Source organism: Sander lucioperca, chromosome 10, assembly GCF_008315115.2.
Source record: "Sander lucioperca isolate FBNREF2018 chromosome 10, SLUC_FBN_1.2, whole genome shotgun sequence".
In the NCBI taxonomy this organism is placed as follows: Eukaryota; Metazoa; Chordata; class Actinopteri; order Perciformes; family Percidae; genus Sander; species Sander lucioperca.
In genome coordinates this window covers 30,261,061-30,320,098 of record NC_050182.1, presented here as the reverse complement: position 1 = coordinate 30,320,098, position 59,038 = coordinate 30,261,061, and the positions used below count along the sequence as shown (strand labels likewise).

Sequence of the window (59,038 nt, the reverse complement as noted above, 5' to 3'; positions counted from 1 at the left end):
GACAGCGTATTTCCCATGAAATGCAGTGGAATATAATGGAACCTGACAATCGGCAGTCCCTTTAGAAATGCAAATGCATTTTTGAGTGTGTGTGTGTGTGTATGTGTGTGTGCGCGCGCGCGCGCGCAGTGGATGGGTAAATATTAACACGAGCAATACATATTTTATGGTTATAGAACACACTGTAATATTCTTATCTGTCGGTCAAATAGACCAATTTGATTTCTAAGTTTTAAGAAGTATTTGGGTGTCTGAACAAATAATATAATACTATGTATAGTATAGATGATACTGCTATGTTTTTATTATTATGACAGAATACATTTCCAGAGCTTTCTGTTAAGTACAAATGGTTATTGTGCAACATGCTGGGTAAAATCCAATAAATCTATAGAAATCATGGGATACTTAGTAATAACACAACTGCATAATGTCCATGAAGCAATTTTTAACAACGATGAGGTGAATCAAAAACATCGCCAACACATCAGAAGTAGTCATGACTTTGACCAAAAGCGAGTCCTTGTATGTTAAGCCTTTTGTCCAGCAGATGGCACATGAGCTTGCAAATCCTCCTCCCAGATCCACAAAGGTCTGCTCCAACTTTTCCCCACAGCCAGAGCAGAAAAATTAAGTCAGGCGGGGAGAGGAAGCTACATTAAATCTGTTTCTGCACAACTGGCCCTGTGTCTGGTCTCTGGGATGGAAGACCCTCTGTCTTTCTAAAAGCAACTAAAACTCTCTTTTTAACTCGGAGGAGATTACTTTTCCCACCCTATTACTAGTACTATTTCATTACCGTAAAACCCAGTTTAAAACCCAACATCCGCATTACAAATGTATACATCCAACATTAAAACTTAAAGTCTAGACAGCCCTCATACACAGGCTTCGTGTGAGTGCATGTACTTCTCATGCATCGTTGTACTCAGTCTAAAATAAAATGTGATCCACTTTGCGAGCTCGCACTGATGTGAGAAATCACATTAACCCTATGTGGTATGATGTGGCTGTGGAATTATATGTGCCTGCAATGCTCTCTGCTCTCCGTGCATTAGGGGGGTGTGTCAGGCAGAATGTTAAATTGTGTTCCGATGTTTGTACATGTGATCAAGTATGCCTTTTCACTGGTACTTCCTGCCGCCCCCCCTCCCCATAAGTCCCCTAGAGGTAGATACGTGTGTGTGTGTGTGTGTGTACATGTGCATGCGTATGTGAGAGAGAGAGAGAGACAGTTTGTGTTTGTGTGTGTGTCGAGAGAAAAGAAACCGAAAGGCAACCTCGTCCTACACCCTATACACCCACAATTTGAATTTTAATCAATACCTATTAAACGCCTCGTAAACCTAAACATACATTTTCATTTAATTATTTTAAGTAAAAAAACTCCCTTATCCTAGCACATACACTTCTCATTACCACCTCTTCTCAATGCCGTGTGCACACACCCTGTGCGTTTTGTTTATGCCAAAAATGTCTGCTTCATTTGACCAAGGAGAGGAGGGGGACACATGCTCCATTTTTCTAATTGTTGGGAGACTTTGAAACTGTTCATGCATCCTCTGTCTGGTAGATAAGGTTTGGGTTTTTTTCTGTACGGCGAAGGGTGAGAGAGAGCTGGAGACTGTGTGTGTGTGTACCCATCCCCCCACACTCAGCAGAGGAGTGTTTCTGCTGGAGTGAGAGACAGACAGAGAGGAGAGGGGGTGGTAGAGGAGAGCAGAGCAGGCAGGCAGGCAGGGGAGGGAATAAGAGGGAATGTGCATTGGTAGTCTCGTTTGCTGCAAGGCTTCCTCCTTCTACTCTGGAAAAACCTGTGTGTTGCCTTTGCTTGCCTAAATGCCACTTAGAAACACTGGTGGGAATTAACTAAAAACAACTGTGTCCAAAGGCAGATTTCTGAGCTGAATATATAAATATGACTATTACTACTCCTTTTTTCCAAGTAAGTGTGAATGTGTGCAAGCTAGGCTAAATGTACTAGTTTCTGTATATCTTACAGTGTGTGCAGTACAGCTCTTTACACTTGCAGCTGTGACACTCACATATGTGCAAACACACATGTACTTGAAAAATTATATATTTCATGAATTAATTAGTTCCCCCCAGCACTGATCACTCATGAAATTCACCATATGTTTTGTAATACAAAACCTCATCGTCGGTTGTTTAAAAGTATATAGTTCTTATATGTTGGTAACACAATATTAGTGAGTTGTGTGGACATTAGACTCTCACCACTTTTCATGTGGAGAAAATATTCCATCTATGGGGGGGGAAAGACAATGTGACTGTAAGAAAAAGTCCAGTCCGCATTGGGGTCTCCAGTCCATGTTTTGCAGCCATCTGTGCGGCTCAGTAAAATGGCTGTATCTAGCGGAGCCTCGTGTTGGTTGGGTTTGCTCCCTGCCTCTACCCGGGCTCAGTAACACAACTCCCACAACAATTTCTGTCGCTTTTTAACGCATTGTATGGAGCTTCCATCATATTTCTAACCCATTTACGGAACCGGAACCGGGATGGCAGCCGGATTCGGTCCGGTATAAGGGGTGGGAATGAATCGGCACAAGGATAAATGGTTATAAACAATTATTTATATTCAATGCTAGCTTTTGATTGTGACTGACTCGCCGAGAGAGGGAGAGAGAGGTGGGGGGGTATATCATGGCCGCTCAGGTCGCCAGCGCCGCCACTCTTAACACTAGCCCGCCTTCCGAACTCAAAAAACCGGATCGAGACAACAAGGAGGAGTCGGTACCGGGGGAGAAGCAGTCAGACAAAAAGCAGCCGGGCTTGGACAGCGGATCGCCGGGCCGGGGAGATCTGCAGGACGGGGCCGACGGTGGAAATGCAGGGGGAGGAGGGGAACCTGAGATGAAGAACGGGAATGGGAACCCGCCCAGGGCTAACAATAATAACCAGAATGACTCTGTCGGACCGGAGGGAAATAACCATCCCGGGTTGGTGCATCACCACGGCACGGCGTTTCCGCCACCTTCGTACGGATATAGTCAGCACTACGGTCGGGCCCCTTTTCATCAACATGGCGGACAACAAAGCCCTGGCATGGCAGCTGCTGCGGGTCCGGTCGTGCAGTCGAGCAACATGATGGACCCATATCAACCTAATTCACACGAGCATGGCTTTTCAAACCACCAGTTTAACAATTACAACCCATTCCCGAACAGGACTCCATATCCCGGCCAAGCATACGCCATGAACTCTCCTCGCAGTACCCAGGCGCCGACAGCTGGGGGGCAGCCAGCTAACGTTAAGCAGCAGCCACCAGCAGGAGGACCCACGGCGATGGCTGGATCTTACAGTAACCAGAGATATAATATTGGAAACCCACAACCTACATCCACACCGACACTCAACAAGCTCCTAACCTCCCCCAGCGCAACGCGGGGTTATCCAAACTACCCGTCTAACGACTACAGTAGCCAAGAAGGAGCTAATAAGGGACCAGCAGACATGGGCAGTAGCGGTCTGTATGGAGGGAGCAATCCGGGTTGGCAACAAAGAAGCCATCACCCGTCGCCTATGAGCCCGGGAAGTGCCGGGCAGCCGCTAGTTAGAAACCAGGTAAAGTTACATTATTACAAGCACATGATGTGGGCTTTAGCACGTCTCCTTCCCTCCTCCTAGCTAGTTCACAACGTAGCAGGCCAGCCATTGTCTGCTACTAGTTCGCAAAGACTCTAAAATGGCTGCCTCTCATGTGTTTTTTCCTTTACACTAGGTCGTTAAGTAATTCTTGTTTTTAATATATCGATAAAGGTTTGTATCAATACAAGAGTGCCGGTTGAAGAAAATATAAGTTGTTGAAACGATGTAAGGACGTTGAGAGAGCCAAGAAGGCCCGACGTTAAAAAGGGGCGAAAATGCTCACCGAAGAGCAGCGGCTCGTTTTTTCTCTGATAGCTTCTCTACGCGTATTATACTTTGAATTTACTATGTATTATGTTATAAATGTGTCTAATTATGCAGGTTTGTATAGAGTAACTTGTTAACACACACACATTAGTTTGTGATAGTTGCTTATACAGTCACGTTTAATGTTTTTCTGCCCGATAAGCTGTAATTTTGTGGCTACGACGGAAGGAATGTGTTGCATGCCGAATCAGCCTTTCACGGTTAGTTAAATGGCTCGTGTAGGTTCAGTTTAAATCACTTACAATGTCATGTAAGATGTCAGGGTAGGATGTACATTATTACATTTTGATTAAATATTTATTACATGAATTTCCCTGTGCTGAAAAGCTACTGGGCTTCCCATGCATGTTGTCTGTAAACAGTCAGCTCAGCCATGAATGAGTGACTGCAGATTGCAGTTTGCACTGGGATTTGAATTGTGGAGGTAAAATCCTGCTGTCAAAGCCAGGAGATAGTTGGTCTTTGGTTGACATGCTAGCTGAAATCTGATTGGCTCCTCATCCGCTGCTCATGGCCATTTCTAATTACATGTGCTGCAAGGCAACAGTTGCTGATAAGAACACGCAGCATTTATTCATTACAGGATCACCAGAGGTATTGCTGTTTCACTCCTCTTCTCTGCTCCACTTTCAACAAAACGTGTAGTGTTGGAATAATTGGGACATGGATAATATATGGTTTTATATTTTTTATTTGATCTTTTGGCAAATATTTCCAAAAATGAGAAAAAAACCCTTATTAGCTGTTAGTTCTAACATGCATGCAGCATGGTTTATCATCAAAGAACCAGTCCTGTCCTATACTTTGTAGCTTGATTGCTAGTTTATGAACAGTTATGTTCAACTACACCCTGCGTGTGATAGGTAGTGTCTGTTTACCTTTTATCTATCATTACGGTTTTCTTGTTTTTTGATTTACATACCACCTTATTTGTAATCTTTGGTGTTACCTACATAAGCAAATTATTAACTGATAAACATCTCTGTATTATAACTCATTAGACAGTAGCAAAAGGCAAATTTGACCCCTGCTTATGAGGATATGTGTGTGTGTACTGTAAGTGTGTGTGTTGCTGCTGTATCTGGCATGCTACAGAAGTTTGACTGTGTGACTGCAAAGAATTCCCCCAATCCTCCCCCCAAGCCAATCAGAAGGCAGTCCACCATCTCTCACTGGCCAAGGGAGTTTCCTCTCTGTCTTATGCAGATTAGCCATGTGCTGCTCTTATTTATTTCACTTCATTATCTTGGATCTGCAAAATGTCACATAAGGCATTTTTCCTGCTATTTGTAAAGGGCCATTGTTAAGCTGAGGACACTCTTCTCAGCAAAGTTCACATGTGGGAATTCACTTCATGTAATGGAAGGTGATACTTTCAGTTTTCTAGTGGATAATAGTCATTGAAATTTTTTTTAAATTCCCAACCTTTTGAATGCTAAATATTTTTGGTGGAGGTGAGATATTAATTGGATCCTGTTGTGCATTTTTTTTCACTCTCTCCTGCTGTTGTGAAGGTAGTACTTCGTTCATTTCTGGTGTCATTCATCCAGAGCCAAACTGCCTTCTCTGGGGGGGGGAAAAAACTACTTGGACCAGGCTCAAAACAGGAGCACAGCTGGGATATGTTTAAGATTGGGCAGCCTGCCCTCCATTTGAAAGTAGATATATATAGCTCTGTTGACTTCCGAAACTATGGCAAACTAAGGTGAAAAAAAAATCAGGGTAATGACCGTGGGAAATAAGGTGAAAAAAGTACAATTTCTTCATTCATCAAAGTTTGTTTTTACACTTTTAGTTCTGCGAAAGTTACACATTGCAGAAAGGTATTTTATGGACACACTGTGATGGTCAATTAACTTGTATAACAGCATGTAAGTTGTAGCACTTGCTATTTAAATTTATCCTATGCAGTTTCGTTGTTTACTTAATGTATTTTCTTGTGTTCTTACCATGCCCAGCCACCTGGTCCTATTGACCCAATGGCAAAAATGAGAGGTCAACCATACGGAGCAGGCAGTCCATACAATCAGCAGGCGCCGCAGGGGCCTCCCACAGGTTCACAACAGGGGCCCGGTTACCCTGGCCAGGGTTATGGCCCTCCAGGTCCTCAGCGATTCCCAGTGGGAATGCAAGGACGTAACCCTGGAAGCATGGGTAGCATGTCGTATGGTCCACAGGTATTTCACATGATTTATCTTATTCAGAAATAAGTCCTCAGCGTCTTAATTCTCTCAGTATCATTGCTTTTTACCCAGTCGTTTTTCAAGTCTTATGTGTTTGTGTAATCTGTGTAGATGGGATCTTATGGCCAGCAGGGACCAGGAGGCTATGGCTCTCAGGGCCAGGCACCATATTACAGCCAGCCTGGCCAGGCTCCTCACCCAAGCCAGCAGCAAACCCCCTACTCCCAGCCCCCATCAGTGCAACCGGGTGGCCAGACACCTTACCCAGGGCAAACCCACCCTCCGCCGACGTCTGCGCCACACAACCAGGGAGCACAACCCTATCAGCAGCCCCACATGCCCCCACAGTCCCAGGGGCAACTGCCAGGCCCATCCCAAGGGCCTCCACAGTCTCAGCCCCCTTATTCCCAAACCTCAGCCCCACAATCTGGCCAGTCTCTCTACGCCCAGCAGCAGGGTCCTCCCAGTCAGGCCCCACAGCCGCCAAGTTCCCAGGAACCCGCTGGACCACAGGGCCAGTCCAACTACCCAGGATCCACACAGGGGCCTCAGCAGCCCCCCTCGCAGCAACAGCAGGCACAGTCTCAGCCTCCACAGCAGCCACCGGGACACAGCCAACACCCACAGGGCCAGCCTGCAGCATACCCGCAGAACCCCCAGCAGCCGCAACAGCAGCAAGCACAACAGTCACCTTATCAGCGCTTTCCTCCTCCACAACAGCAGGTACTACCCTCTGTCTAGGATCATAGTCTTCATACTTAATTATCTTACTGTGTTCACATGCATGCTTTCCTCTAACTCTTGTAGTATACATAAGCATGTGTTCTGATGTCTTTAAGGAGGTATCCCAGGACTCATTTCAATCCAGCGCCCCTCCATCCACCCAGCCTAAAACTGGCCCAGAGGACAGTCAAGGCCGCCCCTCCAGCCTTCCGGTCAGTTTTGCTTTTCATCCTCGTGTAAGCGGGCTAGTTTCTATTTGTGTCTTGTAGTTTTTATTACACAGGACATATTAATTTATATTAATTATACTTGTAACTATAAATATATGACAATATTTAAAATTCCTGCACGTTGTTGTCCTTTCCGTCCCTTGATGATTTTAGACTTTGTGTGCTTCTGCTGCGCGTTAGTGGTTGTTGAGTGTAAATGGGTGAATCTAAGATGAATACAAGTGAGCTTGTTTGTGTATTGAAATCACATGGCAAGACTGCTGCTACATGCTGACTCAGCTCGCATCCTACAAACCTTGGTAACCATGACAACCCCTGGCACTAATGCTTTTTTTTCCCTTTGAAAAAGATAAATAAGGACAAGGGCCTCTAGGTGTGTGTGTGTGAGATTTATTTGTATGTGTGCCAGGCGTAGCTAAACAGAAGGAATTGCAACATGCTAATACTACAGTCAGCGTATGAAATAAACATTACAGTACTAAAAAAATGCATGCTTCATCTGTAAAAAATAAATAAATAAAAAATACAGACTGTGTCAAAATGGACAAGAGCTGAATCTTCTGAAATTGTAAATTGTAATTTTCACTTTTTCTTTAATATACCATGTTTGTTGCTTTTCCTGTACGCGTTTTCAGGACCTGTCAGGGTCCATCGATGACCTGCCTACAGGTGCAGAGGGTGCTCTGAGTCCCGGTGTGAGCACGTCAGGTGTGTCGAGCAGCCAGGGGGAGCAGAGTAACCAGGCTCAGTCGCCCTTCTCTCCTCACACGTCTCCCCACCTGCCAGGCATCCGAGGGCCTTCACCTTCGCCAGCTGGCTCCCCTGCCAGCGCTAGCACACCCCGCACAGGACCGCTGTCGCCCGCCAACATGCCAGGTAGGCTGATCCCTCACACACTGAAATGAGACATATGATCTGTAGCATAATTTTGACAACCTTTTAAGTGTTGATTTTGCATTACAAGAGACAAATGCACCTCATAGCAACCTAAATTCTATCATTACATTCTCAAATTCTGTCTACATATTTGATGGAGAGCACTAACAAGAACAAAACTTTTAAATGTCTTTAAGTTAGAAGAACATAGTTCCACACACTGACGATAGCATGCACTCTTCTTTTTAAAACTTTTTTTTGAAGCTATAATGCAAATACCAATACCATATTTGTGTTGCTTGGTTTTCTTATCGGCGTAACTACATTTCTCAAATGGTATTTTGCAAAGGTTTGATATTGTGACATGCTTTCATGTTTCATGTCATGCGTTTTTGTCCACCCATAAAATTGATAGACACTTTTTTTAAAAACCTTTTTAGGCCAAATACATCTTTAGAACATAAATACTACTTAACTTTGTATTCAAAATGGTGCCTGGCAAGGAGCTAATGGGATACACATTCTTTAGCGAGAATTGGAAATCGGAATCGGAATAACCATGGTAGCTACATTATAACCCCAATGGCTTGAAACTTTTTTTTTTTTTTTTAAGCTCACACTAAGTTAACTTATACACTATTGTTTAGTGACCCAGATGCCTCCCAGGCCATCAAGTGTGCAGTCAGATGGGAGTCTACACCCTGCAATGAGCCAGTCTCCTATGGCCCAGGACAGAGGTATGCTGCAGTCTAAATGCAAAGTGGTCATGGATTAATATGTCAAGAGTTTTTGCCGTAGCATCGGTGTCTGAGCACTGTCTCCTTCCTCTGCCCTCTTTCAGGGTTTATGCAGAGAAACCCTCAGATGCCTTATGGCTCCCCCCAGTCAGCCTCTGCACTGTCGCCACGCCAGTCTTCAGGGGGACAGATGCATCCTGGGATGGGTCCATATCAGCAGAACAACTCCATGGGTGGCTATGGACAGCAGGGAGGACAATATGGCCCCCAAGGTGTGAACTTTCAAATTGTCTCTTGGTGGTTATACTTGAAGAAAGAGCTTTATTTAGTTTGGAAATTATGTCCTGATGTTGTAAAAAGATCAATTGTAAAATGGCCTTTAGAGGTGGAATTTGTAAGGCTTAAGTTGTCATTTCTACAGGTTTTCCACTTCATTTTCTATCTATTCATGAAGTTTTCTCATGTGCATTTCCCATTAGACAATCCTATGGAATATATCTCCCCTGCCTCATAGGAATACCATGCTATCGTTGGTCCCTCCCTCTGCTTCACAGCTATAAATAGCTGCAACAGAGTCAGAGAGTCAGCTGACGTAGCAGAGCCTCCTGTCAGTAGAGCTGAGACTGTGACGAAGGCTTGTTGCTCAGGGTGCATAGCTCTCTCTGCTAGCACACTGTAGGGAAAAAGTCTGCCTCACACAGCTCTTAAGGAAAATACTCTGTCATAGCTATAACAATTCAATTTTAATGTTGAACGCAAATAAACTTCTCAGCGATTTTTACAGACCAGTATACAAAAACGGCCAAGGGATTTCTTTACCTGATTATGTTTTGTTATAATGTCATCCTTAGGTTATCCCCGTCAACCGGGCTATGGCAACATGCCCAACGCAAACTACACTGGGCCAGGCATAGGTCCAATGAACTCCATGGCAGGACAGGGTGCGGGGCCGCCATATTCTGGCATGCCCCCAGGAAGGATGCCTCCAAATCAAATGGGGGCACGTCCCTACGGCCCCAATATGGGTCCAAATATGGGGCCCAACATGGGTCCAAACATCCCTCCTAACATGGGCAACATGCCACCCCAGGTAGGCTCAGGAATGTGTCCTCCTCCAGGCATGAACAGAAAGCCCCAGGACCCCGCAGCCATGCAGCACCCTGCCACCAACTCCATGCACAACAGGTTGGTTTATCATCGATCCTCAAGTGCCGACCTTTATTTCCCTCACACAAGGCTTCCGATTGTCTTCTCACTTATGCTTAAATATGAGGTACCATACTTTGTCATTTTTATGAATACGAGATGCTCATTTATTTTCCGTTCTGTCCAGGATGCCTGGTTACCCCAACATGTCTCCAGGCATGATAGGCTCCGGCCCACCCTATGGCCCTCCCATGAACAACATGCCTGGAATGATGAACACTCAAGGTGGATCACCTTTTCCTATGGGGCCAAACATGGCCAATAACTCAAGTGGTAAGTTGTATGGATGACTGCGCCTATTCTCTTTTTGGTGGCAATTTTAACAGCTAATTGCAATTCCCATCATTGTGTCTAGGTATGGCCCCCAGTCCAGAGGTGAACAATAAGATGAATAACAAAGTAGATGGGAGTGGAACGCCCAAGCCCGAGCCCAAATCTAAGGTAACCTGTCTAGTACATATTGTAACAACAGTACTTTTGAAATACTTTGAAAGTCAAAGGTCTTCTGTTCGTGCATCTGTAAAAGTTGCACTCTGTTTTTAAAAAATGTTTTTGTTTCTCTTGCACAATACAGAAGTCCAACTCTTCCACCACAACCAATGAAAAGATAACCCGTCTGTATGAGTTAGGACCAGAGCCGGACAGGAAGATGTGGGTGGACCGTTATTTGGCCTTCATTGAAGAGAAAGCCATGGGCATGACCAACCTGCCCGCTGTAGGACGCAAACCCCTCGACCTCTTCCGTCTGTATATGTCAGTCAAAGAGATCGGAAGCATGGCACAGGTTAATGTGGCATTTATATACAGTACAATAATAAAATGAGTTAATTTATTGCCTTCCCCCAATTGTAATCTCCATTCTAAATATTTCTTCTTTGTGCGTCTCCCAGGTGAGTAAGAATAAGAAATGGCGTGATCTGGCCACTTCCCTGAATGTGGGCACATCCAGCAGTGCTGCCAGTTCTTTGAAGAAACAGTACATCCAGTGTCTGTATGCCTTTGAGTGCAAAATTGAGCGTGGTGAGGACCCTCCTCCTGAGATTTTTACAGACAACAAAAAGAACCAAGCTGCTAAGGTCCAGCCACCCTCTCCAGGTTAGAGCCGTAGTCAAGCCATCTTTTCAATTGAACATGTGTTTCAGTGCAGTTCCAATTCAGTAACCCGCATTCATGCACTTTAAAACCAACCAACATACATAACTTGCAGTGTTTGAGTGTTATTAAAGTCATGTACCGTGTCTGTCTGCTCCTCTCTTATTTCGAACTGAAGCGTCCCTCTGCTCCACAGCTGGGTCAGGCTCTCTGCAGGGTCCTCAGACACCGCAGTCCACTAGCAGCTCCATGGCTGAAGGGGGGGACCTGAAACCTCCCACCCCAGCCTCCACTCCTCATACCCAGATGCCCCCCATGCCACCGGGGTCCAGGTGACTCTTGTTAAACACCTCTGACCTTTGGCCATTTGATTCTAGGCTGTAAAATACATTTTGATTAGAGAAACTAATTTATTTTTCTTTTCTTCTGTCCCTCCCACTTATCTCCTCATTTACCCTCCCCTTCACCCCTGCTTCTCTCTAGGAGCAGCGTTAACCTGCAGGACCCCTTCTCTGAAGGAAGTGACCCTGCTTTCCCCAGGAAGAACATGACGCCCAACTCTGCCTATCAGGCTGGCATGAACACACCAGACATGCAAGGGCGCATGGGCACCTACGAACCCAACAAGGACCCCTTTGGTAACATGCGGAAAGGTGGGCACACTGAATGGACAAGGGCTGAATGGATCATGTTATTCTAAAAACTAATGTACTTACGTAATTACCCGTTCAGTTAATCAGATTTTTAATGGGCTTTAATTCTGAATGCATTTCCAGTCGGGGAGCACTTTCTACCTGCTAACCAGGGCCCGAACAGCGGGGTGGGTGACCAACAGCAGCAGCAACCGCCACAGCAGCAGCAACCGCAGCAGCCTCCGTTTAACAGAGGACCACCTGGGGCCATGGGCACGATGCCAATGGGGCCCAGACAGCAGTTTCCCTATGGACCAGGCTACGACAGGAGGTAAGAATCATTGAATGGAAGATGGCATTTTTCAAGGTCATTGAACATTGCTAAAAAATAACCAGCAGCTATTTTTATGTTCAGTCACACCACATCAAAGTTCCTGTGCAGGTCAGGAAAAGTATCTCTAAGGCTCAATTTGTTTATTTTAATGTCAAGAAATGCATTCAGGCTCTTACACATTCAACTGTGCTTTGAGTGGATGATGTACTGTCAGGGATGGACAAGGTTTTTTAAATGGAAACCAGAACCAAATACTAACTTCAAATTCAGTCAAGCACATCTGAAAAATTTTGCGATTTTGTGAAGAAAAGATAAGGCTGGACTGTGCATCACGTTGCTTTCATGTCTCTGCCCATCCTGTGAGTCCACTTTACTCGACATTGTTTGTATTGTTCTATTATTTATTCATTTATTATTATTCATTTTACTTTGTAATGTTGCTCACTGACATGAGGGCACCTATGTCTTTCTGATAGAAGTGTCATGCGCTGAATTTGTGCTGCTCTGAATTATAAATCGCAACCAAAGTATTTAGATTGTTGTTGTGATCGTAACCTTGTTTGTTTTTTATTTTTTTTTGAGCTTCTAACATAATTTGTATTCTGTGTGTAGCAAAATATGCAGAGAAAAACACTTGTGTACACCACGTGTATTGTTCTGGTTTTCTCAGATCGGAGCAAGGAATGGGCCCAGAGGGCAACATGGGATCTGGTGCTCCTCAGCCAAACCCTATGATACCTGCCAATGCCGACACAGGGATGTATTCGCCAAATCGCTTCCCACCACAGCAGCCACGGTCAGTGCACTTATTTGCGAAGCTTCTTGGTTTTAAAGCTACTGTCAATGGAAACTACTAAATCTTCATATAAAAGAAACACGTTGCTTTCAGTTCAGTTCTTCAGTGCGTCAAAAGACAACCATTTCATCCTGTTGTTGTACAATGATGTTGGACACAATGTATTTTAACATTATTTTGATATTATTATCTTGACATTAGAATTTTGTCTCTTTGAATCTTCACAGCTCTTTGGTTTGGGCTTGTTGTATGTGATGTGAGCACAGTTTCGTTGATTTGAAATGTGTGAATCCCTTTTTTAATTTTCTGATGTTATTTACCAACTAGTAAGCAGTACAGGTATTTATATTGAGCATTTACATTTTGCCTTTATATTTAATAATGTTGTTATAGATTGAACAAAATAACTTGTGATGCCTTGATCACAAATTCAAAACTGAGCCAAAATGTTGACTGTGTCTAGGACAGTGGGCCATGACTTAATCCAGTGAGTTAAGACATGCATAATATTTTCATGATCAAACTGAGGATGCATAATGTTTGCAGGCATGATTCCTATGGTAATCAGTATCCTGGACAGGGAACGCCCCCTACAGGCTCCTACCCCAATCAGCAGCCTGGAATGTACCCACAACAACAACAACAGGTCATTGATCCATCTGCACTACACTAACTATTCTCAGTACACATTTTTTTTTTGATTTAGTGTATATTTTTGTCTTTGAGTGAGCTGCTATCACATATTAGATTTTGTTTTCAAGAGGCAACTGTTTTCAACCCATGTTTTGAACTGAAATGATGTGAAATAATTCTCTCTCTGAACTTTTTGATATGTAGAGTTACAAGCGTCCTGTGGAAGGGGGTTATCCTCCATCAAAACGCCATGAGACGGAGTACAGTGGGCCCTTCCATGGTGGACAGCAACCACCACCGCAGCAACAGCCAGGAGGTACCTCTGCACCCTCTTCAGGACAGCAGGAGTACAATCAGTACAGCGGCAGTGGACCCTACCCCGGCTCTGATCGCCGTCCACCTGGCCCAGGCAATCAGTTTCCCTTTCCCTTTGGTCGTGAACGTATGCCGGTAGCAACGGGGCCCAACGCTCAGCCCAACATGCCCCCTCAGATGATGCAGTCAGGCCCTGAGGGACCTCAGGGAGGTATGTGGCAGGGACCGCGAGACATGAACTATCAGAACTACCCCAGCCGGCAGGGTGGCCCTGGGGGCCCACCCCAGGGACCCGGCTACCCTGGCATGAACCGCTCGGAGGAGATGATGTCATCAGAACAGCGCATGAATCATGATGGACAGTGGGGGGGTCAGATGGGCCCGCGGCAGCCTCCTTATGGTCCAGCAGGGCCTGGCCAACCTATGCCTCGTTCAGTACAGCCCAACTACCAGCCCCTTCAGGGTGTGCAGAACCACATTCCACAGGTGTCCAGCCCGGCCTCCATGCCCCGCCCCATGGATAGCAGGACATCACCTAGTAAATCTCCCTATATGCACGGAGTAATGAAGATGCAGAAGGCTGGCCCTCCAGTGCCTGCGTCTCACATAGTGCCCCCTCCGGTGCAGTCGCCTCTAATAAGGCGAGACATGCCTTTTCCCCCGGGCTCTATAGAAGCTTCACATCCTGTCCTGAAACCACGTCGGAGACTCACAGTGAAAGATATCGGTATGACTAAAGATTATGAATATTGAACTTCTTTATTATTGACAGCACTGCCTAATGCTGCTTAGTCCAGCTATATTGTTCTCAATTGTTTTACAGTGTACCAATTGTGTTTTTCATCTTGGCTTTTTAGGAACCCCCGAGGCCTGGAGAGTTATGATGTCATTAAAGTCTGGTTTATTAGCTGAGAGTACGTGGGCCTTAGATACCATCAACATTCTCCTGTATGATGACAACAGTATTTCCACCTTTGATCTCAACACGGTGAGACTTAACACTGAGCCCTTAATGATGGTTTATAACTGCACTCTATGCGTAGTGATCATGTCTAATATGTTCTATATCTATGTTCTTTCTTCAGTTGCCTGGCCTACTAGAGTTGGTGGTTGAGTATTTCAGACGCTGCCTCATTGAAATCTTTGGTATTCTTCGGGAGTATGAGGTGGGAGACCCTGGCCAGAGGACACTACTTGATCCTGATGCCTTGAAACAAGACTGGGACAGCGCAGAAGAAGAGGAACAACGGGCTGAGGACATGGAAAAAGAGGAAGGAGATGATGAAGAAGAGGAGGAACGAGAAACGGAGGGGCCAGCTCGTGTGAAGGAGGAGGAGGAGCAGGAGCAGTGCTCGGAGTCTCGGGGTCGAGAGGAGAAAACCGAAGATGAGGAGAGGAAGAGCAAAGGTTCTTCATCTGAACAGATGGGCTCATCGCAATCCTTAGCTGCCAATGAGAGACCCAAACAGGCCAGCAAGTTTGACAAGTTTCCTCTAAAGGTGGTACGAAAGAGAGATCCATTTGCGACTGGCAAGTCAAATAATCACGGCAAACTGCAAGAGTTTGACAGTGGGTTACTTCATTGGAGCGCTGGAGGCGGAGACTCAACAGACCACATCCAGACTCACTTTGAACCACGCAAAGACTTCTTGGAACCACGAGAACGAGTATCTGTGCCCTCAAATTTGCTGAAGCGACGAGTCCTAGAAGAAGTGTCACTGGAAAATTGTTTGCCAGCTGAGGAAGAGAAAAGGAAGAATCAAGATGAAGAAGAAAGGCCAAAGGAGACATCTTCTTCAGAGAAGGCCAGCTCCTCACTCAGCAGTGAGGAGGAGAGGAAAACAGATTCTGAGACAAAGACAGTTGAGAAAGTTGCTAAAAGTCACCAGGAGAATAATAGACCTATTCCTTTCCCCGGCAGTGTTTTAACCCAACAGGCACAGCAGACTGGCACCATCCTGGAGGATGAGCCTCACAGTAAAGACGAGGGGCCGCTTGTTGCACTGGCTAACTGGCAGGATTCCTTAGCCCGCCGCTGCATTTGTGTCTCCAATATAATCCGCAGCCTCTCCTTTGTGCCAGGCAATGACCACGAGATGTCCAAACATCCAGGGCTACTGTTGCTACTGGGACGCCTGATCCTGCTCCACCACAGGCACCCTGAGCGCAAACAAGCTCCGCTCACCTACGAGAAAGATGAGGACTCGGACGAGGGAATGGGCCAAAGGGATGAATGGTGGTGGGATTGCTTGGAGCTCCTGAGGGAGAACACACTGGTCACTTTGGCGAACATCTCAGGCCAACTGGACCTCTCCGTTTACCCAGAGAGCATCTGCTTGCCTCTGTTGGATGGTCTTCTCCACTGGGCTGTCTGCCCATCAGCAGAGGCCCAGGACCCCTTTCCCACCCTCGGCCCCCACAGTGCTTTGTCACCTCAGAGACTGGTCCTGGAGACGCTAAGCAAGCTAAGCATTCAAGATAACAATGTGGACCTCATCTTGGCCACTCCGCCATTCAGTCGGTTGGAGAAGCTATATGGGAACCTTGTGCGGCTAATTGGAGACAGGAAGGTTGCTGTCTGCAGGGAGATGGCCGTGGTCCTACTGGCCAACCTGGCCCAGGGTGATACTGTGGCAGCCAGAGCAATCGCTGTTCAGAAAGGCAGTGTGGGCAACCTGCTGGGCTTCCTAGAGGATAGTCTGGCTGCCACACAGCTTCAGCAGAGCCAGAGCTCTCTACTACACTTACAGGGGATGCACTTCGAGCCCACAAGCCCGGACATGATGCGGCGAGCTGCCCGGGCTCTGCACGCCTTAGCCAAGGTGGAGGAGAACCACTCAGAGTTCACACTACAAGAGTCCCGACTCCTCGACCTTTCAGTGTCTCCCCTAATGAACTCGCTGGTTTCTCATGTTATCTGTGATGTACTCTTTTTGATTGGCCAGTCATGACAGCTGTAGGGAGCCGTGGCTCCACTTTATGGGGGTTTTATCCCTAATCCCCTCTTCCCTGGAAACCTGGCTTGTGTGTGTAACAGGGCAAGGAAAGTTCAAGTGACTGTCTTTAATTTATGAAAATCCTTCGGACTCCATTCTCTGAGCCCTCCCCAGGCCGTCCTTGCTCGAGGAGGGTCATCACTGAGCTGTGGTGGATTACAAACCAGAGAGGCCCACAAAGTGACACTACTTGCAACATGAATGGCAACTGGATGACACAGAGCAGAGCACCACGGTTGGGAGACTGTTCTGCACTTGGGGGGGGAAAAGTACTTTTTAATAAAGATAAATAAATGAATAAATAAATAAATAGCTGAAAAACAAAAACTGTAACCAAAGTTGCTGTCTCGTTTACAGTGAGTTTGGGAGACACAGTGTGCCCTAGCTCTCCCCTCGAGGACACAATGAGTCTGTAACTGGTTGACGTTCAGAGGTGAAGCAGACTGACAAGTGGCCTACTGGTTATAGTTGCTGTAGTTGGATTTTCACCAGTCAGCCCGACAGTAGACTAAGTGCTGTCAATAGACACCTTCACCGGGGAGGCCTGTGCAGTGTGCAGTAGATTGTAGGACATTTTCTGTACCGTACTGCTCTTGAGTGTAAGCATTCTGTAACACACGGTTCACACAGAAGCAGAAGATGCAGCTCTTTAGAGTTTTGAGGTCATTTTAGTTTGGTGTTAAACAAAATGGCTTTCTTCCCCAAAGTATCAAGAACCTACAACACCCTTACCTCCTCTTATCCCTTGATTGTATGAATACCCTTATGAAAAGAAATCGCCTCTTAGGACTGGTTTTCAACTTCAAATACAGCTTTGCTGTGGTGTATATATAATGTTGTACATTACACTTCCTTCTCTGTGTGTCTCTGTCTGTGTCACTATTCTCACACTTGTTCTTGGTGAGGGATTGAGGCTGACATATGAGTTTGGTCTGTGACCTCCAGTCCCCGCTGATTTAGACCCACGCCTCTGGTCTCTCCACAGCTCCGTAGTACAGCAGACACAACTCAAACCTGTTATATCCTGGTACAACAAAATAAACTAGATGAAGTACACATTTGACAATTTTTCTTCAGTCATGGATTCTGCATATTTGTATTTCAGACTATGTAGCTAAGACAACGTGTAAATTCCTCCCTTTCCCTTTTTTGGCTCAATGAATATCATTTATTCAGTATGAAATCTTTATACTATATGTTCCACGTGGTAAGAATAAATGTACATTAAATCTTCGTAAGCTGTTTGATGGTTTTGTTCTTTTGGATTAGTGACCTCTTCTGGACAAACAATTCAAACTAATGTGTGAATTCACACAAAATTGGGTTAAAAAAAAATTCTGAAATACACGCTTCTTCACCTCAGTGCCCAGGAAACTTGTAGGAAACATGGTCTTAATTGGTTGACTCAACTGTTGACATGGAAATGCATTAGCTATATTACTGTTAGTACTGAGTCATTAACACTACATGATATAAAGCCTGAAGGAGGTGACCGCACACAGGCTCTCCCTGAATGAACTTCATATTTATCCAAACGGCATTATGCTAGATTAAATCTCAACATTTTAGTTTATACCTTCATCAGGAGCCAAACAATGGGTACAAAACCAATATACATCAGATATCAGAGGAACAAGAAAATCACTATTATAAACCCATTTTATGTCCGTACTTAAAAGGCATGTGTAAAAAGATGTACCATACATTCAAGCCAATCAAACTTATTACACTAAAAAGACAGGAAACAATCATGTTTTGAATGAAGGATAACCTACTTGCACCACTTAAAAAACCAGTCCATTAGGCGGTTTCGTGCTCCGCCTGCTGGAGAGAATAAATATTTCACTCTTCACGTGACCAAAAGAAAGCAAGAGACACGACCATAGACTATAAAAGGACACGACCTTATTTTTTAAAGTCTATGGACACGACGTTACAGAAAAGCTGATTATAACTGGTTATAAAACGTAAGTCAATAAAGGCTAAACTATCATTTATATTATTTTGCTACTCTTATGCTATTAAAACAAATAATTGTGCATGTAGCAGAAACTATATGGGTTCTCCTCATCTGGGCTCATGAACCTTTATTTTGAAATGAGTTCGGTCACACCGGAAGTGAAAAGTTCCATTCGATTCGAAGCAGAGCTGCTGCAGTATTGAGGATGTGAGGACAAAGATTGCACCTGGAAAAAACCCGAAAACAAACGCTGATTGACGACGGGTATCGGTCTAATAAAATTAGTGTTTACCTTCACCTAAATTTATAAAACCAATGAAAACGCGAAACTTCCAGAATCTCATTCGCCGAGTAATTTGTCCTAGCTAGCTATGTTTTATAGACAATATGACGAATCCAGCAGTGACTGTCTCGTAGCAGCGACAATGCTCAGGCCTGTCATAACCGTCTTTTTCAGATTTTCTCCGTCACATCAGTGACTATGGATGTCAGAGCAGTTCTGGAGTTTGCCACAGTTACAAGGGGTCTGTCGTTGTTTTTGCAGGTACGTTTTAACAAAGTTGGATGTGAATGTGACAATATGCTAATCTCGTTTCCCCATTTTATAGCTATGCTGTTTATCAACAGTTAAAACCCTCATTTCCTCTGATGTTGAAGTCACCTTGCCAATTATGTTTCTGTGGGGTAAAGTTAGCTAATGAGTGGTGCTCAGGGAAGTACTGTACACCTGTGTCCTTTGTTTCTCTGTACAGCAAAACAGTTCATGATGGCATGATTTATTTTAATGTTATATATGTCTCCTCAGGCTGTTTTCAATGCTGTCATCCCAGACCATGATGCTGATGCGTTCAGACCCCCACGGACAGAGGAGCCTCTGTACATGGACTCCGCAGTGGAGTGGTTGCTGGGTGGCCTCTCTCACTGGGATGCCGAGCACTTCCTCTTCATTGCTGAGAGAGGATACCTTTATGAGCACAACTTTGCTTTCTTCCCCCTCTTTCCCGTCATCCTCCGAGGGCTGGCCGAGACGCTGCTGTGGCCCCTGAGCAGCTGGCTGAGTGTGCGGGGGCGTTTGCTGGTGGCTGTGGCTCTGGGGAACAGTGCCCTCTTCCTGCTGAGTGTGGTCGCCTTGTATGCGCTCAGTAGGATAGTTCTTCAGGACAGGCGTCTTGCTCTGCTCTCCAGCCTGCTGTACTGCATCACACCTGCCAATGTTTTCATGACTGCTGGATACTCCGAGAGCCTGTTTGCTGCGCTCACATTTGGTGGTCTGTTCCTCCTGGAAAAAGGATTCACCTTCCGAGCCTGCCTGGCTCTCAGTATAGCCACTGCAGCACGATCTAATGGACTTGTTAACATAGGATTTCTACTCTATCTTCCATCACTGCACGCTATTTCCCAAATTCGTGTTTATCGAACAACAACAAAAGGCCACAGTAAAGTCTTCCATTATATCTGGGCCATCATCCGTCTCCTGCTTACCTCCCTCTTGGGAACTGCAATTATTGCCCTTCCCTTCTTTGCTTTCCAGTACTATGGGTATAGGACGTTTTGCACACCATCTGTCTCCTTGGAACGGATCCCCCCTGCTCTTCTGTCGCTGTCTGAACTAAAGGGCTACCGGGTTCCAGATGAAAATGGTCCCCCGCCCCTCTGGTGCATGAGACCTCTCCCCCTGCTTTATTCTCATATCCAGGATGTTTATTGGGATGTGGGCTTCCTCCGCTACTTTGAGCTAAAGCAGATACCAAACTTTATTCTGGCTCTACCTATGGCTACCCTCGGCATAATGGCAGCTTATGCATATTTTCAAGCCAATCCAGAACTGTGTCTGAGACTCGGACTTTGGGAGACAGATGCAAGTAAACGACTTGACAAACCTACACCAGGATTGTTCAATCCCAGAGTGTTCGTGTATGTTGTACATTCAACAGTACTTCTGGTGTTTGGAACATTGTGCATGCATGTGCAGGTAAGTCAGTGATATAATCACCTTCTTGTGGAATGTTTTAATATGTCTGGGTGTGAGGACCAACTGTTGATTTCCACTCATTCCTATTTTTAATCTGCATTTCAAGGTTCTAACCAGATTCATGGCGTCCTCGTCTCCCGTGCCCTTCTGGATAAGTGCACACCTGCTTCTCCTCAATGAACCACTTCTTCATCGAAGAAAGACATCAAATCCCAATGTACAGCTACAGACACATTCCAGAAATGGATGCAAGCACACACCTCAAAACCCCATCATTGCACTTCTGCCACACTTTAAAACCTGTTCCCCTACCACACAGAGCATCCTGGGATACTTCCTCTCTTACTGGGTGCTGGGCCTGGCACTGCATTGTAACTTCTTGCCATGGACATGACTTCAGACATTACTCTGAGCTTTAAATGCAATATCTCTATTTAGGACTGGGCTATACATCATGTTTAAATCATATGAACACACACACACACACACACACACACACACACACACACACACACACGTTTTACAGTACATCATCAACAGACCATTTTTGTTTTGGCACTAATTGTTGAAAATGAAATCACCAACTTCAATTTGGGTAAATAAATGCAATGCAAAAAAAGTAAAAGTACTTATTATATTTATGTTGCCCTGTCCTACATTGAACTTATTGACATGACTACATTTTTTATGCAGATTTATTCATGCAATAGTCAACTAATTTGACTTGATTTTTAACAGTTAGAGAACGAACTCAAATGTACAATACTCCTTGAAACTTTATTGAACACTGTTTAGCTGTAAATATTGGGAAGACTATGGTTGTACTTGAAAAAGAAACATGTTTTTGTTTTTTGCTAAGGTCCTGCTGAAGCATAACATTTTATTTACTCTAATATTGCATGTTTCGAAGAATTATTCCAAGTTATAGTTTGGGATTTTTGAATGTAAATGAAAAAAATAAAGATTTTGTTGCTGTTTAAGGGTCCTCAATTTAGTTTTATTTTCATGTAGAAGTAATCCTTTTTTTGAGGCACTAATGTAAAACTGCTATATTGTGTTTTGTTGTAAAGAACATTGGCTACCAAAGTTGCACTGGCAAGTTTACCCTTGAATTAAATATTAAACTAAATGTGATAAATCTAAATAACGTGTATGTAAGTAAACTATTTTTGTTGACTTCCTTCATGGTTTACTTTATTTTACTGCACAGACATGTCTCAAGTTATCTCTGATGCTTGACATATCTTTAAAACCACTAGAGGTTGCTGTTACTCTTAAAACTATTGAGTGCACTATCTAACCTCATCCAAAACACAAAATAATTTATCTGGAGCCCTTGGTGATTTGCAGTTTCCATGTAGTCAAAGCAAGAGTTTTGACAAAAACTGATACAATATGTGTATTCTTTGTCAGTGACAAAGAAAAATGAACTGGAAAAGTTACCACTCAGGGTGTTTCTCTGGGGAATAATGCAATACATTTAAGATGTTATAGAATTACATTGTTTGGCCTGTATAAAGTGTTTTGAATGTAAGTATCCCTGGGTCATAAGCTTAAACAATAAGAGCCCAAGTGGTAGCTATAATTTCACATCCATTAAACACAGTCTAATAAATTTTTGTGCTATGACAAACAACTCAATGAACTCAAGTCTTCTTAGCAGAACAATGTTGGAAACACACTGAATAATGTCACAGCTATGAACACAGAACACTGGCCTTGGAGTCAAACAGTGAGAATATCACCTGTGAATTATCACAGGTCCAGAAAGCACTCAAAATGATAACAAGGGCATTGTTGCCCCTTAAGTCATCATTCTCAGCAGCTAATGGTTGCTTGGTAGAAAGTTGGGCGTATTAAAGGCTCTTGAGAATTAATCCATGCAGAGACACAAACATTCAGACTGTAGATCTCACTTTACAGTTATGAAAAAAAGATGACAAGAGTATTTCAATATCTAAAACACATTTTGACTATTAGCCTACAAATGTAATTATGGATATCCAAAATTGGCGTTATGACTAGTAAAAAAGCATATATATGGATATCTGGAATTAAAATTAGGACTAGTGACAATTGGACTGTAGATATCTGAAATTGGAGTGTTTCCATGTAAGAATTATATTGCAGATATGTTGATTTTGGATAGGAATAATGTTATTGTGGATATCTGAAATGACAATTATGGATAGGAAGAATGTAGTTGCGAATATCTGAAATGTTCTTTTTGACTAGGCAAAACTGAATTACAGATATCTGCAACACATATCCAGTCTAGCTGTTAAATGTTAAAATGGCTTGCCACAGTAAGATTTGTATTGTGGATATCTTTAATTAACGTTACCATTCCGACTAGTGAGAATATAATTTTGACTAAGAAAAGTGCTATTATGGATATCTAAATTGTGATTACAGATAGCAGTGTGGTTCGATTAAGTGTTAAAACCATTATAAAATACAGCTATAAAGAGGTTAAAACGGCTTGCTATTAGGCATATACGTGCATACGTCAACATCCACCTCGTGACGTACGTTGGCTGACGGCAACAAAAAAAAGGAAATGTGTAGCTAACGTTACTGCCGCTAAGAGCTTGAGCCGAAGCTCGTCTGTTGGTGTTGGATATTTGATAATAGGCTATTTAATATAACCAAAGGAGTACTAATATTTATGAATGGCTTTAATTTAACTAGCTACCAAAGATGGTAGTTAACCTTGAATCTACTCGGGAACTGATTCAGCTCGTAAAACAGTGCTAAAGAGAAGAATGCCTTTGCTGGTTCGCTAGCTAGCTAGCGTTAGCTTTCAGGATGTGCAGCTGAACGCTAACCGAACAGGCTAAATATCAACGTACAATGACTGCATCTTGAGAGTACCGTCTCTCGAAAACGCGGCGAGAAAGGAGTGTTTTGTGTGTGCCTTTAGCTACCTCCGAACAGTATCGATACTGTTTACATGATGAAGAACTGCGAGTACCAGCAGATTGACCCGCGGGCGCTGTCGGTGTCGCCCTCGTCCGCACAGAACCACACCGAGAAGAAAGTGCAGCGGTCGCGGAGGAAATGGGAAGTGTTCCCAGGAAAGAACAGGTTTTTCTGCGATGGACGGATCATCCTGGCCAGACAGAGCGGTGTCCTTCCTCTGACACTGGGCCTTATTGTTGTCACGTGTGGCCTTTTCTTTGCATTCGAGTGAGTAACTAGAAATGGCCTTCTTTCCAGTGAGACCTGAATGTAATATGAAAGGTCTTTTCTGATGTGCACATTTGTTTCTTGTATTATACGGTGTTTTGTGACAACATACTTAGGGATTAAAGGTGTTTTTAAATACAGGTCAGACTGGAACAAACTTCTCGTTTTCTTTTACAGTTGCCCATTCCTGGTAGAGCATCTGACCGTCTTTATACCTGTGATTGGCGGGGTGCTTTGTGTGTTTGTGCTCATCTCCCTGCTGAGAACCAGCTTTACAGACCCAGGCATCTTACCTAGGGCCACCCCAGATGAAGCAGCAGACATAGAGAAGCAGATAGGTAAGACACACCCTGGAGTTGTGTACTTGCTGTGGGACAGATGGAGTAAAAGAGCTTTGCCATATGGGGAATCTCTGAAGGTTCTGTTTGTTGTTGAACTACATACCAAGACCTAAGCAGCTTACTATATCATGGCTGAAGAGTACAAAAGCCTGACATAGCTTTATTTGTGTTTATTTATTCCGTATTATACAATTTGAGTGCTTAATTGGGTGAACTACTTTGATCAAATGTGCAAATCTCATTAAATCTCTCCCCTTGTACATTTCTATTTCAAGATACCTCAGGATCCTCTACGTATCGCCCCCCTCCGCGAACCAAGGAGATCCTCATCAACCAGCAGGTGGTAAAGCTCAAATACTGCTTCACTTGTAAAATGTTCCGCCCTCCTCGGACCTCCCACTGCAGCCTGTGTGACAACTGTGTGGGTAAGGATGTGGTGGGAAGTTACCACTTATTCCAGCTGCACTAATTAAAATGAACAACTTAATATCATTGCCAAGAGGAACATACCATACTGCTTGGCAGGCAGGTTTCCATTAGTTTTCTTCATGCAGCGCACCTTCCAATGTTAATCTACTGATCTGTGTCTTGAATGCACAATGCTGAAATATAATAAAATCAAAAAGATACAACTAGAAAACCATACTCTTACCTCTTAGACATAAAGTGGGTGGCCTTAAAAGCATTAGGTCATCATTTGGCAAGACAGAGTAAACTGGTCTTTGCAGGTTGAGACTTCAGAGAGCCCCTTTTAGCAGCCTGAAAGGTCTGTCCTATTAATGGATAGGTTCACTTTTTTTTTTTTTAAACATTCCTCATTCATACATGTATGTAAATATGTATCGTTTGTGCTTGCTGTAATAATTTGTCCTCTCTATCTTTGTGTTTCCACTGACAGCGTTTACTTGCTGGCCTGTGGTGGAGGGATAATAACACAGAGAGAATTTCGTACTTAAAGTCTGTGACTTTGGAAGATGCCCACTTTTAGTCTAACTCAGACTCCTGAAGCCTCACTGATAATAAAAAAAATAGCTATACTGTGGAATCTGTTTTTGCACAGAACGAGAACTGTGGATTTTGTCCCCCAATCGCAATTATAATTAATATAGGTTAGGTATTAAGTCTTACTACTATTATACTTTACAACTACTATAACTACCTCTAATCTTTATGTACACTGTTTTTTCACCCTCAGAACGATTTGACCACCACTGCCCGTGGGTGGGGAACTGTGTGGGCAAACGCAATTACCGCTTTTTCTACAGCTTCATCATCTCTCTGTCTTTTCTGACATCTTTTATATTTGGCTGTGTCATCACGCACATTACCCTGCGTAAGTATTCTCAACGTATAAAGACACAAATGCACTCGGTAGTTGTGTGATGTGACGTCTCTGTCATGTTATCAAGAACCACTGTAAGATTTCTTTTGTTTCTTTTCTATCCAGGTTCTCAAGAAGGTAAAAACCTTGTTCAAGCCATTCAAGAGAGCCCTGCCAGATATCCTTTGTACATCCCAAATGTTCACACAATCAACCTGTTTATGAGATCTTTTTAAATTTGCTACTCTTTTGTGTCAACAAATAACACAAGTTGACTGTTGACAAGGCGTTTCCTGCTGCTCCTCAGCCTAAGCCTATGTCTAATAGGATCAGAGAGTTAGCATCCAGCAAAACAGTGCTTTTAGGCAGATGGCTTTCCAGGAGAGGGTTTGCTGCCTCATGTTCTCATGAGATGATGTTAGTGGCTAGACAAATATAGACTGCATGACTACAAAGTGGTTTGATTTGTTATTTACGGACAGGGTTTGGGTTAATTTCCTCATGGTGCGCAGGATTTGCATTACATGTCATCTTGTTGGAGTCTGTGTGTGTGTGTGTCTTTCTGAATTCAGACAGTACTATTTAGAGGTACTTGTAACTTACTTGAGTAATTCCATTTTCTTTTACATCTGATATTCTAATATTGGAAAAATGAACTGCAGTGATATGACGTGGTTGTAGGGCTGGACAGTATATCGATATTATATCGACATCCATATATGAGACTAGATATTGTCTTAAATTTTGGATATCGTAACATGGTGGTATGACACAAGTGTTGTCTTTTCATGGTTTTACAGGCTGCATTACTGTAAAGTGGTGTAATGTTCTGAATTGACCAGACTGTTCTAGCTGTTCTGTTATTTGCATTTACCCACTTAGTCGTTATATCCGCATTATTGATGATTATTTATCTAAAATCTCATTGTGTACATTTTTTTGTGAAAGCACCAAAAGTCAACCCTACAATATCGACATTGATGTATTTGGTCAAAAATATCATGATATTTGATTTTCTCCATATCGCCCAGCTCTAAGTGGTTGTGTGTTATTTGTAATACGATGGCTTCAGAGTTCATGTTAATATCACCCATGTGTTATGTGGAATTTGTTGATGTAGAAATATTTGCAACTAATTGATTCTATGTCTTAATATTGACAATTACATAACTAGTTTTATATCAATAAGGCATGACATTGAGACATACGATGTTGTGCTTTGTACAGAAAGAAAACCTTCCACAGTCTGTTATCTTGACAGATTTGCAGACACAGATTTTAATTAGCTTTAATTGCCATCTTTCTTAAATAATTATTGGTAATAGTGATATTATCATGCCTTGACTCTTCCTTGTGCACTGTGGTGGAGTTGGTGATTTGTTTCTTCTCCATCTGGTCTATTATGGGCCTCTCAGGCTTCCATACGTACTTAGTAGCCTCCAACCTCACAACAAATGAAGACGTAAGTACTCATGCCCGTATATGGTATGATACAGTTCAGTGCATGATTGTTAAAATTGACTTTATCCACTAACTGACAGCTTACTTTATGTATTCACTGTGCAGATAAAGGGCTCCTGGTCAAGTAAAAGGTGTGCAGAGGATTCTGGGAACCCGTACAGTTACAACAGTATTATAACCAACTGCTGTGCGACGTTATGTGGCCCCATGCCACCAAGGTGAGTAAAGATGTCCCCATCCCATAAGCCAGTGTTTCTCAAATGGGAGTAGGTGTTAGAGTGTGGCTCGAGCCGCAATTTTCTGACCGAGCCCGGCCCACGTCCGACAGAGCAGTAACTGAACCCGGCCCGAGCCCGACAGGCATTAAGATATTTATGTCCGAGTCCAACACAGTTAAAATCTCATTTTTTTCTCATACTAATGACACATGTACGTTTGTCTGAGTGCGAAGCCTGCTTTTATTAAGCAACAGTAGGAAGGCATTCGGAAATGTCAACAGATGAGCGCATCAGCACACACGGGGCAACAAGCGCACGTTAACACGTAATAAGCTTTTTTAAATGTAAAATGTTCAGTGCCTTATCGCGCTGATGTGACCGAGCCCGAACCCGAACATCATTTCTAAATATCTGTCCGAACCCGGCCCGGCCCATCAGGTACCGTTGGGTACCGACGGGTACCGACGGGCTCGGTTCGGGTATCCATCCTCTAGTACGTGTACCCCTAGGGGTACTTTAGAGTACTACAAGGGGTACGTGAGATTTTTGCAAAATGCTAATTAAAAAATGTGAGGCATATTTCATAAAATAATTATAATACAATAATGAATAAATTTAGTGATGATTCTAAACATTTGAAATGTAGCATTCAAATGTTGTTTTTTTTTAGTTACAAGGCTGTTGATTAGTAAATCTATCGCTGACATCGCTGTATTGTTCCTCTTTATATTGACTTCTTTTCTACCTGACCTGGTCAGGGGGTACCTGAGCAGGGGGTAACAGGTCATGTACATTCATGACAGTTACAGTGACAATGCATGTACAGTCCATGTTAGTGCATCCTAACACAATCCTCTCTTCTCTAGTCTGATTGACAGAAGAGGTTTCCTGTCTTTTGATGAGGCAATCCCTGCTGCCTCGGAGATGGAGCTGCCTCGCTTCGCAGCCAAGAATGACGCACACATGGTAGGATGAACCAGCGTGTGCTCCCTCCCAAGTCCTGACTGTCCCATAGCTCCTGTGGTGGTGGTGGTGGTGGTGTTGTTGTTGTTGTTGTTAGGCTGACCCTGTGTGCCTTCTCCACTCTGTGTCCACTCCTTCATCCTCCAGACTTCCAGCCTCAGTCCCACAAGTAGAGTTGCGGACATGCAGTACTTTGAATCTGTGCCCAGTGTTATGAAAGTTGTGCATTTAATATGTATTGTTTAATTGTGAATGGACTTTTAGTAGTAGTAGTATCTGATTGGACTTGAACAACATTACTAGGGCTCAGCTTAGAACTGACACGCAATTTAAAGCCAAATATCCACAGTAGAAATGACTAAGTTAGCTCAATTCATACGACTGAAGAGTATCACCATGCAGCATGCTGAAATAACACTGCTGTGTCACTTGTTTGAGCTTGAGAACAAAATGTCTCGGAAGCCACCTGTAAAACAGTTTGGCATCATTGAGTAGTTTAAAAATGCGAGAAAGTTGGTCTGGAGTTTTTACAGCCAGAAAGTTAACCATTTGTTCAGGTGATTGTTAGGTTGCTGAGTCACTCTGTCAGACTGCTTTGGAGAGAGAGAGATATATATATATATATATATATATATATATACAGGTCTGTGCTGTGGGACAGTAAATGTATTCATTGTTGCACCTTTTGATATTTGACTTGTATTTATGTTTGCTTACACTTTGCATTCAACATGTTGCTGTATCTACCTCCTTTGTTACTGTACTACTGGGTTTGCTTGTATGTTGTTGTGAAGGTGTATTTACACAAAGGACTTCATTTCTGCTTTTTACTATAACATGCAGATGGTTTTAGATCATATTTTGTATTTATCAGCACTTTATCACAGTTCATTTGTTCATTCAATATGGTCCACATATCAAAGGTCTTAGATATATTATTAGCTATATTGCTTTAATTTACCGAATCCACTTTTACTTTTTCTATTTTTACGTACATATTTTATTTACCTTAAGTGTTCTTTTTATGTGTTAAATAAACATTATTTTTCTATTTTGAGATTTTGGTCTCTGTTTTGAATTTACTTTGCCTCTTTTTTTTTTTCAAGTCTTCATGTTGCTGAATGCAGCTTTTAAGATGTTTTGTGAAAAGTTGTATTTTCTGAGGTTATTTTATGTTTTTTTTATTTTTTTTTATTTCAGTAGGTATTGATACATATGGGTTTTATTATGAACATTTGTTTCATATGCCTGTAACATCATTGCTAGATGAAAGATCTGACACTCAGTGTTGTACTATATCCATTCCACCCTGCTAGGAGGAGAACTGTCAGGATTTTGCTTTGTCCTGCACAGCCTGAAGGGCACTGCTGCATGTAGACGGTTGATGGTAAGAGTAGGGGTGAACGTTAAACCAATCACAACATCTCTTCGCTTGCCATTCACTGTCTTTTTTCATAACATAGTTTGTGTTAAGGTTTGAAATCGCTGTCATCTTACCAGTTATTTCTTTTTTCAAAGATAGTGTTTTTTTTTTTTTTTTTTGCATAAACACAGTTGGGGCAGATCCTGTGATTGTGTGGTGATGGTGTGGACGTGTGCATTGGCTCACTTGTGAATGGGCATGCTTCACTACCATTCTTTTTCATCCTATTAACATTCTCTCACTCACTCGGTATGGGATGGAGGTCGTGTTTGAAGGCTAATGGACTTTTGTCCTTCGTAGTTAGATAAGAGTTTTTTTACTCATGCGTCAGGCGTTATTGTGCATGCATGGTGTCGCAAGCAAATACAAGTCTGCATAAACTTTATCTCCCTTTCTACTTTTATCAGAGCCAGAAGAAATGGAAAGAAGCAGCTTCTACACAGCATTTCTGTCTTTACCCGTGTTGCACTGTCTGCATCTAGCTCACTTCTTTCATGCTTCTCCATTGACAATGCTGCCATCAGTGCTATCATCTCTTTCACTGTGCTTGATCTAACTAATCATTTGAAACACTTTGCCAGAATGTTCTATATGTGTTTGTGCTGCAGCTCAGCCTTTCATAACACAAACTGATGATGTGGCTCATTTTTCCTTTTCCTCTCCACACAGTGCACTCAGAGCACCAAGGATGTGTTGGAGAGGGTGGTTCACTCTTTTGACTTTCATGGCCTGTGCCCCCCTGGAACCCCAAAGACCACCCCTCTGGGCCTGGAGGTTTCCAGCATGGCAGCACCTTCCACGGAACATTCACCCTCCGCTGGCTGTTCAGGCCAGCACGCCCTCCAGCCTGTGGCCGCTCCTTGCCCTCCATTCAGCAGAAGCAGCAAAAGGAGAGACTCGCTGCACTCCATCAACCCAGCCTTCCGCCTGGCTTCTCCCTCCCCGCCGCTGAGCCGCACCACATGGATCTTAGACGATGCAACCAACATGGGCTTCATCTCGCTACCCTGAGTCCACCCAGTAACCAGAAGAGAACAGGAGGAGTCGTGCACTCAACACCACTCTGAATCACTGGCTGCAAAGGACCTTTTCATAGTGGTGGTCATGCTGTGTGTTGCTGTTTGGTATCTCAAGATGTCTGATAAGTTGATTAAGCATTACCTGGAGGGTTTTTATGTTCTGTGAGTTTTCTCAACAGTGTCCTACTATACTATACGTATGTGTCCTTCAGGATGAAGGTAAATCTTAGTAATACTTGGAAGCACAAAATAGAGATATTTTTTTAACACCTTTTTACTAAGACACCCAGAACATGCCTCCACACCTTCCACAGAACCTCAAGCCATGCGTCGCAGCCGCAGCGTTTAAGTTCCTGCTAATATATTATGCAACCAAGTCTTCAAATCTGGGAATAATTACAGTATGAGTGTGGATGCAGGAAGTACAGAAATAGATTTACCGAACTGGCATGCACTGAATAGTGAGCCATTTCAGGGTTATCAACCCAAAAGTTGGCCTTATGTCATATCCCATCACTTCCTGTCCTCTAGATCTACATCATCCAGTGTCATCAGGTGGATCAGTTTGACAGGATTCAGATGAATGAGCAATCAGAGTTTAAAGAAGGTGCAGTTTTTAATGTTTGCATATCAAGGTCTTTGCTGTATTTTGTGATCAGTTGTGCGTGTCTTGTGTATCAGATGCTCTTATAGGCTAAATGGCAAACATCTTTTTGTGAGGTGTATCGCTTTAAGAGACAATCACTGAAAGAGGATACTTAGAACAGGTAAAACTGAGTGAATTTGTTCAGATATTGTTCATGTATGACTGGATACTGATGATGAAATAGCTCCTCCACATAGTTTATAATAACTATAATAGCTGCTTTATCTACTTTGTTGGATGTCATAAAGTATTTACTGTTATACAAAATCAAATTTGCTGTTCCCCACCAAGACTTGGGTTGCAGTATTCTTCTCTGACGCATGTCTCCTATTAATGTAATCTACTGGGATGCTTTCAGTACGAGTGAGCATCTGTTTTTTCTTTGCCTCAGGGCACATCGACCATACGTTGCCTGTCATGAGTGTGTTGGTGGTTACAGCACAGATTCAACGTATGGACTGTTTCAGCAAGAGTAATGTTTCAGGAATGTTGAGGTCTCTTTTCATGCTCATTTTCATGGCTGTGACCTTTTGCTCTTCTTACAGCATGACACTTAATCTGTGATGGAGTATAATAACAGTAAATAGCAGGCAGTAGTTTGTGCCACTAGGGGGCAGCATGTGAATGAGGATTACAGCCCAGTCAGAGGACAATTTAGTAACCTGAAAACCACTAGAAGAAAGGCCTTTTGATGTTTTATTTATTTTTTGTAATTGAGCATTGAAGCTGGTTAGGGTTATAGTTTGTGAGTTTGTGAAGATTCACGTTGCCATAGTCAGTGGGTCGTTCATCTATCAGTCTGCATCAAGACCCATAGATTTGTTTAGACATTTACAAGCAGTGCTTGTATGAACAAACTTGTTTGTATTTTGTAGGATGTAACAGTGGAACTGTAACATTTGGTCAATAAAAAAATGATCACATTTGTTGATGTGGGATTTTTGTTTGGCTTTTTTTCTTTTTTGATTTCCACAAATAAAAACAGACTTACCATGCAACAGCTTACTTATCGCATAGCAAAACCTTTATTTTAACTACTACGACTTCATACAGACCTGTGTCGAACTATAATGTAGTACAATCGGTTATATTTGGCTTCATCCATTCTGACAGTCTTCGTGGAAACAATGAAGAGGTGCATGTTGACAGATGATCAGACAAGCAACGATCCAGCAATGAAAAGGGTCTGCAGTGAGGACAGCAGCTGGCAGACCTGAATTTGTTCATGATAAAGCTACATTTAGGTGATGGGGTAACCAAACTTTCAGTTCCATGTACTGGTTATGTACAGTATATTATTCACCAAAAGGCAATAAAACAAAATAAGAGTCTGTAAAAAGAAATCTGCCCTGAGAAGTCTTTTGGACTGTGATTTGGGAGATTTTTTTCCCCTTGAAGGTAGCAACACAAAATAAAATGTCAGTGTGGTGAATCGTTTCCTTGGCATTGCTGACGACATGATGTTTATTCTGTTGTCAGGGTTATATTTTTAGGAAGCTCTTCTGCCTGTAATTATTGAAATTGAAAAATGGAGAAAAATAGCCTGAAGGCCAGTGATCGCAACGGATGGACCGTGGCAGCTGAGGTTAGAGTCTGACTGCACTCAGCTGTCACTTCAGTGTGCAGAAAAGTGAGAATGTTGCTTTAAGGTCCTCCAGAAGCACTTTTTTTCCGAAGTGGTGTCTGTATGTGGCAGCTGGTGTCTCCTGTATGCTGGATTCACCTTCCAAATAGGATGCTTTGAATGTACAAGTACAATTGTATGTTTTGTTATTATCTTCTAAATGCAAAACTAGAAACTTAAAATAAAGAATAATTGTATTTGGATTGGATGCAATTTCAGTGTATTTATTTAACTTTATAATACTTAAATTATCTTATTACAATTTTGACAGTTTTTAGATGGGTCATCAGATGACACATGAAGTAAATACAGGAAGAAAAAGATGTGTGAAGAAACTAGTGCTAAAGCTCTGGTTGGATTCAGACAAAGGACGTCCTGGTTGCACAACAAAACAACATATGTGTTGTGATATTCTTAGATGATTTCTTAAGATTTGTATGTATCTATTACATCATTTTACTTCAAAAGACTCTTTGCTGCTGAGGCAAGTCAGTATAGCAACCTGTATATCTTAAGCTAACATAAAACAGATGGTCAGACTTTTGGCTCAATCTCGCAGAAGGGAAAAGCCAAAGCATCACTGCCTCAGCAGCTGTGTTGCATTTTGACCCCATCCCTCCATTGCCTAGAAGACTAAAAATTGATTGTGGAAAAAGAGCAATCTGAAGATGAATTTAAATTAACAACATCAGCAAAGGAACCAGGTCATCAGTGTGTAGTGGGTTTATTTCTCAGCAGTGTTGACATATGGATTATTTGAGTCCTTGCTGGCTGCAGGTGATTATCCGCTCGCTGGAGTGTATCATGGTCTTTAAACCCAACTGGTGTGGTACAGAGACACAGAAGGCCACCCAGTCAGATTTCAGAATAAGAGGATTTATTTACAATAAATCAAAAAGGTGACTATGTTTTACATCATAGAACGGGCAGACAGACTCTTCATTATAAGTGGATTTTATGTATGAGGGCTAAGCTTCTCTTTTTAGTAGATACGTGCCATTATATAGACTCGGCCCAGACTTTATTGTCTAATGTGACACTTTTACTTGGCTGCTGCCTTCTCTTTTCTTGAAATGCAGGAGCAGCACAGTGACCAAACAGCTGGGAAAGCCACCTCTTTCACTTAAAACTAATAAATTCCAGCTCTTCTAAGAAATAATGCACTACCAATTTACCCTCTGGCTGTAATCCACTCAGTGATTCATTGTGCTCGTTCCTCTTCAGCCAGCCACATTTGGCCCTGCTGTCATGTGTGCAGTCCATGGGGTGCAGCCGTGTGTCACACTCTCACAAGTCTTTTCCTCATCGCTTGCTGAGTCTGACCAGAGCTGAAGTGAAGCACCTCTGTGAACAAAACAGGTGACTCACAGTCAGGGCCGCTGTCAACATCACTTGCTGCTGTGAATTTGAGAGCTAAAAGTGTGTCTCTGTGCTGGGCAGTGAAGCTGGATATAATTAACCCTGTACTGAGCAGAACTAACCAGCTGCCAGCAGGGATAGTTTGTTGCCACTGCCAGTGAAACATGAAACAAGTGAATCCTCTGGGCAACTTAAAATTTTTCAATCCTGGATGTTGAATTGTAACAAAACTAAACTACATACTTGTGTTTTCCTAAAAGTGGATTTATGCCACAAAGGATGTTGTTGACCTCCTAACAAGGCAGATCCACACTTTGCAACTCATGCATCCTTGCTGACACTAAATGCAATATAGATTTCCTCATAGAATATCCATGGCAACGTGGGCACGCCTGTGTGTGGAGTTTGGTCAGTACTTAACCATATGTTTGTGTACTGCTTTTCCGGGGAAGTCTCTGGGTGTGACAGTTTCTGTGTGAACATATGAAAAAGCACATTAAGCTTATGTAGATCAGTGCAGTGTCATTCATTGGTTGGTTTGTGTATTAGTAGTTTGTTGACCGATCCAATTTGTTTAAAGATTACCGAAGAGTCAGTGCACGGTTACAGAACTGACTGTACAGCTAACTGTACATAGGTTATCAAAGGTCAGTGAGATAATTGTTTTGCAACTACAGTATTACTATTGTTGTATATAAGAGTCTTGGTCTTGATATGTACTGTAGGTCTTGATTATGACCCTTTATCTTTCAAATAGTTATTAAAAACAATTTCCACTTTTCCAAGATACAATATCTGCAATATTTTGTTTTTTTAATTTAGCGTGCAGATTAGATAAGTAAAAAGACGTGACATATCCACGGTTCTTGCAGTGGAAAAACGTTGGCTGTGTGTGGTGAAGTGGAAGGAGCTCCCCTTGGAAACCTGAATATGTGGCATGGAGCTGGATTAATGTACCAGGGTACCACAGGGTGAGACCTTATCACAGCAACCGTTATCATGCCGACTGTTAGATAAGGCCTATAAATGATAAATGCTTTGGTTGCTGAATGATCATTTGCCAGCATATAAATCATCACTGTTTTTGTTTTCAAAGCAACAGTGTCTTGAGTAGTAGTAGTCCGACTGATTTTGAAAATAAATATTCCAATGATCTCTTTTCATGTCCACACATTACCTTTACTGTAAAACATGAAAGAAACATCCGTTAGAAAGAAACATCTTCTGCATCAATGTTCACATTTTTCTGTAACATAAACCATGTCAACATTCAGTATCTATCACTCACACTCACACCATGACAGCATAGGAATCATATTAAGCACAATTTTATCATTTTGAAAAATGGAAATGTGTGATCCTTAGTGGAATTGTTGGGGAAAAGAACAACTACTACAAGAGTCAGTGAAAATGACTCTTGAAAATAAATACAACTTTAAATACCTTTTGATTAAAATTGATCACTTTATATTAGTTACTTATTATGATTTTAGAAAATCTACAATAAGCACATACGATACAATGCATTGTTATATGGTAAATGAAACCACCCAAAAGTATGTAAACATTTAAAATGAACTCTACTGCAGCTATCTGCTGATAATACTTCTGTACTTTTGCTGAAGTTAACTTTTAATGCTGGATGTTACTTCTGTAATATTTATAGTGTAGTATTAACTTAAGTAAAATATCAGAATATGTATTCCCCCACTGGCTTTAATATTATTAGGTAATATATTAGTGTATGGATCTTTAGGCAACCATACTGTAGAAACACATACATTGTAGTAATGGGGTTATGTACAGATGATTGTTGTGCAATATAAGCTGCTGATATTCATTTACTTGGTCATGGCCCAGGTTTATGAAGCAACGACAATAAAGTGAGAGGGGAAAGGAGGTGGTGCAAGGTGACGGACATGTAAATCTTGAATGCTGGGTAACTGAAAGGGCATGACCAGACATATTCCCAGCATGCTTGACTTACACCAAAGGCCACGGTGCAGCTTTACGAGGAAATAACGGGTTAAATGCTCCACATCGCTTATCTTGTGTACCTATGTTACTTAAAAAGACATTATGTAAAGGGGAGAAAGGTAGGAAAGAAAGACACACAGAGAGAGATGTGTTTTATATTATTAAAAGACAATTTTTTTAATTGCACAGTGAAATGTTTGGCACTGGGGTGTATGTCGAGTGGCCTGTTGAGCCCCTCTTGCTGCAGTATGTAACTCAGAGAAGCTTTTGGCCATGTGTGCAACATGCCTGCCTCATGCCTGCTTTCAGTTACAGCACTACATAAATCTCAACCCTTCACCAGAAAACCCCTCCCGGATCTTTCAAAACTATGGAAACCAAGACAGGTTTGTTTTTGTTCAACAGCTTTTTTTGCAATCGACATTCCCAACCACCTGTCATTTGGAACTCTGATCATGATTAATCTAATAAGTGTACTTTGTTCTTTTGATATCATAAAGTTGTTTTGTAGCTCTTGGAACATCCAGCTGGCTCTCTCTGACCAGCTGCATGATGGGATGCACTTTTGACTGATCCTATAATCCTTCTAGGAGGAGTATTTAAGAAATCTGGATGATGATCTAAGAAATGTGCTGCTTACATATTTTTTTAATTAGTGGCTTATTTGGACAAAGGTTTTAACCTAACTGACAGAGTCTGCTGTTTTCAGAGCAGTATCAGTTACATGGTTTGATCATGACCTGTTTACCAGACGTCGCCTGAGGGAACTGTTCCATATCACTGCTGTGCTTAACCCCAAAGGTGTCCAGTGAATCGACACAATCGCTCCCGACATGTTACACTCTTTATCGGCCCTCGGGCTGAGTTATTCTCTCAGCTACTGGATGGGGGGGGCGAAGAAGAGAATTTCTGGGAATGAAATCAGAGCACGCTGCTAAATAGGGGTTCCCTCTCACTTCTGGTAAATGCTCCAGAGAGGGGAAAGAGCCAGTTCTCTTCTCTGTAAACTTAAAAAAAAACCGTCCACACCAGGCACATGTGTTGAGAAAATTACAGAACATGTTTATTTTATAAGCTTTTATGGTTACATTTTGTTGACTCAGTGGTATCTGCATATTGTAGGCAGCTGTCAGCTTGTTTCTATGTCCATGTAGTGTAGTTGGTAGCATTTGATCAGGGGAGAATAATACAAGAGTGAAAACCCACAGGGAACCATTCATCTACCAACAGCAACGCTGAGAAGTGAAGCAAACTGGGGTTTATTTTCTTTTTGCGTAGTATTTGACATTGTAATATGCAACAGGGACCCTACATGTCCTATTGGAGTGAGTGTTGGACTGTTGCACAACATGATTGAAGCTCCAGTTAAGGAAGCTTATCCAAGTTAGGACGTCCCAGACACCGAGGAGGTAATGGTGTTTTATTACCAGGGCCATACCTTCCTCTCTTCTACACGTGCTCCTCTATAAGCAGGAATAGGTCACGTGTGAGATATTCATTGCTTAGCTGAGAGTTTGAGGAAAAAAAAGAAAAATATATTCTGTATAGATGCAGGAGAAAATGTATGCACAACTTCCCCAGTTCTCAGTTCCACATCACATGAGCTGAGAATTTATTGGGGAAATAAAAAGATTGAATCGCATTTCTTATCTTTCCTTGTTGTGTACCTTTGTAGTCTATATATCCATGTTTCTAAACACTCAGCCACTTACATTTTTTCTCTTTCTATGATGTATTTGATGTTCTTTCACGCAGCTTCAGTCTCAAACCTTTTTTTTATTTCCCTATTCACCGATTCAAACAGTAAAGTAGTAGCCTTTCACTGTATTTGTTCAGAGTGCTTCAACTATAAAATAACCTCTCTTAATTAGAGATACTGCCACAGCTGTAGCATAACTATGGACCTGGGATCTTGTAGAAAATGCTAGAAAATAATATCACAGCTCTCAGTGTTGAGTAAATTAATAATAATTAAAAAAAAAACTCATCCTATAACATAAAACCATTTCCAAAATGACTCATTGGATCATGTTTATTATCAAAACCAGTCTTAACATACCAGCAATTTTTGGGAAATACTATATAATCACTAATCACACATCTAAAATCAGGTTTGGGCCACAACAAGGCAACATAAGTCATAATTTGATTTCAGTCCAACAATAGGAACAGAGATTACAACAGATCAACATAAAATAATGTGTCTGTATGTGAATAATGTAAGTATTTTTTTATTTCAGTGTGCAGGTGTGGACAAAGCAGAGAGCTGAGGTATAATGCCACTTGAATCTTTAGTGTATTTTGGTGTGTGTGTTTTTTTCTCCAGCAGCACTACTGTAATCAATCAAGCAGGCAGCGGAGGCCGAGGGAGTCTGACGTCAGAAGCGCAGCTGCTTGCGTAACCTCACTCCGCTGTCCCATAGATTTGTCATCCGAAACAATCTGGAAAAGTAAACCCAACCACTCTTATCATCACACACTCTCTCTAGCAGGTATAGCCCCTGGGGCTCAGTCTGACTGGTCAACTCAACCTGGTTATCTGCTGCCATGGCAGACTGAGCCTGAAAAGCAACCCTGATAGAATCAAACTGCTTATTCATTCACAAAATTAAAGTAGATTTTCTAAATTAAACATGCAGTGTAATGTTTGGCATGCAATGGAATAGCAGCAGCTGCATCACTATTTTAGCTTTGACAATACTGTCTACAGTTAGATATGGTGCCCACTCTAATAATAGCAAACAGTTGGTCTTTAGTATAACATGTCTGCAGAAGAAAGATGAGGGAAGTCTTCTTGGAGAAATAATTCACTTAGATTGTATTGGGCCCTGACAGACTAGTAAGAAAAGAGCTTCACAAGTCATCCTGTGAGCATTATCTGTCTTCCCACGATTGATCATTGTGACACCTTGCTGCTTGCTGTTAGCCAACATCGATTTTCAGCCAAGCTTTTACAACACAATGTCACAGCACAAAAGCCTGTTCCCCTGCATTGTTCCTCTTCCTGTCGCTGCCACTGAGACAAAGACAGATAAAGATATTTGACAACAACCAAAATGATCTGCCTTTGAGCTAAAGTCTTCAACAGACTTTCATTGATGGTCTTCTATATCATGTACTCAAGACTACCAGATTGTTTCATAATGTTTGATCATGGTGGAACATACACCTGTCTAATGCATTATTTGTTAAAGGTGTGTTTAAATACTGGCTATCTCACCACGCCTACTAGACTCACAGTCTCAGTTGTCATGGCTTCAGCAGGATGTCAATTTAGGGATAAACAGAGGATCTAGTGTCATTGACATGAATTAACAAAAGGTAAAATACACAAAGCAGTGAACACATTTAATTTTTTCTGAAAGTTGTGTTAATTGTTTTTGCATGAATAAATTGACTTCAGATCCGATTGACTCCCTCTGACATGAGGCTATCAGGGAACCTGAGAATGTCAAGTGGCCTGACATTTATCTCCTGTCATTGTTCTCTCATTCCCAAGTGTTTCACATTCAGGTAAATGCTGGTTCTGCTCCCAGGATGCACAGCTGCCACATGGGGGGTTATTTATAGTCAGATGACGCACACATCACATCGGCACCAGGCAGGATCCTCAGCTGGAGAGGCCTCTGCCCAGCTGCCCGACAACCGCTGATGCGGTTTCCGGGGAAACAGTATTATGTTGACATCATAGCATTTAAAGTGATCTTCTGTGTTGACCAAATCCACAGTACGTCTACGACCCCGACCTCTCAAAGCTTTGTGAGACTCAACTTCCAGCTGTGTGTTGTGGACAACAGTGTGAACTAAATACCCACACAGACGTGTAGGGAGAATGATGTGAGTGCCTGAGTGCGTAAGAGTGTGTCCGCCTATCTGTTTTATTATATGCATCACTAAAACCCCACACAGATCAATCATGAAATGAACTTTACTCACTTGAAAACATTTACATGCACACTAACATGCTGCGTATGTGCATGACTTGTTAGGGATCTTATAAATTATGACATATGTGGGTCATTTTAAAAGAGGAAATTACTGAATTGTATTGTTTCCTGGTAAATTACATACTGGCAGAATCTTCTGAAAGAGTCTGTTATTGTGAGTAATGTTGATGTGACCACAGTCCACTCCTGTAAGAATGAGACAGAGAAGACAGAGATTCGGGAAATTCAGAGGTGTCAAATAAACTGAAGGACACTGGATGGACCATTACATACAGTATTGCTGCAACCTATATAAGCTGACATATGTTAGACTAGAGGAATGTGTCTGTATGTTTCTGTCGCTGTACCAAAACCAATAAAAAAACACTCTGCCCCAAAGATAAGGAGGCAGAGTGGAAAGAAGTGGCAGTGTGTTATCTAATAACGTAAATGGAAAGCTTAAAGGGCATCACAGGTTATCAAAGCCTTTTCATAAACCCCTGCACAATCATGAGCAAATTGAATGAATAATTGTTTGTGTGGTTGTACTAGCCTTTAATTTTCCAGTGGCTGAATAAACAAGAAAGTCAAAGGTAAGGCCGCTCCACTTTGAATATGGGCATCTATTAAAAATGATAAGGAACTATTAAGATGTGTGATCAGCAAGCAACATTTTAAAGGTTAAATAGCCTCCTATCATCGTTTAAATACTCTGCGGTTATCAAACAGCTTTTGGATTTCAGTGAAATAGATGATAGATTTACAGAAAGTTTTATGGAGTCTGTTTTATGTATCAGGTAAGAGGCTGCACTGCACATGAGTTCTTTTAAATTATGAACATAACAGTGAAACTAGAAAAACCCATGCATTTGTATTGTCTTGTATATTTTACAGTATGTTTTATTGGCATAATACAGGAGTTTTTTTCTCTCCAATGTTGGCGTGGATCAGATGAAGACTATACTGCCCTACAAAGCCAAAATGTAGTTAGGCAAAATTGAGGTAAGACCAGAAAAGCACTTTTGTTATGTGTTTTACATATAAACATACTATGCTATAAAAAAAGATGCAAAACAGCATGTTAAATGTGCAAGAACTACCAAACCGACTGCAGGGACTCCCCCTAGGCTAATGCTAGCTGGCGAGATAGCCTTTGGTAAAGATAATTTACCCACTTTTTCCTGTTTCATACAAAAATAGATACATTTTGAAGCTCCAACATCTTAAGTTGAGTGTTTTATACCACATGAAGAATACAGTAGATCATCATAATGGAGAGAAAAAAGTAGCACGATATAAGCTAGTCCTGCTAACAGCTAACTAGCCTAGCTTATCAGGCTATCCGTAACTGTTGTCGCTGCAGCTTTTGACTCTTGTGGAATTTATGTGATTTCATGTGGTTAAGCTAGTTTTAATCACATATTTAAACATATTCGATTAATTAGTTCAAAGCTGAAAGCTGACGAGACTTTAGATTGTTCAGTATCTACAGTAGCCTGTAGACATTTATTTTATGTTAAGTCTGTGATAGTGATTAATAATCAGCATAAAAGGGAATACAATTTACAATTTCTTATACAGTTTGGCTAAGAGCCTTCAAACTTTGTCTCTTAGACGAAAGCAGTGATAGGGACTGTATACAGACTGAATAGTAGGAGGTAGGCCTATGTGCTATAGTTTTCTTTTAAATATTTGGGTTTTGCACATAATCTATATATAATTCTCATTCGTTTTAAACATCATATATATAGATTTTAAAATTATTAATTGTATGTACAGTATTAATGAAATGAATGTTCATCATGTAATGTGTTATTTATTGTAACTATGTCAGTTGTGGACCTCAGGAAGATTAGCTGATTGCCATGGCATCCTCTAATGGGGGTCCTTTAAATAAACAAATAAATACACTTAAGGAAAGGGCCATGTATGCATTATGCTCTGTTTATGATGATATTGTATAAAGCGGAAACAGGAGAAAAAAAAAGTTCAGAAAAGTAAGTTGACACAACAAATAAGGAAATAGGAAATGCAGAAAAAAAACATACTTCTTCTAAACAAAATTATAAAACTGGTGGCAAGTAGACAATGGTTTGTTTAATTAGTTAGTAAATTTGGCTTGTCACTGGAAAGTTACTAGGATGAGTTTTCTGGATAATCTTGCTAAGACAAAGTAACTTGTAGCTGCTGTTGAAATGCCCTCCAGCAAGGCCTTTTTCTCCTGCTTTGGAGTGCTTATGTTTGTCTCTGTCTATCTATGCTCATGGAGTGTAGGATCTTATAGCAGGGCGTTGCAGGAAAAAAAATCCTGCATGCTCTGCAAACGTTCCCTGGTCAAATAAAGAAATACATCATAGGAGGGAAAGTATAAATTGTGTTTGCACAGTTGTAATCTGGTCCGTCATTATTACTTATCTGACATAAATCACCAAATAGTACATTAATAAACGCTCATTTCTAATGGTGTTGCAGCTTTAAATCAAAAGATCATTAGATTATAAGACTTGTTTGAGGGAAAACCCTGTCAGCATGCAGCCTGCACCATGAGCAGAACAGAGGGGAGGAGGCTGTCAAATGCGTCACATGAAGGAAGTTCTCTGCAGACAGGGCGTCCATAATCAATGACCAAACACAGCAGCCAATCACAGGGCGCATGCTAATAAGGAGGTTTTAAACCCTCTGATGAATAGGCTCTTTGCAGACTGACCGGATTTTAGCGGCACACACCGGAGGAAACGGCTGAACTCACTGACTCTAAGTTTTTCTACTCTTCACCTCTACATTACTAATCGGAGCGCCTCACCGCTGACATCCACAGGAATATCTCTCTTGTGTTGAAGAGATAAGAGCTAGGTTGAGAGAAAGCGCTGATTTACATTCTGCAGATTAGTTTTTTTTTTGGTGCAAGTTAACATCGCCATGTCTTGCGGTGATGTGTCGGATCAGAGTCGGCGGTTCTGTGTGTTGTCTTGGGATCAGGTGCAGCGCTTAGACTCGATCCTGGGGGAGGCTGTCCCCATCCACGGCCGAGGAAACTTCCCCACTCTGTCCGTGCAACCACGGCAGATTGTTCAGGTAGGCTACTAATAACACATTCACGTACTCACTTGTGCATTCCAACATGTTTACTTATTTATTAGTTGCAGATTTAAGTTTGAGCATGGGGATCCATCATTTTTTTTTAGAGTTGGTTAGAATCACATATTTAAATGCATAAAAATGAAATTGAATAGGCATTAGGCTGCAGCTGGCTATCCTTCAGGTGGGTAGTTAACTCTTATACATATCCTCTCACTGTGAGATGTCTCACCAGGGGAATGGAATATTAAAATAAATCTGTACTTTATTTGTCTGGAACGCCCTTGGAAACCTCTCTAGGACCCCTGGTTGTCTCCAAACCCCAAACCAAGGATATAACCTATAGTTCTTTGGATCCTTCCTTGCTTAATTATATTCCCATGACCCATTAGGCTACATCATCATTTTGTCTGGTCAGTTTCCTCTTTTTGGGGCAAGCTTGATTTTCGACTCCTAATTTCTTCCCAGCACTGTATTTCTTCAGTGATCATTCTTTCAAAAATATCTGCAGGCAAACTATGCTGTATATCTTAATGACTAAAGTGAAGTAAACATTTTATTACAGACAGCAGAATGAAAAAATTAAAAGGTATTCTTCCTTCAGATTTTACAAACAGGCTGGGGGAAACAGTGAGGAATATATGGTTACAACTCCCCTGGTTTGATGGAAAATGTATACAGATGTGTGCCAAAGTCCCTCCACATTTCCAGCCACATATAGGCTACATTGTGGCTGGATCACATTTCACTTCTCCTGGCGTCCCTACATAGTTGGCTATGCATTAAAGTGTAAGTTAAATGCCATGATAGAATTTCAGAATGAACATAGTGGATTCCTAAGTTGAGTCAAGAAATGTCTCTTGTAAAAAATTTTTTTTCCTATTTCATTTACACATTGACATATTTAAGATGAGCTCAACAAGCCTGTGAAGCCCAGGGCTTCATGCTTGTGGTTGGAGAAAGATGAATGCCCCATTGAGCATGCAGGAGGCTTAAATGCAGGTTTGAGCCCCAAATGTGGGGACTGTTTCCCCTGGATTTGTGGAAACCCCATATCATTTTATTTAGCTCAAATCTGCCATCTGCCACATCGATTTATTTAGTGGTTGGCTGAACATCGATCACCAGTGAATCTCCTGTCATAACAACCTAGACCGAAGCTATTTAGCCTAAATGTTTATTTAATGGGTTTTGTGGGTCTTCTGTTAGGCACCACAGGAGGCATGACTGAGAGTGTGGACCTTTGTCCTGCTGCAGGTTTAGAGAGATAGACAGGCCGCTAACATCAGACTGCAGCATCATGAAGCTAGAGTCCAAGGAGTTACAGGGCTGTAAATGTAGATCTAAGATAACAACACTCTCTGTTCTTAACAACTTCACAGCTTATGAGTGAGACACTGTACTTTACAGCTCCTTGCACTTTTGCAACTTTTTATTAATTTTCTTTTTCTCAAGAAGTGAGACAGACTTGACAAGATTTGTAAAGCCAGCAGAGGCTTAACCACTCACTTTCAGTCAAGTATATATGACTACCTGTAATCGGAGGGCAGAGGAAGGAAAGGTGTCAAGTGTAGAGCTGACCCTGAATTTGGCTCTGACTGCGCTGACATATCAGGCCGACCACAGAAGCACACAAAGATCACAATGTTATTGCTTCTGACTGGAATTTGATTACAACGCAATAACTGCCAAGTTATGCAATTATAATTTTGTTCCTTTACACACTCCTGTGTGGAGAGTTGATTTGCCTTCAAATGTTTGTTTGTCCGTAGCCTGACCCAGTATGTATAAATAGAGCCAGCTTGTTATCTGATCACCATGGGAGAGAGAGTTACCAGACACTAATCTGACAGGTCAGTGCCACTAGGGAGATTTAGGATTGTGCGTGAGTGTGTAACAACTCATTTGTGCTGCAGGTTTTACTGTTTGAATTGTAAGCAATTATTATTTGCTCAGTGGAAATGCTTGTGGAGTCAGAGTGTCTCTTACATGTGCAGTTTGTCAGACGTTTATTGGTTTTGTTTGGAGAACAGTGTTTTTATGGCACAAGTGGACTGTCATTTCCCTTCAGGCAAGGAAGCTAAATCTACAGTATGTTTGATGTCTTATTTCAGACATCATTTGCTCGCAGTGATGTAGGCACACCCTGTCCAGCTGTAGATCATCCTTCTCCAATGTGGCCGCACTGAGGCGAGACAGTTTAGACATCTCACAGGTCACTGGGACAGAGGAAGGGAAAAGCTGCTGACCCTTAATGACCTGAGGTTGTGACGTTTAGCCTGAAGCAAGTTTTTGCACACTGGTGTTCACTTTCTTGGTTGCAGTTCATGATTCTAAATCTTATCACTGTGTTTGTGATCAGATAAGATAATCTGACCCAGTGGGAGATGGACCCGGAGCACAGACTCAATAGCTCTGCTGCTCATTGTTTGTGCTCTTCAGGTTTCATTCAGACTAAGGCTGATGATGAAATGGACTTTTGTGAGCAGCGGTATTGATCTTGCCTTCACAAGCTATTGATTTCCACTAGGCCCATGTGGAGCTTATTTGGACATATTCCAAGTCTTTTTATGTGTATATTTCTTTCATAATTTCTTTGACTCTCATTTTATAAAAGAGAACCTGTATAAATGAATGTATATCATTAATGACATGCTGTGTCTCTGTCTCGTCCCTGTCCTGTCCAGGTGGTGCGGGCGAGGCTGGAGGAGAGGGGTGTGTGCGTTAAGGACGTGAGGCTGAACGGCTCGGCTGCCAGCTATGTGCTCCATCAGGATACTGGGTTGGGCTATAAGGACCTCGACCTGATCTTTGGCGTGTCTCTGAAAGATGATCAGGCTTTCCGTCTGGTGAAGGACGTCGTGCTGGACTGCCTGTTTGACTTCTTGCCAGCCGGGGTCTCTAGGGAGCGCATCACGGCACTGACTCTCAAAGAGGCCTATGTACAGAAACTGGTGAAAGTCTGTAATGACACGGACCGCTGGAGCCTCATCTCGCTGTCCAACAACACAGGAAAGAATGTGGAGTTAAAATTTGTGGACTCTTTACGGCGGCAGTTCGAATTCAGCGTGGACTCCTTCCAGATTTGCCTCGATTCTTTGCTCTTATTTGACCGCTGCTCAGAGACGCCCATGTCTGAGAGCTTTCACCCCACTGTGGTCGGAGAGAGTGTGTATGGGGACTTCAAGGAGGCCATGGAGCACCTGTGCCAGAGGACCATAGCTACACGCAGCCCGGAAGAAATCAGAGGGGGCGGCTTATTGAAGTACTGCCACCTGCTGGTGCGAGGGTTCACACCCTCCTCTGAGGCGGACATGAAGCACATGCAACGCTACATGTGCTCGCGTTTCTTCATTGACTTCTCTGACATAAGAGAACAGCAGAGGAAACTGGAAGCCTACCTGCAAAACCACTTTGCTGGCATGGAGCACAAACGGTACGAGTGCCTGATGACTCTTCACGAAGTAGTGAACGAGAGCACCGTGTGTCTGATGGGCCACGAGCGGCGCCAGACGCTCAGCCTCATCTCCATGCTGGCGTTGAAGGTGCTGGCTGAGCAGAATGCCATCCCCACTGTAACTAATGTCACGTGTTACTACCAGCCAGCTCCGTACGTGCAGGACATCAACTTCAGTAATTACTATATTGCACATGTGCAGCCGCCACAGGTTTCACCGTGCAGTAATTCATATCGGACGTGGCTGCCCTGTAGCTGAACTGGCTGTGGTAAGAGCAGAGGTGTCTCAATCGCTCTTTATCTTTCAAAGGAAGGGGACTGGAAAAAAAAAAGAAAAAGAAACCTATTTTTGCCAAATGTGACTTGACTAAAACAATCCTGTGCTGCTGTACATCTGATTGAGCCAATGCATACATTTTTCTCACTTGTATTCTCTTGCAAAACATCTGTAAGATTGCTGGTCATTTCTGAGATGTAGTAGTATTAAAGTCTTTATTAAGCTTTATATATGTCAAAAATACATTTTTATGGAAACACACATTGAAGCTGGTGTTATTTTCATACTCTGGCTTTATTTTCTTTTTTAATTACATACTGGACCAAAGATGTATTTGTTGTTCAGAAAGGGAATGTTGTTATGATTCCAAGTGCCTAAAATGAACCATGAAAAACATCTGTAAAATGAGAACTGTGCATTCAGTGTTTTTTAGATTACTCTGTCTCTCTTTTCAGGAACAGAATCATTCAATTTTGTGAGATTAAAAAAAGGAAAAACTACAGTTTTTTGTATGGTGGTTATTTTATTTTAACCGTTGCCTACAATGATTGGTGATCTTTTAATCTTCAGTTCTAAGGGCTGCAGTTAGTTTAAACTGGTAATTATCAGAACTGCTTCCCCATTCATACAGTCAACTTGTATGTTCTCACATGACTTTTGTCCTATCTTGCTGTGGATGCATGGGATGGATGAGAGGTAGTTTATCCTACACTTGATAAGCTGATGACAACCAGGCAGCCCATTTCCAGTAACAAGGCCCATTGAAATGCATATACTGATGGCTGGAGTGAGTTGCATTTGTTAAACTGGGGCTGAGGATCCATTACAATCTGAGGACATGAACCATAAGGAGGCTTTTCTAAAGCACAATGGCTTCTCTCTCCTCTGTGATACTAAAGCTTTTTAACAAAGACTGGCCTGTTCTCCCACCCATGTTACCACTGGAAACCCTGCCCTGTTTGCTTGACTGATTCCATATCCATGTCATTTTGTCTGAGTCAAAATCAAAAATATTTGCAGGCATAGCTAGAATGGTAAAGTTTGTTAAAAGACCAGGATAGTCGAAACGACAAAGCTCAGATTATTAGCAGACCTCGGATCTTCACAAGCCTTGCTAGTCACATTTGGTCCAATATTTACATCCACTGTACAAAGTCAGAATAAAAAAAATATCCTTTTCCACATTGAACTCTAACTAGTTATTTAAGTTGGGGGTGAAAGACAGTACTAGAAATGCGGTGTAATTGAAGCCTTTATATACACTGCGTTATCTTTTTTATAAATCTGTTAAATACAGAGTTAGTGGGAACAGTCAGTACTGGAGCCAATATAATGTAATGTAGGACTGTCAGTGTTTCTAATATGACATTCTTTCATTCTGTGTTATATTATCTTGCACACATGGCCAAAATAACCCAACATTCTATCTACTGCCCTCTATGCAGTGTCTAGCCTCCAAGTTACCATCAAGTCTGGTGCAACCAGTGCTCCTATGGAATAATACTTATTTTTGATTTGGTTGATGTGATTAAACAAAGCTTTATTTGGAATATGCATAATGTGAATACATTTTCACCCTTTTTGTATGAGTGATGTGTGCTTGATATGTTTTAGTTTTGTCTGTCTGTACGTTACCCTTCACCCTTCTCCCACTTCTCTCTCTCTCTCTCTCTCTCTCTCTCTCTCTCTCTATATCTCTGCACACCTGCCGGTCATCAAGCCATTATCTCCTCCCTACAAGAACCTGCACCGACAGCCACTCCCCACTGGATCGTTGTGCCATTCATGGTTTGTCAATGTGCCCTGCTTTCAGCTCAACTCAGTCACTTTGCTTTCCTGTCTAGTTATAGTCCAGTTAGCTTGTTTGCCTGCCTAACACCTGTTCTCCTTGTCTCCAGGATTACCTGCTTGCTTGGCCGCCTCACCAGTCCGCCAAGCCCGCCAGCCACCTCGGGATTCCTTTAGCCAAGCCTACTCCCGGATTACTTCCCCTCTGCCAGCCAACATCTCACCTGCTTAACACAATAAAAGACTTGTTTTTTCCCTTGCCTGCTTGTCCGGTGTCTGCATTTAGGTTTAGCCTAGATTTGTGACAGATTTAAGGGGCATTTCACCAATTGTACATACAAATATTTATTTTAATTGCCATATGGAGTGCTACTCAGTTTACGGAAACAGTTGTGTGATGTCCTCTGTGGCTCTGAAGGAGCTTTCTTAAGTCTGAGAGAATTTATTTTTCATTTTTAATCTCAACTTGGCCTTGGAGACCGAACATTCTTAACAAGATGCTTTTTGGCATTATTTTTCTTTATACGACTCCTGTGAGTCCCCAACTTCACGAGAGTGCAATACTAAATCAGTGGAGCAACTTTTTTTATCAATTTGTCAAAACCACCCAACAGTGAACCTGAGGTTTTTAGCAATTATTCTCTTTTATTCATTGACTACATCTGCGGTTATACCTGAACATTATCACATGATCCTACTACTTCCACTGTATGGAATAAGAGGATGTTGCTTCAACAAATGATAAAAAAAATGTTTGAAGAACACTGAAATATTATGTGAGCTGTGGGGCACAATTCAGCAGTAAACATACTGGAAATGATTTCTTGCTGGTTTGAGGCCAACATTTTAAATCCAACATCCTGGTAATCTGTCATGATCTATGGCTCTGCTTGTTTTGGCACAATATCCAAGTGTTATGTGCCGTTGTTCCTTTTGTGCTGTGTGTGTTTTTCAAGTGTTTAGCATCTCAGGGTGTTCTTGTATAGCCTTCTTATAATGTTTACACGTAAGTTGAGCTGAAATATAATATTTTTATGGTCAATATTAATTCTTAGGACTGGTGCATTTAAGACATACAAGATAGCTTTACTGCAACCCTGATCTCATATTTAAAAACACCAGTATGAATAAAGAAATGTTGCACCTCATTGCTAATAGATTTAACAGAAAAACAAGTAGAAGTAGAACAGATACAGTTGATTAAAATGATTTTTATCAACTACCATGTCTAGGGGACAGGTAGGAATTGTATCCCTGGGATGATAGTGTAAGATTTCTCAGACATCTAATTTGGGCTTTAATTTGGCGAGTATGTGTGTGGGCTGAGGTTCTGTGCACACGTCTGTGTGAAAACAGGGTGATGACAGGACAGAGACGCAGTAATGACAGAGATTTCACAATTTCTTGCCACAACACAAATCAAACTCACCCTGGCCTGGTATCTGTGCTATTACCTCTCTTGAAAAAGGGTTTATTCACCCAAGGGAGCGATTATAATGTCCCACTTACCCATTATCCATGGGGAGCTTGTCACTTTGCGCCTCTGTTTGGTGCATACTTTCTATCTATGTTGTCTCCCCTGATGCAAGACCAACTTTTAAGACTCAATACAGATCACACTGTTCTGAGTCAGGAAATGGAGATGTTTTAAATTAAGCTGTACTTGGGGAGCACATGACTTTGTGGATGTGACATCATCCTGAGGGTGCAAAGGGAAAACACATGTCTTTGCTGGACTAAATGATTGGAGCAAGCTGACATTGCAGCTACAGCTGGAGGCGATGTGTGTGTCGTCGTCTGTGTGTTGCTGTGTTGCCGGGGTACGGCACTGAGAAATGTCCACACGTTCTTCATGAGGGAAAAGAGTCCAAACAACTGTGCCATAGCTATCTCCTGGTGTATTATGGTATATAGAGGAAACCCACACATAAGCCATGAAGCCTGCAGCCATGAGTGCTATAAATCACAAGTTGCTGTTGTTATTGACATAATTTAAAAGGGGTTGAAAGGGTTGTGAGCATACAAGGTTGGATAGATTTCTTATCTCACAGAGAGGCAAGGTTTTCCCATGATAGTATTGAAACCATGACAGCAACAAAGTAATACATGTTTTTTTGGCCTGGATACACTAAAGCTTTGTTCCATTAAGTAAGAGGTCATACAGTCCACGGAAGGGCTCTTGGTTGGATAAAAAAAACAATATAGCCTACATGTACCAGTGGTGGAAAATAACAAAGTACATTACAATCACGCTGGCTTATTAGACCTCAAATCTGTAAATTGGGTGCAGCTATGCTGAGTTTTACATGATGATGTGTCACCAAACTCTAAGATTGATGATGATGATAAATAAGATTGAAAATGGGATAAGTTGTCCCACCCTGCAGGTACAACAAAACAACTGATGTTTGCAAGAAAAGTCAATCAAGTGCATTTTGTGCACACGAACACACCCATGTAATTAATAATAATAACAGTAATGATGATTTGTTATGACCTCTTTTAAGCAGAATAGCCTAACGAGGGACTGTCTTATTTGGAAATTATATATGCAACTCATGTTACTGTAACATGTTAAAACGTTTTTTTGCATTGTCCTAATAAACTAATAAATAAAAAAATTTAAAAATGTGTTGCCTACACAGACACAGAAGAGGTCTATTAGGCAACATAAGTGATAACACCTGTGTGGGTGGACTAATGGGTGCATGGGCTTTAAGATTTTACATACAAAATGTATGATCATTTTTTCAAAATGTGATGCATTATTATTATAAATTAACTATGACACACTATAACACAACTAGATAGAATTACAACATATTATATTTGAATGCATCAGAAGTAATACATCAGTAAAAAATATAACTGACAGGGTTAACTCTGCATCTGATAATACTTGTGCCCTTTTACTTAAGTAATAAATAAAATGAATACATTTAAATTTTACTTTACTACTACTTTTTACTTTTACTTGTAACAAAGTACTTGGTATACTGTGGTATTGTTACACTGACTTAATTAAGTCATGTAATATTTCTTCTATAATCTACATCACTTAAAAGAATCTTAAAGGAATAGTTACAGCACATATCTCATAACAAAAACACATCTTCTGTTTCAAGCTTTAAATGTGCTGGTAGGAAACATTTAGAACGTTAGAGAGACCCAGGCTAGCTGTTTCCCCTACCTCCAGTCTTTGTGCTAAGCTAAGCTAGGCTAATCAACTTTTGGCACTAGTGTCATTTATTTCCGCTGACTGACATATGAGTGGTATCAATCGTCTCATGTTACTCTGCAAAAAAACAAACAAACAAATGAAAAAAAACAAAAAAAGGTTAAAGAAATTCCCAAAATGTTGAGCTATTCCAATTATGTGTTCACTTGCCAACCCACTATTTCATTTCTGATAGTAAATCACATTTTAATGAGAAATACATTTGTTAAGATGAAACATCATTTCAACCCCAAACAGCAGACTTAAGTTGAGCAGAGAGTTAAGCAGAACAGAAGAAGATGCAGCTGGACACTAGTTTGACTCAAGCTGTGAATCACCAGACCAATGTGTGTGTGTGTGTGTGTGTGTGTGTGTGTGTGTGTTGTTTGTTTGTTCATGTCCATGTGTCTGCTCATTTAGAAAGTGATGTCATGATGAATGACGAATGGAACATGCTAGAAAATGCCAGCGCAAAGTATGGACAAGACTGTCTCTACTGGGGCGGTGGAGGCAACGGGTGGGGTAATTTGAGGTGTTGGATGGGTATGTGTGTGTGTGTGTGTGTGTGTGTGTGTCGGGGTACCAAAATAGCCTGCAGGAGAGAAATAGAATCTGTTATTTTACTTCAGAGTTCAGAGAGCGTGGGGGTGTTACCACAGATCCAAACTGCTGCTGCTGCTGCTGAAAGTGTGAGACACACACGCACACACACACACACACACACACACACACACACACACACACACACACACACACACACACACACACACACACACACACACACACACACACAGGGGGAGCCAGCACTGAGCATTCCTGGCATTACAACCCCCTGACAAACAATCCTAACTTTATCCAGTGAGCCTCGCCAACTGAATGGCTGCAGTGTGTGGAGTTTACCCACTGAGGGGGGCAGTGCCCTGCCCGATCCTGTCCCCATCCAAACACTGTAATGTCTGAGGTGCAACTGTCAACTCAGTGTCTGCAATCCTATAATCTTTAGTGTTTGCAAGTACACAAGTAGCCGAATTATTTTTGTACTTTTCATTTGATAGTTATTCTTATTATTAAAGTACCAGATGGCCTTTTCATGGTCCTTAGATTTATACATCAAAACATATTCATAAATTCTGCCAGATACATAAGCACACATGTCTGCTTTTATAGAGGAAAAATGTTCTGTTAGCTGGGATTAGAAAGATTAAAAATCAGAAAATAACATCCGCCTTGTTCGACTATAAAAATTTTTATGGGAACACTACAGCTCAACACCCTCCACTCTGTGGCAACTACGATTACTAACTTTTTTTTATTTATTTTTTTTTTTTTTACCATTATACACCCACACAGATACACTTGTATAAACTCTGCATTAGGCTACAGCCATGCGACATGATTAAAAAAGTAATATTTTTTTATTATTACTAATGTCATTATTATTTATCATTACTAATATGAAGGTAATGTAGCAGAGATTAAAGTTCATTTTTGACCTGGCAAAACAATCACATCAAAACTTCTTAGTGGAATTGACAGTTCGATACACCTTGCTCCAATCAGCGATTGTCCAATCACAGCATAGCAACCATAAATAGACCTAGATTTGCATTTAAAGTTCGGAGGGTGGTGTATATTAAACCTTACCAAAACCACAAGGTCAGAAGTGTTTAAATTCATTAAACAGTGTGTTTATGTTTAACGTAAGCTGCAGTCTTTAGCATGTTCGGCTAACTAGCTTACTGCACCACAGTAGTTCCATTAGTAGTAGTATTAGTAGTTGATTATTTTGTGGGGTTACAGGTGACGTGAGAAGCCAAGACGCTAGTATTTCAGAGTTTGGTACAAGAGCGTGACTATGGGTTCAACACTGGGGCAGTTGAGATCTCCACTTGTGAGCAAAATTTTAATTTTGAGCATATCAAAGACTTCATTTCCTGCATTCTGGTGAATGTTTCTGCAACAATTTGTGCCTTTTCTGCATCAAGGTATGGTGCAAATGTCTTTATCTATGTAAAGGAAATTATAATAGGTTTCGATTTTTGGGGGGGGTTGTAGCTCCCCCATCCCCCCCTTAGTTAGCGGCCCTCATTCTCAAATTCTTTTCTGTTGTTAAAGGAAACCCATACTGTTTGAAAATGCAAACATTAAAGCATACATCTAAACACTGGGTTGCTTTGGCATAAGCTAGCTAACTACAGCTGAAAATCCATTGTCAGTGAAGGCTAAAAGTTAAAAGATTACTTTTATTTACTTCTGTGTGAAATTTAAGATCCATTGTTTCATAAATTCCTGAGAATTTGAGATGGTAAATCTGCCACTGTTATGATTGTAAACTGTATTGTTTGCTGTGCCAGATGGGAAGCTTGACAGACATAGCGTCAGTAACTAAGGGGGTTTATGTAGAGCTAACAGGTTAGCTTTTTCTGAGCTTTATAAGGACTTCTCCATGTTGACTTAAAAGCAGAGATTAGTGGATTCTTGATCCTCTGTTTCCAAGACCAAGAATTATTTACATGACAATTTCATCTTTTACATGCCACTAAATAGACCTTGTGGTGACGTTCCCTTCCAGGACATATCCTGAAAAGTAATCTGGTTTTCCGAGGTGTGCTTAAGTTATTTATGGATGTCATGTGAAATCCTCGACTGGATCCTTTCTCACCAATGTGGATCTCATTTATTTCACCTTTATTTTTTCAGGCAAGTCATTAAGAACAGGTTCTTATTTACAATGGCGGCCTGACAAGTGGCCCTTTTCACTGACGTCCCCCTTCCTGCATTCCTGGAACAAGACAGGAAGTGTAATGTTGAGAGAAGGGCTTAGTTGTGCTCTTCATCAACACTGCTGGAGAGAGGATTGTTGAAGATGGTGGGGTGATGGTGTTGAGTCAAGCTTTAGGACTTAGGGCCAATCTGATGTGGGTTTGTTTACTTAGAGCCCAGTAAAAGTCACTGTTCCACATTTCGAGCTTTCCACATGTTTTAGAAGTGCTCTTCACCCCCGCCGTCAGCTGGCTGCTCAAACCCCCCACAATCTACCTCCTGCTGCGAGTGACTGGGGTTGTTGGCTACCAACTCACTGAACACATAGCTCAATCTGGTTATAATAACTCCATGGCTTTGTGTTGATATTAATCCTAGTGAAATCATTAAACGCTCCATGTCTTGATGTTGCTCCAAGATAATTGGAGAACTTTTGAGGATGGGAATTTCCCCACTCAAAACCAACAACTTCTGTCAAACTGCATTTCTTCTCCATCTGCAACTCAGATCAGATGGAAAATGAGGCCTCATCAAAACACATAAATCAATGATTTGTTTTGCCAGTATAAATTTCACAAACTTTTGCTCCTAAATATGTCCCCCAACATCAGCTATCAGGGAACTGTCAAAAAGATCATGGCAGCCTCTACAAATCATTTGTGACTTTGACTTTTTCCCCTCTATTTCAGATCTAAACTGTAAACAAAATGTCAGTGCTGTTATGAAATTCAAAGTCACACAGCCCTTCCTGCTAACAGTTTTTGACACTTTATAGAGGGTTTTCACCGACGTGACGTTCTGGGTGGTAACCTGGATGCGCGGCCATATTGGAGGCACTCGGTGTAAACAACTGAAAGGACAGTGTTAGGGAGTAACGGAATACATGTACCGGCGTTACGTATTCAGAATACAAATTATGAGTAACTGTATTCCGTTACAGTTACAATTTAAATAGTTGGCATTTAGAATACAGTTACATTGTTGAAATCAATGGATTACATCACGATACTTCTCTGTTTCACAAGTTTATTCACTCTCGCAACTCCATGAATTTCCCAGAAGCCCCAATATGAAAACGAAAAAATTAGCTATTTGCGTGATCACTGATAGAGGTAGAGATGGAGCCGGAACCGGCACAACAGAGCCAGGGCAGGAATGCGTTTCTATCTTGGAAATTCAAACAGCATTTCACATTAAAGAAAGAGAAGGAAGAACGAAATATAACTGTGCAGTGCAACCTCTGCTTGCCAGCAACCAATCTCCTTTCAGCGTCCAAATTACTCCACCTCCAACCTGAAGAAGCATCTTAAAGTACGTTTTTTTTTAATTAGCCAAGGATAGTCGTCTGCTGTAGTTTTACTGGTCACCTTGCTATTTTATAGTTGACGGCGACTTTACATTCTCCTACGTGCTGATTTACTATCCCCAGAGCCATTAATGTAGCCATGTCTAAACAACAGAAAAGCTCATCAAATCGCGTCCAAGATGCAAAGGCATACAGGGAAGGACTTGGACCACTAGAAAAGGCGCGATATTTCGAGAAATTACGGTTTATTGGCGGTGCAGATCCCTACGACTTGGCTCCCTCTTCTTCGATCCATGATGACCCGGTGATTCTTTCTTCAGTTGCATATCCCGATATAGTCAACTACCTGGTTTTCTCGCCGAGCCCATACACAGCGGAAGACCTTAAATCCTACAAAGGTTTGGAGGCTTATAACCAGATGGTGTGTGGACGGGTGAGGGAGACGCAGTACCAAGCCATCAACGACTGTTGTGTTGTGAAGGCCAAAGTAAGTAATGCAATAACGTCTTTAATCAACCTAACCTTAACTACATTGCGATAATTAAGGTGTAGCCAAGTGACAATCGTTTTTTTTCATTTCCAAGACCGAACAAGACAGATTTGTCCCTCGTAGATCCTGGTTGAGCTTTGCCAACCACAAGCGCCCACAACCTCTGATAACTTCTGGCATTCTCTCCCTGGTTTTTAATAACTTTTGGAAGTCGATAATATTCCAAATGTTGTTCTAGTTCTGACCTATTGGTACAACCTAAAACACGGCAATAATTAACCATTTTCCTTGACGACGTTCGAGATCTACTTCAGTGCCTGTGCTTTGTTGTGATGTGGAGTACCTCCAATATGGCGACTTCCGGTCTGATGACGCGTTGTGAAAACCCTATATTGTATACACTGCTGACGGACTATCTTTTGTGTGGGAATTCAGCAGCATTTTTTAAATTAGAATATAAAAATGCTATAAAAATGTTCACTACAGGCCATACATTTTAAAACTGGCAGTAAACATCAAGAGATTAATTGATTCCTAGTGCATTTAACAATCATATAATTCACTTGAATCAAATTTTAAAATAAACAATAAGATAATTGAACCAAACCAAATGTTTAACCTGGGTGAAATATATACCGGATGGCATACAATAATACAACTCCCAAGATAAAAACCTTTCTGGTCCCTAGCACGAACACAATGGGTTTTCCTATTAATTACTTGAATGCATTTCCAAGCATTAAACCATGCTTGTTAAACAGACAAAGGGATGGAAATACGAGCACATAATCACCATGGTGTGTTCCAGCTGTTCTGTTGATCATTTCTATTCTTGTACTGTCAGTCAGCTTTTATAGTAAGATATAAAACTGAGCAGCTCCCTTTTCTAATGAAATATTTTTTTCTGTTTACCAAAAGATTTCAAGTTTATTGTTAATAGATGAGGCGTAGGCAGGACAACCCCAGGAATAATATTCGAAAGAACTATTTTCCTTCATGTGATAGGCCCCGTAACTTATGATTAACTTTTTTTTCAAATACCCAGCTGAGGCGGTATTTTCTTAATAATAAAACTATTATATATTTCATATCTTCAGGATGGCGTGTTTCCTTTGGTCAGTCTGCTGTATGCTTTAGGCTCTATATTTTCCAGTCACTGGTTTTATTCTGACCGGCTGGAAGTGTAGCACCAGAACGTGCGGATTTGGAACAACCAGCTTGGTCCACTTGTGTCAACCTCAACATTGAAGCTTCTACTTTCCCTGAGAATAAAATGATCAAATTTGGGCATCTTACAGTAAGACACAGCACTTGAGGCTTCAGTGTGCTCCAGCCTAGTCAGCCTGTTTCCACTGAGCTCTCTAATTTTTCTCCTGCAATGTTTTCACTAATAGTATAACAGTAATAAAGTATAACAGAATAAGAATTATGTTTTTAAGTTTTATCTGTCAGTGATCTCTCTAATAGTATCTACCTGCTATTGTCTCCTGTGGTGTTCCCCAAGGCCCCACCTTAGACCCCATTTTATTTGGACAATATGCTTCCACTGGCCTATTTGTATTTTATTTTTTTTGAAAATAAAACATCCCTTACTGTACAATGACAACACATGGCTGAACTTGACCTTCAGTCTGTTTTAAGTTGTGTTGAGGTTGTCACATGCTGGAAGGCCAGCCACATTTCTCCAGTGGGCTTTAAATATGCATACACAGAAGAGAGAAATCCGGGTCATTTTATAGACATTTTATTAGCCATTATAGCGTCAGCCTCATTAATAGAAGCTTCTTTCACATTATATCGATAGCGAAAATAATCTGGAGACCGTCTTATAAACAAACTTGACTTGACTAGTTAAAATACATCCTCTGTGTGACAAAACAACCAAAAAAGTCAAGGCAGAGGAGAAGAAGAGGCAGCTTTACATTTACACAAAAGATTGATGGAGTTACATAGGAGTGATATGGCCCTACTGAGCTGTACTGTAGCAGCCAACTGTAACCTTTGGCATTCACCAGAGTTATGTAATACGATAACCTGATTTCCACAGCTCCATGGGCACAGACACATTAATGCTTTGGTTAGACAACATTGCTTTTCCTCATCTTGATAATCTTTTTGTTTTCTTTCTGCTTAGGATATATCCTGATCACTATTTTTTTGTAATTCAGATTCAACACCTTTTCCTCATGACTTGATTTCCTCATGACAACATTGTTCTCATGTGATCTGCTGGCAGGAAGTCTGCGCAGATGAATTAAGGCATCCTGTCCTCAACTGAGACACCTCCTCTGCTCTGAGACTTTTTAACTTCCTGGACCCCACATAGACAGAGATCTGTGTGCTGACAGTCAAATGAACCAGAAACAAATACACACAGCATCCTTTTCCCACCTCCCCCACAAGGCACATTAAACACACCCACAGCATGCACAATGCAGTATACCTATATCCTGACATCATCACTGGAGCCCACTTGGTGATGACATCACCCATGCATTAACATATGTGCTTGTGTTGACCTTGGTGTGACCTCCAAGGCCATCAGGAGGCATTTTTTCACTGCAGCTCTTGGAC

At 41.7% G+C, this 59,038-nt stretch overlaps 4 protein-coding genes across 11 annotated transcripts; all 4 read left to right on the top strand.

The window, feature by feature from the left end:
- The first annotated feature begins 2,664 nt into the window (after positions 1–2,664).
- On the top strand, positions 2,665–17,923 carry arid1aa (AT rich interactive domain 1Aa (SWI-like)). Of its 7 annotated transcripts, none has more exons than XM_031298750.2 (20): positions 2,665–3,585; positions 5,895–6,113; positions 6,231–6,842; positions 6,959–7,078; positions 7,708–7,948; positions 8,596–8,685; positions 8,790–8,957; positions 9,537–9,870; positions 10,019–10,164; positions 10,247–10,332; positions 10,466–10,675; positions 10,782–10,986; positions 11,162–11,315; positions 11,467–11,636; positions 11,760–11,946; positions 12,620–12,745; positions 13,292–13,386; positions 13,581–14,420; positions 14,551–14,681; positions 14,779–17,923. In XM_031298750.2, exons 1-20 carry the CDS (start codon positions 2,665–2,667, stop codon positions 16,642–16,644), a joined length of 6,921 nt encoding a protein of 2,306 aa, XP_031154610.1. In that variant the 3' UTR covers positions 16,645–17,923. The 7 variants fall into 7 exon arrangements, with proteins under 7 accessions (XP_031154610.1, XP_031154609.1, XP_031154616.1 ...); XM_031298749.2 differs by having other exon boundaries at positions 13,292–13,391; positions 13,583–14,420; XM_031298756.2 differs by having other exon boundaries at positions 6,959–7,054; positions 11,180–11,315; positions 13,292–13,391; positions 13,583–14,420; positions 14,779–16,644.
- An 868-nt stretch (positions 17,924–18,791) lies between these two features.
- pigv (phosphatidylinositol glycan anchor biosynthesis, class V) lies at positions 18,792–21,765 on the top strand. The gene is made up of 4 exons (XM_036006688.1): positions 18,792–19,193; positions 19,455–20,621; positions 20,728–21,086; positions 21,125–21,765. The coding sequence occupies exons 1-3, from the start codon at positions 19,131–19,133 to the stop codon at positions 21,013–21,015; spliced, it is 1,518 nt and encodes a 505-aa protein (XP_035862581.1). The 5' UTR covers positions 18,792–19,130; the 3' UTR covers positions 21,016–21,086; positions 21,125–21,765.
- Positions 21,766–23,148: 1,383 nt separating this feature from the next.
- zdhhc18a (zinc finger DHHC-type palmitoyltransferase 18a) lies at positions 23,149–32,140 on the top strand. 2 transcript variants are annotated; one of them, XM_031298792.2, is made up of 10 exons: positions 23,150–23,810; positions 23,988–24,148; positions 24,427–24,576; positions 25,347–25,484; positions 25,599–25,650; positions 26,832–26,934; positions 27,039–27,151; positions 28,018–28,117; positions 29,431–29,501; positions 30,207–30,453. In XM_031298792.2, exons 1-9 carry the CDS (start codon positions 23,575–23,577, stop codon positions 29,470–29,472), a joined length of 1,095 nt encoding a protein of 364 aa, XP_031154652.1. In that variant the 5' UTR covers positions 23,150–23,574; the 3' UTR covers positions 29,473–29,501; positions 30,207–30,453. The 2 variants fall into 2 exon arrangements, with proteins under 2 accessions (XP_031154651.1, XP_031154652.1); XM_031298791.2 differs by lacking the exon at positions 29,431–29,501 and having other exon boundaries at positions 23,149–23,810; positions 30,207–32,140.
- A 10,625-nt stretch (positions 32,141–42,765) lies between these two features.
- Positions 42,766–47,402, top strand: tent5ba (terminal nucleotidyltransferase 5ba). The gene is made up of 2 exons (XM_031298800.2): positions 42,766–43,163; positions 45,854–47,402. The coding sequence occupies exons 1-2, from the start codon at positions 43,008–43,010 to the stop codon at positions 46,880–46,882; spliced, it is 1,185 nt and encodes a 394-aa protein (XP_031154660.1). The 5' UTR covers positions 42,766–43,007; the 3' UTR covers positions 46,883–47,402.
- Positions 47,403–59,038: the final 11,636 nt, after the last annotated feature.

Coding starts and splice junctions, on each gene's coding strand:
- arid1aa (XM_031298749.2), top strand. CDS start 2,665: ATGGCCGCTCAGGTCGCCAGCGCCGCCACTCTTAACACTAGCCCGCCT. Junction 10,333..10,465: donor AGCCCGAGCCCAAATCTAAG/GTAACCTGTCTA, acceptor TGCACAATACAG/AAGTCCAACTCTTCCACCAC. Junction 12,746..13,291: donor TTCCCACCACAGCAGCCACG/GTCAGTGCACTT, acceptor TAATGTTTGCAG/GCATGATTCCTATGGTAATC.
- pigv (XM_036006688.1), top strand. CDS start 19,131: ATGGATGTCAGAGCAGTTCTGGAGTTTGCCACAGTTACAAGGGGTCTG. Junction 19,194..19,454: donor GTCTGTCGTTGTTTTTGCAG/GTACGTTTTAAC, acceptor ATGTCTCCTCAG/GCTGTTTTCAATGCTGTCAT. Junction 20,622..20,727: donor CATTGTGCATGCATGTGCAG/GTAAGTCAGTGA, acceptor CTGCATTTCAAG/GTTCTAACCAGATTCATGGC.
- zdhhc18a (XM_031298791.2), top strand. CDS start 23,575: ATGATGAAGAACTGCGAGTACCAGCAGATTGACCCGCGGGCGCTGTCG. Junction 23,811..23,987: donor GGCCTTTTCTTTGCATTCGA/GTGAGTAACTAG, acceptor TTTCTTTTACAG/TTGCCCATTCCTGGTAGAGC. Junction 25,651..26,831: donor ATTCAAGAGAGCCCTGCCAG/ATATCCTTTGTA, acceptor TTCCTTGTGCAC/TGTGGTGGAGTTGGTGATTT.
- tent5ba (XM_031298800.2), top strand. CDS start 43,008: ATGTCTTGCGGTGATGTGTCGGATCAGAGTCGGCGGTTCTGTGTGTTG. Junction 43,164..45,853: donor AACCACGGCAGATTGTTCAG/GTAGGCTACTAA, acceptor TGTCCTGTCCAG/GTGGTGCGGGCGAGGCTGGA.